Raw genomic sequence first — 60,948 nt, 5'->3', positions numbered from 1 at the left:
GGCTCAGTTAAAGGTTTCAGTTCAAAAGGCAACAAATGGTACAGTAGCTCTCTGGATTAGTCTGTTTTAGATATTTTTGGCTTGGCCTGTTTGTTTTAGATATTAAAGCATTAACGTTCCCTTTGATTTAAAGCCTGTTTTGTTAGGGTGATCATTAACAGCCATGCATCTGGACCATCACCTGCTTGGCACACATTTAACATTAGGTCCACGCTGGGAAAAGTTTGAGCTGCTAAATCTTCAGAACTTGTGCCAGATCTCAGCAGTAATGCCTGTTTTCAGTGCCAGGGGCTGAACAATGGAACAGATATGGAGTAGGGAATCTGTGGTTCTCCAGCGGCTGTTCTATAACCACTCCCACCATATCTGGCCACTGGACATGCTGGCGTTGGCTTGTGGCAGTTTGAGAGTCCAACTACATCAGAAGTGCTTGCCCACTCCTGGAATATATAGATTAAAGTGCACCTGAGTGTGTGCAAAAAGCATGTTCTATACCAATAACTATGGAGAATCCCTATCCTCATCAAGGACTGAGGAAAGAACTTCCTAGTCAAAGAGGATGTGTCCATAAATGCTCAAATCCAAAGTCTTTGATGTATTACTTTGTTGGGGGGGGGGGCAAGAGTTAAGGCTGCAATTGATCCTGTTCATCTGGGAGTAAGCAACATTGACATCAATGGGGCTTCTAAGTAGACAATTGTACAGTGGTACCTCGGGTTCGGGTTACATACGCTTCAGGTTACATACGCTTCAAGTTACAGACTCTGCTAACCCAGAAATAGTACCTTGGGTTAAGAACTTTGCTTCAGGATGAGAACAGAAAACATGCTCCAGCAGTGCGGCAGCAGGAGGAGGCCCCATTAGCTAAAGTGGTGCTTCGGGTTAAGAACAGTTTCAGGTTAAGTACGGACCTCTGGAAGGAATTAAGTACTTAACCCGAAACCCGAGGTACCACTGTACTGTAACACATTTATTATTGTATAAACTCGTAAGTCCACAAAAGGTTATGCCATAATAAACCTGAGAAACAGTATCCATTGGGGGGGGGGGGAGTTAGCATTGCAGTGCGCCTGTGCATGCTATTAAAGAAACAGGTTTGTTTGTTTTTCTGAGTTCAATCGCAAACCCCATTAAAGCACATTGGAAGCACCAAAGAATTCTGGGCCCTGTAGTTCATCCCTCGCAGAGTTACTACTTCCAGCAACCCTTAAGAAACTACAGCGCCCAGAATTCTTTGAGGCAGGGCGGGAAATGCGTGAAAAAGGCATAGTTGCGCAGCTAGCCTTGGCGCTCCAGGATAAGCGCAAACACCACGCGATTACCCCCTTGGAGTTGCATCGCAGCGCGACCCTAACTCAGCCAGGATTCCGGCCAGCCTCTTTCCTCCTTGTGGGGCTCTAACTTGTGGGGCCTCCCCTTCCTCTCTAGCTCTTCCCTGTTCTTCGAGCCTCCTCGGCCTTTGCTTCCCCCTCCAACCTCCTCCCCTCGGATGCGGCCGCCCACAAGCGCCGCGCGGGCCAATCGGCGTCCCGGAGGGATCCCCAGGGGTCGGCGGAAAGCGGATTCCCGCAGAACTCCCGCCGGAGGCTCCCTGTCGCGATGGGCCGAGGGAGGGTGTTGGGTCTGGCCGCGAGCGACGTCCGCTTCCCCACGTCCCTGGCCCGCCATGGCTCAGACGCGATGGTAAGCGCTGCGCCCGAGCGCGCCCTCTGCCAAGGCACCGCGCCGCAGCCGGATCTCCGACGGCTCCAGCAGGGCAGATCTCCTCGGGCTCCTAGATCTCGCCGATTGGGCTCGCCTGCCTCTCTTGCTTTCCTCCCTCGGGCGTTTTCCCAAGCTCAACGGAGCTGCGGAAGTTGCATCTCCTAGTTTTAAGTGGGTTAGGATGCTAGTCGGTCACTTTAGACGTGTTCCTGCTTTCTCTCCTCTTGGATCTGTCGTGATTTAGACACCACGCTGCTTGTCCCTTTACGCAGCTAGGTTTGGCTGGGCAAATAGCTTCATGGCAGGTATTATCAGCCCCGTGCAGAGCTTGTGTGAGGCCCGGGTGGGAGTCTTGCTGGAATAAAGTTACAAACTCAAACCAAAAAGCATCCAGTGCCATGGGCGTAGCCAGGATTTTTGTTGGGGGGGAGGACTTTGTTAGGGGCGGGCAAGACTTTTGTTGCGTGGGCAGATCCGAAGTGATTGGTCAGTTAAGTATTTCTATTGCCAGCTTATCCCTCTGAGGTTGGGGCAAGTGTACCTGACTGCCCCCACCTCTTCACCTCTTAACTAAAATTCTGTAACAGCCTTCATCTGAGGATCACATGATGGATTACGATATAAAAACCCAAAAATACATAACATAGTAACAAACACAAACAATAACCGCCATACCCACAGGGGAGAAACTACATCATATTCTATATGGAACTACACTTTTATTCCCTTTTATTGTTAGTAAATTCATGGGGTAATTTCTTAATGAAGAAAAAGTTGCTGCTTCCTGTTTGACGGCTTTCACTGCCCTTTCCTACAATGCTGGTGGTAAAGAGATACACTACACCTCTTGATTTAAAACCAAAAAAACCCAACCCTTATTCAGAAAAACTGTACTTGGTGAAGATGTCTATGTAAGAAGCCAGATGTAGATGCAAGTGTGTGTGTGTGTGTTGCTGGCATCAATATTGGTTGTTTTTGCTCTTCCATTCAGCACCCCGACCCAGATTATTCTGCAGTTTATGTTGTAATAGAAACAGATGCTCCTGATGGGCTCAAAGGTTATGGCTTAACATTTACGCTGGGCAAAGGGACAGAAGTAGGTAAGTTATCATGTTGCCTCTGATTTAAATTAATCATCTGTTGTGAGAATGACAATTCCTCATTGGAAAGGGCCTCCAAGGGGAAATCTAAGTTCAGGAGCTTCTTGATCTTTGTACTAATAAGTTATGTATTGCAACTGCTCCTCTGCAAAGCCATAGAGCACTGAAGCCTTTTGGCCAAGGGTTAGAGAATTTTCATTAATTCTGTTAGTGTTAATACTACTTCAATATTGAGGGTACCTACAAAACTCTTGACATTTCCTGCTGCCTTAGGCATGGCATTTAATGGCAAGCTATCCTTGCAGCTCTCAACTGCAGGTTATCAGAGTGTTGCTTTAAGCAGCCTCCATTTTTTCAGCAATCATGATGATATTTTAAAAGCTTCTTTCCCTGAACATCAGCTCAAACATGCTAATGCCAGCACTCAGCAGGGTTGGTAGCACTGATGTGAAGTTGTTGCATTCCTTTGGACTAAATCATAGAGTTAAGAAGCTTTTAAACATAAATCCCATATTATGAAGGGCTGCCATTAGTGGACTCTATCACCACCTGCTGGCTACTTCCAGAGGGGCAGCCATATTTGTTTATTGATGCAGAAAACAAAGCTTGTGGTATCTTAAAAACCAACCAGATGTCAGGGCTGGGGAACCTGTAGGCCTTTTTTGAAGAATTTCAGTCACCAGGTGAAAATAACAGCCTTTATGGGTGTAAGAGCCTTCTGGCTCTGCAGATAAAATTTATCTGATAAATAAACATTTTCAGATTATGTTTTCGTCTGGTCTTGACTTTAAATCAGTAAATATAGACCTTGATGCCTTTCTGCTGCATCTGGAACCTAATATTTATTGTAAAACAGGGATAGGAAACTGTGGCGCCTCATAGGTTATTTGACTCCAGTTCCCATCAGCTCTAGCCAGCAAGTTACCTCACCTCACACGTGTCTGTTTCAGAATAACTGGATGCAAACTGCCCCATCTCTTCCCACATTTGATGTTCTCTCACGTTTCAATCTTGCCACATGCACTTTACAGACCTGTAGCACATTCCTGGAAAAACTCCACTTACCGTATTTTTCGCTCCATAGGGCGCACCGGCCCATAGGACGCACCAAGTTTTTTGGGGGGGAAATAAAGAAAAACAATTTTATTTTCCCCCCAGGCGCTTGTGGAGCCAGCAGCGGGGAGAAGCGCTCTTCTCCCCACCGCCTGCCTTCATACCAGGTCTGGGGACAGCGGGAAGACGCGCTGCGCCTCCCAGCTGTCCCCGGAGCTTGCTCTTCTCCCCACCGCCTGCCTTCAGACCAGGTCCGGGGACAGCGGGAAGACGCGCTGCGCCTCCCCGCTGTCCCTGGAGCTTGCGGGGCTGGCGACAGGGAGAAGCACGCGTCTCCCCGCCGTCAGCCTCCAAACCACATCGGGAGACAGCGGGATGGCGGCGTTCCGCCTCCCCGCTGTCCCCCGACCTTGTGGGGCTGGCACTGGGGTTCTCCTGAAGTCTGGAGAGCAAGAGGGGTCGGTGCGCACCAACCCCTCTCACTCTCCAGGCTTCAGCGAAAGCCTGCATTCGCCCCATAGGACGCACACACATTTCCCCTTCATTTTTGGAGGGGAAAAAGTGCGTCCTATGGAGCAAAAAATACGGTAAATTTCATGCCATTTTCTAATCATACACACACAATGGGCACTTCTGTGGATAACGTGTACTCCCCTGCTCCCCAAAATTTATTCTGATCTAGTTATCTGTGTAGATTTGCATGACATTTAGCAATAGAGTTCAACCTAGATAAATTTTGCTTCTTTTAAAACACATGAAAAGTTTCCTATGCTCATCATCAATGGTGTGCTTTACATTTAAGGAATAACTGAAAAGCACTCTCAAGCAGCAGGTGAAATTCTATCATTTACCAGGGTGAGTGTGTATAATTGGTGATGTAAAATGTTGCAAACATGATCAGATTTAAAGCAAAGGTTTTAACACACAACAGCTGCTATTTTCTTCTAGAAACATTTTAGCTACTTCCTCCCCCCGCCCCCTGCATATCTTCTGCCAATGCAAACTGCTGAGCAATTTTCCCATCGGTTTGGGTTTCTGTTTAGTATAGTAACGTTTTAGCCACCTGCGGTTCCTTCCAATCCCAGTGCAACAACAACAACAGAATCATAATCCTTTAAAGCCTTTCCACTCCGCTGCAGTATCTTGCTGCAGCTATTAACACTAGTAAATGAGTTGCAAGGCATGATGTTGATCAAACAGCTGTGATAACCCTAATCGGATTATATGACTTACAGTTCTCTTTTGATATCCTTTACTGCTTCTGTTCACCTCAGCTGAAGTAAGAGGAGTTTGGCTTATGCATTATGCAGATGCTTTCTGTACACACACCGAAACCCTACCTTATCCCACTACAGCTAGGAAGGAATTGATGGCATGCAATCCCTTTGGAGTTCCGTTATTTTCTTGCCAAAATTAGGAACTGCTTTACAAAAACTTATTAGTTCAATCTACCTTCATCTGCCACTCCTCTTTCATCAGTGGTTCTTTCTGCCTCCATTTCTGTGCCAATAATACTCTGGTTGCAGTTGTCGCATATAAAAACAGTTTTTTATCTTGTCTTTTAATGTCAGTGCCTATAATACCAAGTAAAAACGTTTCCGGTTTTTTTTTTTAATAAATGTGTATTTCAGCATCTTTTTCATCTCCTTATAAATCATTTCTCAGAAGCCTTTCACTTTCTTACAGTCCCACCACAGATGATAAAAAGTGCCTTCCTTTTCCTTACATTTCCAACATTTATTACTTATTTTATACATTTTAGCTAATTTCACTGGTGTAATATACCATCTATACATCATTTTGGTTACATTTTTCAAAGCATTGCATGCAGTAATTTTTCTTCCTTCTTTCCATAATTTCTCCCAGTCTTTTAGCTGTATAATATAACCAAAATCTTTGGCCCAATGTATCATAACCGACTTAACCTCTTCATCTTTCAAATGCCATTCCAACAGCAATTTATACATTTTTTACAATGTTTTAAATGTGTTATTAAATTTGTTATTTGTTCTTTTGAAACACTAGCAGTCCTTTCATAATGACCAGGTTGCCTGCCTTCCTATGAAGCCAATTGTGTATAAGAATTTTCAGGAAAGCCCTGTCAATATATGGGTAGTGTTTTCAAGGGACATGGAAGAAGGCACTGTCTGTGACTGTACCCAGACTGGAATTCCCTTCCTTGTGAGAGCTGATGACACTTTCTACCTGTTTAGACAAGCCTTTGGCCTCATTATTTGCCACTCCCATTTACTTGATTTATAACCTGCCTTCCAAGAAGTTCCTAGCTGAGCTTAAGTGGCTTTAGGATTAATCCTCCTCCTTTATTTGTCATAGTGTAATTTTACATAGTTTTGTTGTCCACCTCATGCTAAGTGCAGAAAGGTAGAAGTAAAGTGCCAAGGACAATTCTGTGAATTAACCAGTCATCCCTGGCCAAACTGGTATTTCATCGCTCTAGGATTTCATTCAAGAGTTGTTTTTGGTTTGAAGGACTGAACACACAATATTTTCACAGCTCACTAAAATCCTGGATTCATTTGCAATTTAAAACCCTTCAAGATTTTGGTGTATTTTACAGTTGTCTGCGCAGTCAATGCACTCTCTGCTCATGTGGTCAATAAAGACTTGGATGAAATAATTGGTGATTTTCGAGGTTTCTACCGGCAGCTCACCAGTGATGGGCAACTCCGATGGGTAAGGTACTTTTCAGCATTTTGGAATAAGGCTAACGCATGAATGCAAAAGTGTCCGTGTAAGAAAAAATAACTGGAAATCTATTTACCATATTGGCCCGAATATAAACTGCACCCGCAAATAAGCCGCACCTTTAAAATACAAAGGGGGGAAAGGAAAAAAATATAATACCCGAATATAAGCCGCTCCCTTAAAATTGGGTTACAGGCTGAAAATCGCTGCGGTTGATAGAATTGTAACTCCAAGCCAATTTAAGCCTTTGATCTTGCAAGCCCACAAAAGTTACCGTACAATTGCTAAAATCGCAATTCGCTATTCAGTTGCTACAGTTCCGCAGGCACTCACACCTGTAAATGGTAAATGAACAGTCTCAAGCTCGCAAATCGGTAATAAAAATTTTTTTATTCCTTTTTACCTTATGTCTGTTTCAGCAGCGATACTGTAAAAGCCAATTTTTGTAATCCGGACTTTTAACTTTTCATGTTCGGAATTTTGAAAAAAAAGTGCTGCTTATATTTGGGCCAATGCAGTAGGTATTGATCCTGCCACCAGACATGTATTACCAAATAAAGCAGAGCTGACTTGGTGCAACCTCAGACTTAGGTTCAACATTGCTCGTATTCTTCTGTTCATGGCAAAGTCAAATGCTCTCACTCATCCCCGTTTATTGACTTACACATTTTCAACAAATATTCACAAAATGCCACTATTGTACAAACCCCAAACAATGCAGGGACATGGCTAAGTGAGTTGCGCCCATCATGTTATGGTTTTGTACAAGCCAATGTATATGTTTGTGGTGGGTGTGCTGGAAAATACTAGCTGTACTTTAATACGCCTTGGAATATAATTGACCTCAATTTATCTAAATCTTAAAGGGCTGATTTGCATGACATAGAAAGCCAAACTCTGACTTAGCAAGAATGTTTGGGATCCTGGAGAGGAGTGCTCAACCACTTCATTCCTCCCTAGTCCTTTTTGCTTCTGTGATGAGCAGAGCTAAGCTCAGTGCAAGTGGGTAAGTTTTATGCTCGCTTGGTGAAGCAAGGTTTGTTCTTGGTTACAGCTTACAGTTAGTGAGGAGAGAACTTAACCGGGAGTCCCTGTTCAGAGGGCGTGCTAAACCATATATTTGCATGGTGGTAAAATGGACCAGGGAGGAACAAAGTGGTTGTGAAACATCTATTTGGGAGCCTGCAGGGTTTGCAGTCTCTCTCCAAGGTAGTTTGGCTTAACGTATCATGCAACTCCCCTTCACTGTTTGCTTCCATACAAATATGTATTCACAGCAAATCTGGGAACCAAGAATTATAGGCTTACAGAACTGCAAGGAGACATGTAGCTGCTTGTTCCATAAAAGGATATCCTTGCTCAACCTTTTCTTGATATCGTTCAACGAAGGAGGCTGCCTTAGCTAGATTATTCTAAATGCTTTAGATACCTTGTAGGCCTTTGGGGAGAGTCTTGTCATACTTATCTCTTCATGGCTACCATAATATATTGACGACATCCTTTTGTCAACAGATTGGTCCTGAGAAAGGAGCTGTGCATTTAGCCACGGCTGCTATTCTGAATGCGGTCTGGGACTTGTGGGCCAAACAGGAAGGGAAGGTAATAGATTGGAAACAAGTGGACAAGACTATCACAGTTTAGTCCACCTCCCAACCATTCTGTTTTTCCATGAATGGAAGGGTAGGAATCTTCCTAATTTCAGGTGGCTGATCTATTTATATCACTGATATTGCATGATGCAGATTTGCCCTCAAGACACACATGTGGTGGGTGGGTGTTGCCCAACAGTGGTCATGACTGGAGCCAGTAGTAGGAATAGCCAGAACTGGTGCAAACCATACCTTCAAATGGACATAGCAGAGCTCATAGCAAGCTGTTTGAAGGTGTGCTCTTAGCACCAATCAGTTGACTGGGGTAAAAACGCACCTTCAAAGGGGCTCACTGACAGCAGTGATCAGTTCCAAGGCATGGTTGCATCTCTACCTTCTTCAAGGTAGCTGAGACGCTCAGTCGTCTTTCTCCTAGACTCATAGAATTGTAAAGCTGAAAGGGACCCTGAGAATCATCTAGTTCAGGGGTCAGCAACCTTTTTCAGCCATTGGCTGGTCCACCGTCCCTCAGACCATGTGGGGGGCCGGACTATATTTTTTTTGGGGGGGGGGGGGATGAACAAATTCCTGTGCCCCACAAATAACCCAGAGATGCATTTGAAATAAAAGCACACCAGCATAAAAGAGCCAGCGTGGTGTAGTGGTTAAGAGTGGTGGACTTGTAATCTGGTGAACCAGGTTTGATTCCCCGCTCCTCCACATGCAGCTGCTGGGTGACGTTGGGCCAGTCACACTTCCCTGAAGTCTCTCAGCCCCACTCACCTCACAGAGTGTTTGTTGTGGGGGAGGAAGGGAAAGGAGAATGTTAGCAGCTTTGAGACTCCTTCGGGTAGTGATAAAGCGGGATATCAAATCCAAACTCTTCTTCTACTCATGTAAAAACACCAGGCAGGCCCCACAAGTAACCCAGAGATGCATTTTAAATAAAAGGACACATTCTACTCATGTAAAAACATGCTGATTCCCGGACCATCCGTGGGCCAGATTGAAAAGGCGATTGGGCCGCATCTGGCCCACGGGCCTTAGGATGCCTACCCCTGATCTAGTTCAACTCCCTGCAATGCAGGAATATGCAGCTGTCCCATACAGGGATTGAACCTGCAACCTTGGCATTATCAGCACCATGCTGTAACCAACTGAGCTGCCCAGGCCTGCCAGTTCTCAGTAGCCATGAGAGGCAAAGGTTGAGCAAACAGGTAGCACTCCATACCTTGCCAGCATTCTTAGGCTGCATCAGCTCAAAGTATCCAAATGGAAATGCCTAGTCAGTTCCCATAATGTGTCCTGTTATTGACTGCTATCACAGTGACATCTGAGCTCAAGTGTATCCTGTCCTCTAAGTACTATACAAATAATTCACAGGGTGTTCAGTTTTAGTTAAGTCATCTGCATTTACTAAAGCTGAGGGATAAGGAGTGATGCAAGATCTCCTGCTTTGGCTGAGTGAAGATTTCAGTCCAGGTTTCTCTAAGTTCAGTGCTCTAGTCATATAAATCAAGTGCAAATATTGGTGGGGCAAATCTACCTACCATATGCATTCCACAGAATGAGATTTTTCAGTAGCTGGAAATCTGACAATATGCCCATCTTTTCTTAAATATTACCTATCTATAGCCTTTTGGGATATATGGAGGGATGTGTTATTTCTTTAAGTAAAGCATTTCAGACGCTTCCAAAATCGATTTTGTAGAAACGGAATGATTTCCAAGTGATAGAAATGATCCTGCCATGGCCAAATACATGCAGAGTGTAAGAAAAATCCAGAGGTGCTCCTTAAAATACTGGGGAACTAGCTTCACAGTAACAGAGTCAGGGCAAAGCCCCTCATCACCTTGGCTAGCCTATCGGAGGAAAGCAAGCAGCCTCTAACCTGTGCATTCAGCATCCTGGGCCCCTGCAGAGAGCGTGTTAACAGAAATGACAACATCCAGTTGCAAAATGCAGGTGTTGTACTTAATGGAACCTGAGCACCAGTTCATAACAATTCCTGGCTCGCATGTCAGAGAATATAAGCAGTTGTCTTTCTGTAACCTGTTAATTTACCCTAACAACTGCTATAAGTGTTCAAACACAGGGATGAGGAAAATCTGTCCCCCTTCAGATTTTGTTGGAATACATCTCCTATCATCTCAGGCTGTCAGTCACGGCTGCAGCTGATGGGACTTGGAGTCCAACAACAGGCCTCCCCCCCCCCCCCCAGACCTGACATACCAACTTTAAATATTTCAATCTCTCTCTCATTTTTTTAAAGCCACTCTGGAAACTGCTTGTTGACATGGTAAGAAAAAAACTGTATTATTTATTATTTATTCATGTCCTCGCTGTGCTAAAGTAATGTTTTAAAGCTATGGTTACAAATTACAACCTATCACTAGTTAAATAGTTTGTGGCAAAAATCCACAAAGTCTTCTGAGTCCTGTGGACTACACAGTTTACTTGCCATCTCTGTGCTTCCTGCATTGCTGTGCAAACAATTGTCCTTGAACAAATGCTATACCAGATGTTAGTTGGCATTTATAGTGCTCGTTTAAAAAAAAAGGGGCAGTAAGAAAGAAATGCCATGATTGTCCATATTACAATAGAAATCCATATTTATGTTGTTTTTAAGTTGGTTGGTGTGTAGTTTGATATCACTAAACATTTGAGGCTTAAGTAATCAAAGAAAAGTAAGCAAATAGCTATTTAAATTTGTGTACTATTTTGGTCCTCAAAAAGTAATCTAGTGTATTTTCATTATTTGTTTTCCTGTAGCACCATCTATATACAGAGCACTTTATAAAGAACAAGTTTGGCAGGTCCCTATTCCAAGAGGCTAATATATATACATGATCCACATCTAAAATTGTACAGCCTGCATGTTTTGGTATTTGTTGCATCAGGTTACTCGTTTGAATGTCAGTTTTGCAGCTTGTTATGCTTCTTGTTTGCATTTGCCTCTATTATGCACAGGGCTTTCTCAATGAATGTTTGCTGTGTTGAGGTCCTGTGTCTATACAAACCAGATTCTAAAGATCAGTGGTTTTCAATTCATGTGCCACATCAGATTACACCCCTGGCTGAGCAAAGTTCCACTTTACCAATGCTGCCCTTGCATTGTTTTGTTGGTTTAAGCAGAGGATTTGTTCTATATTTTTATCGTTTGTGTTTATATGGTTTTTGTCCCGGCCTGCAGCTAGCACAATAAACTTACTGAACTTAAACCAATGCCACCCAGTGGGAGAGTACAGAAGAGCATCGGTGTGCTTTGTCTGTGTGCAACAATATCGGCATTGAAACGCACAGTTGGTTTCAAACTTGGTCCTTTTGTTATTTTGCTTCCACCATTGTAAGGTGCCAAGATATTTCCAGAGTAGGACGTTGTGGCTCAGATCTTGCTCTGGTCACAGCCAGCAAAGGTGGCACATGTGATTAGTGACTTCAGGTGGGCTTGCATCAATAATAATAATAATAATAATAATAATAATAATAATAATAATTTATTATTTATACCCCACCCATCTGGCTGGACTTCCCCAGCCACTGGGCGGCTTCCAAAAAAATATTAAAATACTGTAATACATCAAACATTAAAAGCTTCCCTAAACAGGGCTGCCTTCAGATGTCTTCTAAAAGTCTGGTGGTGGTTGTTCTCTTTGACATCTGGGAGGGCGTTCCACAGGGAGGGTGCCACTACCGAGAAGGCCCTCTGCCTGGTTCCCTGTAACTTGGCTTCTCGCAGTGAGGGAACCGCCAGAAGGCCCTCGGTGCTGGACCTCAGTGTCCAGGGAGAACGATGGGGGTGGAGACGCTCCTTCAGGTATACTGGACCGAGGCCGTTTAGGGCTTTAAAGGTCAGCACCAACACTTTGAATTGTGCTCAGAAACGTACCTCTGAACACACAAACCTGTTTCTGTGCATGGAAAATGTCTCTTGGACTGAGTTAATCCTACATGGTATTTCACTTCTCAAATAATACAACAATTTGATTCCTTTTTCCTTACCAGGATCCCAAACAGTTGTTATCTTGCATAGATTTCAGATATATTACGGATGCCCTGACAGAAGAAGAAGCTCTCAGTAAGTTATTTTTATAGGCCGCAAAACCTACATTCACTTACTTTAGGTTAGCCCTACTGATTTCTTTCTATTAACCAAGTCTGGAAATTTAATATTCAGTAATTGGTAAGTAGAGTGCTTTTTCTCAGTACAGTGGTACCTTGGTTCTCAAACTTACCGTAATCCGTTCTGGAAGTCCGTTCCAAAGCCAAGGTGGGCTTTCCCATAGAAAGTAATGCAAAATGGATTAATCTGTTCCAGACTTTTAAACAGCAATTTAACATGAATTTTACTATCTCATTGATCCATAAAATGAAAGCAATAAACAATGTACTGCAGTCACACAATCAATCAGTAGCTGAACTGGGTTCCACACAGTCACAAAAGCAAAACAAAAAAGGTGCAAAAACAAAAACGCAAAATAAATAGCAAAAACAGACAGACCTCAGCGTGGCACTCAAAACGGAGCACGTTCGGCTTCCGAAAAATGTTTGCAAACTGTAACACTTACTTCCGGGTTTGCAGTGTTTGGATTCCAAGTTGTTTGAGTACCGAGGCGTTTGAGAAACAAGGTACCACTGTACTTAATGTGCTTTAGCTCAGTAAACTTTTAAACTGTTCTTAGAGCAGCCTACCACAACCATCTCTTCCCTGTTTAGGGAAGTTTTAAATGTTTGAAATTTTATTCTGTTTTTAGTCCTCTGTTGGGAGCGGCCCAGAGTGGCTGTGGAAACCCAGACAGATGGGAGGGGTATAAATATTATTATTATTATTATTATTATTATATTTATTTTTCTTCCAAATGGGGAGGCAGGGTGCTGAGGTTGAAAATGAATGGCTTACCTATGCCACCCTGCCACCAGTGAATCTGTGACTAAGCAGAGGTTTAAACTGTGAACTGTACTTCATGGCTCATGCTTTAGGCTTCAGTGTAACAACAGCTCAGAGTATAGACCCTGTAATTATTTGTACAGCAAGTGCAGTTCCATGTAATTTTGCTATATAAAAATAGCGCTCTTTATAAATAAAGATAGGAATGACATTGCATTTTGGTTTTAACATTGTGCTTTCTCTTTCCATTTCACTAGCAATCCTTCAAAGTGGCCTAGTGGGGAAAAAACAAAGAGGTAAGCAGAACAACTCTTCCTTCTGCTGTTAGTTGATTATTAGTTTGACTCCCGAAAGGTTATTCTGAAACTTGATATGGGAAAATGCCACTGATGTCTCACATGCATAGCGACACTGAATGCACTAAGGAATAGCCTTCTTTTTCTTTCTTCTTAAAATAGGGAGTCTGTGGCCCTCCAAATGTTGTTGGACTTCCACCTTCCCTGACTATTGGGCATGCTAGTTGGCGATGAGGAGCGTTGCGAATTCAACAACAAATGGTGGCTCCTCAACCCTTCTTTAAAGGCAGCGTTTGGAAACTCTAGCTACTTTCAGGCAAAGCAGTGGGAAATGCCCCTGTGGGAACCCAGGCTTTTCAATCATCCTAGAGGTCTTTTAAAACATTTTTACTTTAGTGTCCAGTTGTTGTAGGGAATCCAGATGTGTTTTCCCAGGGTAGTGATTCTGTTGCAAGGAAATTTCATTTGAATTGCTGGTGGTGACGTTCTGCCTCTTTGTAGAAGAACAAATGTTGGAATGCGGCTACCCAGCTTATACCACATCGTGTGCTTGGCTAGGCTATCCAGACCAACAACTGAAACAGGTTTGGTTCTTCCGCACTCTTTCCATTTAGACTTCTGCTTTGAGTTCAGATGCACAAAAGATAATTGGTTTAGGCAGTACAGAGGAAGAGTCAAAAGCAAATTCCATTTTCAAATGCAGCTGTCAGATATTGTCACTTTTTTGGCATGCACGTGGGTCACTGTTGCTCTTAGACTGGTTCCCACCAGGCATGAAGGAGAAATTTGATCCAGTTTGCATTAAAATACGAACTCTCTTAATGCAGAGTTTCCAAAATAATATGCTAACAGAAACACAGCCACCGTTCAAACCTTTTAAAACCAAGTAATGTGTGCAAAAATGCATATACTCGGATACTGTGTCCACTAATGTGCATTAATGAAAATAACATTCAAAAATGCATTATTTTAGGGGAAAGTGCTTTACAAAAATATGTCCCTAGGCATGATTGCACTCAAAAAGGTGCAAATTAGGAGACGTGCAATAAATGCTGTTGGATTTTCACAAGGATTTTTTATTATTATTGCAAAGTGTTGAAATGTGGAGAACTGAATTGAGGACTAAAAATGAGAAACTGAGAGGGAACGAAACTGCAGAGATGGGCAAATCTGTCCAATTTTCCCTGGCTGTTGTATGTGGGTGGGATATGAAATCAAGTCTTAAAGGGTTTGTTCTTTCTCCAGCTGTGCATAGAACAATTTATATGAATCATGGTCCATGTGTGGTAACGCCGGTTTAAGTAGATATTGCTCCCATGATCCATTTGCCCCTCTTTTGTGACAGATAGATCTCCCAGGATAGACTCTCCCTTCAATTCTGCATGCCGTGTGGGTAGACACACTTGTATTGTACACATACAGGGATTGTGTGAAATGACAATTTCTTCTCACTCCCTGTTTTTTCAGTCTTTGCAAACCTGGTGCCCTCCAGATGTTTTTGAACTACACAACTCCCATCAGCCCCAGCCAGCATATCTGTGTTGACTGAGGCTGATGGGAGTTGCATTCCAAAATATTTGGAGGGTACTAGTTTTGCAGAGGCTGCTCTAGACCGGTGAACCTAAAAAGCAATATATCTTAAATCACGCTAAGCGAGTGAACTCACTATTAACCTGTGAAATACACTGCTATGAAAGACGAGACAATAAAACCAACAGATTCTGACGGTTCGGCTAAGAGTCCTTTTGTACAAATGGTTGCTCATGTGTACTGTATGTGTGTGACAGATGTAACTTTCTTGGCAGCTTTGTACTGAAGCGCTGAAGGATGGTTGGACCAGGTATAGTCAATTTATATTGAATACTTCACTTCTAGTTTTATAAGATATACATAACAGGCAAGTTCTGGTTTGTCAGGAAAATGACAAAAGAAAATGAATTTTCTTACCTTGGTTGTCGGAAGTTATTGATTTGCTTCCAAAGTGGGCTACACAATTGCTGCTTTATGTACATACAGGCACTGTCAGGAGCTCGTCCTACACTCGAGTAGGACCCTGGCAGAGGCACGTGCCCGACTGGCATGTTCTCTCCCTCCTGGTCGTTCGTTCGGGAGCTTCAAAAGCTTTTTTTCAGCCCAAACATCACAGCAACCAATGCCAACAGACACCAACACACTTAGGGATCTGCAGAGTGTTCGCAGTTGGCATAACAGACCTCAGCAACTCAGCATTTTGGCTAATCTACTTTATTTAAATATACACGCACGGAGCACTGCAACATGGCTCCCTCTCTCTCTAGCATCAGACAGCAAGGAGAGATAACGAAGGACAATAGTCCCACTTCACAGAACACAGTAACACAAACATCCTGTCTCCGCCACTTCCCACTTTGTGGAGTCAAAACATACACGTCATGTGATAGACAACAATCCTATGACTGCAATGACGGAGGAGGAATTCTAACAGGCACTACATCCAAAAGTTGCAGTCATGGTTGGTAGTTCACCTGACCTCCTGCTGCCTTCATTTTTTTCCACTTCCTGGGAGGTAGGGGGTAGGGGCAAGGCAAGGGCAAGGCCTGCATGGTACCAGCAGTGTGTGCATTTGCACTGGACAGACCTTAACTGCCATATCCCGCATACCCACCCTCCTGGTGAGAAGCAGCAACACAGGTGATGGGCGATCAGGTGAGGACCACCAACCACTACAGCAAAGTTGTTGCCGTCAGCTTTGACAGCTTAGCTCAATTGCTGGGCTGAAGTAAAGAAGAAATGACTGTCCTTCTGCACCTCAAACAGGTGAACAGCACAGCTGGTCCCTTTGTTCTGCATTGCAGGGGTATCTGAGCATGTGCATACATGTGTAGTGGAGGCAAGTTGTATCTCCTGTGTACACACAAACTTAGGGTGTGAAGAAACCAACCTAGAACGTCAATCTAGGATTTACATTTCACCCTGACTGAATCAGGGCATTGGACTCAGTCCTACATCAAGTTACTCATGCTCACATATCACCAAGTCCACCGATTGGCATGGATTTACATGAGATGTTTTTACACACATTTGAAGCGTTCATATTGCTTCTGAAGTTCAGAGTTGGAGAGTAGAGTATAAACTTTTCCAGTTTGGAATTCCTGGGCTAATTCTGAGCCCAAACCAAGTCTTTCACAAGTTTAGTCTCAGTTCACAATTAGTTCATCTCTTAACAACAGCGTTCCTCAGTGCCACAGACACCCATTTCCCATTCTTTCAAAATATAAACACACACACACACCTGGAAGAGGTGCCTGTAAGAAAGGCTGTTCCTTCAGAAGTCTTAAGTGGCAGCAACATTGTGGGCACCAAGACTCCTGGGAAATATAGTTTCTCACACTTTGCAGATCATTTCCAAGAACTCGGGGTCCTTGCATTCAGAACATTGTTACTACAGCAGTTAAGTAATCAAGGCTTCTGAAGCAGGCCTTAAAAAGTAACATTTCATGATAAATTGTGGGAGAAAGTAGAAAAGGGAATCAGGAGTGCTTTTAGAGAGTCTAGGAGTAGGAGGCCTTAATCCCTTGAGTTCCTGTGGGCGTGTTTTACAAGGATATTGTGGGAGAGAAGTCTTCTAGGCCTGCAACAAGTTACAGAGCACATGATGGGCCAGGTTTAAAACAAATTAATTCTGCCCCAATCTAAACTGAGTCTATATTATCTCCTTTTAGGCGAGCAAAGACTCAGTTTAGCCTTGAAGAGCTTGCCCTTCTCCAGGTCTCATTTTTATGCTGTTACATAAAAGATAAAAGAAATGAGTGATCATAGAAGAAGAAAAAAGCTGTTACAAACTTTTAGCCATCTTAATTTTATTACAAATGTGTCCCTAGGTTCAAAGTAAAAGTTGGAGCGGATCTCCAGGATGACATTCGGAGATGCAGACTTGTTAGAGAAATGATTGGTCCTGAAAATATACTGGTATATATCACATATCTAGGGCTATGTTTTGTTGTAATATCATGCTGCCTGTCACTGTCAATCATGGGGATGGTTGGAATCCATCCCTATGTTGGGGTGGAAAGTAACCAGCCATTGATTTTGGCCAGGCTTCCTCTACCTCGGTCCTCCAGATGTTTTTAGACTACAATTCCCATCATCCCTGACCACTGGTCCTCCTAGCTAGGGATCATGGGAGTTGTAGGCCAAAAACATCTGGAGGGCCGAGGTTGAGGAAGCCTGCTTTGGGCATACTGACAAATCTGAGTCTCTTTATTTTTTGGAATCAGCTTTGATGAACTTAATGTTTAAAAATATACATTTTAATTATGTGGCCCTCCAAAACTTTCTTCAGGCACTATCTTTAGTACAGTGGTACCTCGGGTTAGACGCTTCAGGTTGCGCGTTTTCAGGTTGCGCACCGCACCAAACCCGGAAGTACTGGAACGGGTTACTTCCAGGTTTCTGCGCTCGCACATGCACAGAAACACTAAATTGCGCTTTGCGCATGCAGAATTGCGACCCATGCATACGCAGACATGGCGCTGCAGGTTGCGAACATGCCTCCCCCCACACAAATCACGTTCGCAACCCGAGGTTCCACCTTATTGTATTTTGTTTTCTTATTCATTGTAATAAGGTTAACACATTGTGTGCATTTACTTGCAAGCAAGTCGGACTGAAGCATGCACAGGACTGCAGTCTTAGCCAAAGCATAACTGCTAGGATTTTTCACTACATTTGAGTCCTATGTTGGTCATAGTTAATTAGGACTTTGCTTCTTTAGAATAAATGTGTAGTTTGGAGAATTGGGTACATTATTTCTTCCTACTTCAATAGAAAATGCTAGCCAGCAGATACTAGATGATTCAAATTGTTTAACACCTCAGCAGTATGAACCTAGTGTGTGTCATAAGAAAAGCTTGACTCAAATTCTCCTTACTTTCCATCTGTCTAAAATCAACATCACCATTGTTACAACACTGAGTTCAATGACATAGTTGAGTGAATGCAGTCTGTAACTATTCTCAGATGCTGGACGCTAACCAAAGATGGGAAGTGAAAGAAGCCATAGAATGGGTCACAAAACTAGCTGAATTCAAACCACTGTGGATTGAGGAACCAACTTCCCCTGATGATATTCTTGGGCACGCAACCATTGCCAAGGTCAGAGGAGTTGTTTTCCATTTTGGTGAGATGACAACCTAATGCAGATCTAGGATTTATGTTTTGTCCCAACTGAATCAGGGCACTGGACTCTCTACATAACAGAGAACTTTGATGATTTATTGACTTGTGGTTTTCTTTAGAACACTCAGAGTTCAGGCTCAAACAGTTGTCAAAAGTCATTAATATCTACTTGCTACAATATCCTGTCACACATGCAGCATATATTCCATTAAACTTTAAATGAGTAACATATTTGTGAAGGCTAATAAAAGACTGAAAAATATATACATCCGTGTGCAAGCCAACCAGCAGTGCTCCTAAAATGCATGTGATTCAAGCGCTCTTTAATATGTTTGGCCTGAAGTTCAAATTATATGAGAAATACAATACTAGCCAAGGATGTGTGATCAAAACTTATTAGAGCACCAGTGGTCTCGCATGTACACCATAGCCAAAATCCAACACCAAGTTAGTAATGCTTAAGCACCATTGATTTCAGTGGGATTTGTGTGCATAACTGTGCTGTTACAGTCCCAGGATATTCCATATGGTCGCACACACCCGCTTATGTAATTCTTCACACCTAATTGATTAAGCAGAGAAAGTATCAACTATGCTAATAATTCTATAATTTCCTTTCGCTTTCTTCTAATTGTATGAAATGATTGCTGAACCATTACATTTTGTTTCCCCCCTGTGAATATCTGGATTTGGAAAAACTCAGAAACCTATGGCATGTCACAAGCTGTTCTTGTTTTTAGGCTTTAGCGCCATTAGGGATTGGTGTTGCAACAGGAGAACAAGTAAGTTTCCTTATAAATGTCTTGTTTTATATTAGTTGTCTTGGAAGCCATTCCATCGAACTATGCTGAAATGAGTGATTGGGTAAAATCTTCCCATCACATTTCCTGGAACTGAAATATTTGTTTATGAGAAAGCGCCAAATAAAGTGTGCCTATCAGCTAGGGATCCTAAGTTAATTTACAGAGCAATCCAATAGATGTCTAATCGGAAATAAGCCCCTGGAATTCAATGGGACTTTCTCCCAGGGAAGAACATACTGCAACCTTAAGGAAATTCATGGAAGGAAAGTTTCCCACCCCCTTCATTCTCCTACGGAAAGTATTTCTGGAGGGCTAGGATGGTGGTGGTGCCAGAACTATGTGGAATGGATCTGTGGGGAGGAAGCTCTCTTTATTAAAAAAAAATATGCTAACTTATCTTAGGAGCCATGACAATTGTGATAAAATGTTACATTCAAAGCTTTGCTTGGAAATTATTTTCTTGTTCTACTTAAAATTTAAACAACTTATGGAAGTATATTTACTGAATTGTCATTTAAGAAAAAAATGGAACAAATCAAAATTGTCAAGAAACCAGTTTTAGCACACCCCAAGTGCTAGGTATTTTATATTTAAATATGTATGCATGCTTCTTTGGGGCAGTCACCTGAGATATGTTCATTACAACTGTATTCGTTTGTTTTATGAGTGTGCATTGCTAAAAATACACCCTGTTCAAACAATTTAAAGCCTTCATATGGAACAGGGCAGGCAGAATCTTTTCAGTTTTGTCTCTTAGGCTGTTTTTTTAGGATGCAGAAGTTCAATATGCATTGCTTTGAAAGGCAACAGTATAGGGTCTATAATAAAATGCTGTAGTTTCTATGGATTTTAAGCTAACGTTCAAATATTTTGATCTTATTTGGGCTAAGCAATTTTTTCCCCATCATTTGCAGTGCCATAACAGAGTGATATTTAAGCAGCTCCTGCAGGCTCAGGCCTTGAGTTACGTCCAGGTGGATAGTTGCAGGTTGGGCAGTGTCAATGAAAACTTGTCTGTGCTGCTGATGGCCAAGAAATTTCAAGGTAAGGCTCTTGAAATTCTGCTGTAAAAGTACTAGGTGTGTTTTCTGGTCATTTCTGCTGCTGGCATAGCATTTGGTTTTGTGTATGTAAACATGATTTTTATGTGATTTTTTTATAGCAGAAGTAGTATTAGGGGAGTTAGGCTTTTTCCAGGAATCATCTATGGTAAATATATTTTTAAAAAGCTAAAGGAATGAATTAAGCACCACAAAGCATATTTTAGGCTAGAGGGGATAACAAGTGGTGTTGTCTTGTCAGCCGTGCTAATGCAGCTTGTATCCTTTGTTTTCAGTCCCTGTGTGTCCTCATGCTGGAGGGGTTGGGCTCTGTGAGCTGGTACAGCACTTGATAATATTTGACTACATTTCAATATCTGGTAGCCTTGAGAACAGGTTAGTAGTAGTATTTATCTGATTCTTCCCAATTGGAACAGTCTCCACGAGTCTTGGCTTTTGACTCTTGGACCCGATGCCTAGGTTCTGGTCTTTGATCAATCATACATATGATCTTCTTTTTGACAGACAAATTCAGGACAAAGCTTTACCCTTCTTTGCCACAACCGTAGCCCTGGTTTTCATTTTTATCCCTCCCTTTAACCCTTGTTGTTAATCCCAGCCATAGTCTGAAGTCTTTGTAAAGCTTTGTTTACTTAGCAAACCTGAGCAACCATCATACTCCCATGTATTTCTCAACACTTCAGTTACCCGTGGGATCAATTACCTGTAGTGTTTCATTTCCCCACCCCAATGTTCTTTTTTTTAAATATTACAATATTACAATTAACTTACTATGTTGTCAGGGCTGTCAATATACTATTACTGGAATGAACAGTGAAATCACCACTCAGCTAATTGGTGGAGTGTCCATTCCATCTTCAGCAACTTCTCAAAGTAACAGCCTTTTACCAATATCATTCTCTTTGTGTGTGGATATAATACTTGAAGTGTTTTGTAATACTTGTTTTGTATTTTCCCCTATATATTTCTGTATGTAACTAAAATGTACAGCACTGCAATGATTGTGCTCAGAATTGGCCTCCCTCCATGCGATTCATTTCTGCTAGCTGGCTTTATTTTGATGCAGCAGTTAACGTTCTCACATTGAAAAGCTACAACACTCAATTTCTTATTTATAATATTTTTGAGGGGGGGAAACTTACTGGGTTACAATGGTCTCCTTCCATTATTAGGAGCTCAGTATTTCACTTTACATATTTCCTGGTAGTTAATATTATACTCAAATAGCTTTTGTGTCAGAATGTATTATTTTTTGTTAAACTTGAGTCATTTTGAAATAACTTTATTTTTTTGGTAGGACTTTAAAGGGGTCTAGTTAACCAATGTTTTCCTTTCAGGATGTGTGAATATGTTGACCATCTACATGAACACTTCAAGTACCCTGTAGTAATCAAGAATGCATCCTATATGCCGCCACAGGTATTTGTACCCCCAGAATATTTTCAGTGCTCCCAGAATGCAAGTCTTTCCTCAAACCTTTAATGGAGACAAGAGGGAAATCCACATATATCCTATCCACAGCATGTGCAAGTTGTCATTGTTTTAAAACAGCCCACAGGCTAGATTTGGTCGCCGTGTCATGGTAATATCAGGTGATTGACAGGTAATGGCCCCATACACCTGCAGGGAGTGGGCAAGTTTAGGTTCTGCTAACAGGATCCTGTTCCCCACCCATAAAGGATACCCAGGACAGCTTCTGAAGTTTGGATTAGGGCTCTTGCTGAAGATTTTGCAAATCCACAAAATATATGGTTGCTTTGTATTTACAATTTTAGTATTGAAATTAAGGGTCCTTGAGTAAGCTTCCAAATGATAGCATTAATTTTTGTTCACTATAACCTAGTGAACACTATGACCAATTAATGCAAAATTTTGTAACACAAACCAAAATGCATTATTGAATGTAATACGTAAGCTGCTGCTAAATATATTCGCAACCTATACAGAAGTTAACAGGTTCTGTATCATACTAGCTTGTTTCTAGGCAGACCTGCCAAAATAGTGACAAAGTAGAGGTGGGGATATACAACCTTAAGATGTTTCAGGCTAATTCTATGCACTAGTTTTCATGAAAATGGTAGCTAGAACATATTATGAGGTGGCTAACCTTTTTCACCCAAGAGTCACACTGAATGTTGGTCATGCCTCTGAGGTTTGTTTTATCACCCCACAGCAGGGCTGAAGTAGAAGATCAGACAGTAAGAAAAATGGGGATTTTTTTCTAATCAGCCTAAAACCTGGTGAAGAGGAATGTTTTAAATAGAAAAAACCAATCTATGACCTTTTAAATTTGTCTGTTCTTGTACTACGTTATTTGTGTTTTTATTCTATAAACTGCCCTGTGATCTTTATATGAAAGGGGAATAATAATAATAATAATAATAATAATAATAATTTGTTCTTTCAGGCAGCTGGATATTCCACTGAAATGAAAGAAGATTCTGCAAGGAAATACCAGTTTCCACAAGGAGAAGTCTGGCAGAAGCTCCTCCGTGAACATAAAATACAGCTAAAATAAGCTTAAACACTGAAAGTTTTCAGGGTGAGGTTTAAACTCCTCAGAGCTATATTTACCACAACAAATGGTTGGTTTGGCTGAAGCTAGAAGATGATTTCGGATTCAAATGAATGCTTTTAGAAAACTTTCCTCCACTTACATAACAAGAATAGATTGCAACCCCAACTATAGAACTCCCGATCACTTTAAGAAAAAATAAGAGCCTTTTTAATAGTTAAGCTGAAAGGGTACATGATTCATTTTTCCTGACACTGTTCCAGGAACTACTGGATTATATAATGCAAGATTGCACTTTGAATGTGCATCTGCTGAGTTTAGAAGTTTCAAATAAAGAAACGATGACTAGATGCTGTGTTTTGTTCTGTCATATATACTAAGGAGGTTTCCAGGAATGTTGGAGGTGGGGGAAGTGGTGTATAGGGTATATCATACATACTAAATTACTCATAAAGGAGGAAGAGGCTGCTGCTTTCACCTTCTGCCATAACTACAGTGGAAGGAGACACTGGAAGTTATCACTACAATTTACTAGGAGCTACAGAAGTCTTCCCAACGAAATATCATTTCTATTCGATAGCCTATAATGCGGGGGAAGGGCTTGGCATATTATTATTATTTTTCAATTGCCAACTACTTATCTAGTTGTTCCATATTTTACACAGCATCCCCTTCCCTTTTACTACCTTGTCAGGTAAACTTGAAACCTATGTAAATTATAGTAATAGAATACAGGTGATGTACATAACACATATGTACTAAAGAAATATATGTGTATTTTATTGCATAGTTCAGAAATTGTAGAAAGTGCTTTTCTATTATACAACCTAGAAAGTTAACCTCTCACAGCAAGTGAAGCTGAAAAAAGTATCCTCCGGGGGGCGGGGGCGGGGAGTATTTCATTGGATACAGTGCATACTTCAAACTCCATAAGAAAACCATGTTAAAATATCATGAAATAGCTTTAGTATTTTCTAATATTTAGAAAGTCAAAATATGGTTCTTCTAAGGGCACTACTGCAAATTGTACCTTAAGGCAAGTAAACACTGTTGCAAGTCACCTAGACAGCCATTTCCATTTTAATAGCTGGATGAGGATCATAACCTTCTAGTTCAAAGTCTTCCACGCTGAAGTCATTGATGTTTTCAACATTGCGAAGAATTTTGAGTTTTGGAAAAGGTCTTGGTTGCCTCTGAAGCTGAAATTTTAAAGTAGAGTCGGTTATTTCAGAGGGATGGCATTCATATAAAGTAGACTAATTATGCAAGGGGTATTCACTTTAGCAACAAATTTCACAATGACATTTGTTTTAAATCATTTCATGTTAATACTTGTATAATTAAACATTATACTTGTTTAGGAATATTAACTGCACACATAGGTAAAGGTAAAGGTACCCCTGCCCGTACGGGCCAGTCTTGACAGACTCTAGGGTTGTGTGCCCATCTCACTTAAGAGGCCGGGGGCCAGCGCTGTCCAGAGACACTTCCGGGTCACGTGGCCAGCATGACATCGCTGCTCTGGCGAGCCGGCACCAGCGCAGCACACGGAACGCCGTTTACCTTCCCGCTATAAAACGGTCCCTATTTATCTACTTGCACTTAAAGGTGCTTTCGAACTGCCACGGGGATTCGAACCACCGACCTTTCGATCGGCAAGCCCTAGGCGCTGAGGCTTTTACCCACAGCGCCACCCGCGTCCAACTGCACACATAATGACCAGTAGTTGCTCTGCTGCTGCTATATCTACCCACAAATGCTCCAATATAAGCTCAATTAGTCAGTGCTGGGAAACATTTTGGTCAGATTGTGCCTGTTTTGTCTCCAACACTTGCAGAAATGTGAACAGTCCAGTAAACTGCACAGCCTTTCACCTTTTAGTAAGCTGTGTTCAACCGACTCAAAGCCCATGGAGATCACATCCATAACGTATTGGTCATGTTCAGCAGCTCTTATATTATTAAGCAAATGACAAGCACTATGAGTAATACATTCCATCATTCCTTTAACTCCAAGACTGAACTAATTCAATATATATAGCAATGGAAGGAAATACACAGTGTGAGTAGTAAGGCTGGCTATTTGCCAAACTATTTACCTGGATTTTCAAAGGTTCGATATGATTCAGGTAAATATGAGCGTCTCCTAGTGTATGTATAAACTCGCCAGGCTATATAAAAAAGAAACACAGCCTTAATATTAGAAATAGAATGAACAAGAATATACAGGGTGGCCCAGAAGCAGGTATACTGCTTTAAAATCCACATTCTTTGTTCTTGACTCAAGTTCTCATCATTCACAATATCAGTAAAGGAAAAAATTAATTAATTAATAGTATACCTACTTTTGGGCCACCCTGTACATGCTGATATATTTCTTAAGCAAGATTGCTCTAACCAGATTCCTCAGCAAGTCATTTAATACACACAAAATTAGATGTTATATTCCTTATTCTGAACTGGTTTGAAGGCAAGTTAATACATTACAATAAATGTGTACAATAACCTTGGTCTGCTATCACAAGCACATGAAGGAGAAATGTGTGCATACTCTCGATAAAATCTGTGGTTCATCATTTTCTAGTGGATATCTGCCTCGTTAGAGTAGCAGCTATAAATCGTTAACATTAATGTCTTTCTGTGGGATAAATTGTTCTACTGGCTCAAGAAGCAGCCACCCACATATGGTGCAATCCTGTATGCTGTGTTTACAGATACTAAGGTGCTTAATGGTTCCTACAAGTCCATATGACAACATCCCTTCTCTGCATAACTCTTCTGCTTAATCCACTGGGACCAACTAACAGAAATCCTACATCTGAGCAGCACTCTCCCAGCAAGATGGAGCAGAACCCCACAAGTTTTTCCCACTTGAAGCAAGAACAGGTTGCACTCGAGGACCTGAACAAAAGCCAGCACAGCATGCCAAGAAGATACAGGCAGGCTAGTCTGGCACTGCTCTGCCCCGCTGTACACAGTAGTTGTTTTTGGAGAATTATCAGAACCTGGGAGTTGCTCTGCACCCTGTGCTGTATAATCACAAAGAGCAAAATCACAGCCATGGAAAATTCAAGTGCTTCTCACAAGGGGCACAGGAAATGGAGTTTGAACATCTGTACCTTGATCCATTATAGTGAAGAGATGTTTAGCTTTGCTACAAACATTTCCCGAGTTCCTCATAACTAGCTTTTATAAACAGAAATATTAGAACAGCAGCTGTATTAACTTTCAGGACGTTTTGGCAACATCACAACAGTCTTCCGATTCTCAAATTATGGCAGCCAGTGGAAGATACAAACAAGCACATTGGACTATAAAATGCTTGACCAGATAGAACCACTGACAGAATTCTTTTTCTACAAATTACGCCAACACGCTACTTTTGACTCTTCAATAGTTATAGTAAGAGGCCATCCAAATAATGAAGGCTGAGATCCTACACACACTTAACAGGGAGTCAAGTGACACTGAACTTAAGAGGGCATACTTCTGAGAAGTGTATACAATTGCACTGTTGAAGAAATATGAAACTTCTTCTGAAGTTCAACACCATGTACAAATTTTCAAGTTTTTCATTTATATACCATCCATTTTAGAAAGTCTTCATATACTACTACATTCTTTCTAGTTTATTTATTTTCTATTTTGAAAGTGAAAATAGATAAAAGCATTAAAAATACCTTCAAGCCTGTAACATGGGCAACCATTGCAGTGAGCAATGAGTAACTGGCAATGTTGAAAGGTACTCCTAATCCCATATCTCCAGAACGCTGATACAGCTGACAAGAGAGTTCACCGTTTAAAACATAGAACTGGCATAGAGCATGACATGGAGGCAAGGCCATTGAGGATATATCTGAGAAGCAAACAACACGGCAAAAATTACAATATATCCAAAGGCAAAATTCCACCCACAGTATGATCTTATTGGCTTTGTTTTGTAAACTAGCAATTACCATTTCCCAACATAGCAACAGTGTGTCATTGTTAGAAAATAACAAAAACGGAAAAAGAATGTTAAAACTAAATTCCAGTTCTTAATGCATTTTGTGTAGAGTATTGTAGTGGCAGCTTGAGAACAATCCCTTTTCCCAAGTGAACATAGTAGTTTGGTGATTATTTTTTAAAGAAAAGCTGAGTGTATTTTTTAAATTTAAAAATACATTTCATTTGAAATATATTTTACTTTGATCATAACCAAAAGGCATACAAAAGCCAACAAGAACTCAGTTTACAAACAACATATGCAAGCTATTCCACTGTTTTTGAGAACAGGATTATCATGCACAACTACAAGGTACAATGACATTACATAATTCCATAACCATACCTTTAGGATTCCATGCACACATGATTATTCTTCTGTTATCTGGATTGTTTCTGATTGTATCAATTACTTGCTGCAGCTGATCTACTCCTTGCCCTGTGTAATCTGAAAATACGGAAGGAAAAGTGACAATGTGACAACTGATAAATTTGTAATTATCTGTGAAACCGTCAATTGTCAGGCTCATTATTAGGAGGCAATTAATATTTTTTTCATACTACCCCACTAAAATTTACAAAACTACTTAATAGTGAGATAATTTTCCTCCACTAAGAAACACAAAGGTTCTGAATGCACAGCAAGGTTGAATCTATCAGTGCTTTTTCTGGTACTACTGCTTCTTCCTTGCTCGTGAAACACAAGAGTCTGCAGAAATACTGCCCCTTCAGTCTATGATTTCACACTACTTTTATGATAACTTTTTGCTTATTGTGTTCCCTCAGTGCAGATTCCCATATGAACTTATGTGTGTCATTTACTATTATGGATGGGAGTGGCTTGAATGATGAAGAACTATTTTTGACACCCTTTTAACCCCAACACATCTTTAACATAAGATAGGTGGGAGTCTGTGAGAAGGAAGTGACTGTGATAGTAGATATGCATGCCCTCTGCAGCCATATCTAGTACCTTTCTGCTAAGGTACTAAATACTTTTGTGTACTCTTTATTTACCCAAGAACCCCCACAATATGTGAAATGGGCAAATGAACAGAAAGGCATCTTTTAGGAACATTAATTCTTTCCCAGAGGGGGTGTACCCCCAGAGGGGGTGTACCGTAGAGGGGGAAATGTGTTCTATTTAAGGCATGAATGAACTATTTTACCATAATCTCTTCAGTACCTAGAATACTAGATTTTCAATTAAGCAGTTAATCCTGTCCTAAGTACAGAGGATACCTAAATATAGGAAACCAATGGAATGTGTCATTACCTGTATGCATATCTTTGTATTCAGCTCCAAAATGTCTCCACTGGAAGCCATAAACTGGGCCCAAGTCTCCTTCCTCCCTAGAAAAGAATCCCTGTTTGTCTAAGAATTCACGAGAACCATTGGCATCCCATATCTTAACACCTTTAGCAGAAAGTTCTTTTGCATTTGTAGAACCCTGTGTGGGGTAAAAAAAGAAATATTTATTAATGTTAATTAAGAACATAATTTTAAGATACTTACTGAATTCCTTGGAATTATTAGCTGAGCTTCCTGCATTGCAGAAGGTTGGATTAGATGACCCTCGGGATCTGTTCCAATTCTGCAGTTCTGTGAGCATTTATGTTAAAAAGGCAGTACTGTACAGAAATGTGTGTGGGATAGTACTTTCTGCAGTTTTTTAACACTACAGGAAGATAGCAAGGGTGATATAGAAGACTTGAACACACACAAAAAGGACCACCATACCTTGTCAAACCTAGCACACAGTAAAAATTTAAATCAACTAGTTCTGAGCTAAAAGTAATACATAGAATATTGCTGCATACTAGTACATACCAATTATATACCATACCTTGATAAACCAAAGTAGTTCTTCAAGTACACCCTTCCAGAAAACCCTTTTAGTTGTTAGCAATGGAAAATTATCTGAAAATAAATTTTAAGAAAGTTAGAGCAGATAAGAGAACATCTGTAATTCATCAGTACAGTGGTACCTGGGGTTAAGTACTTAATTCGTTCCGGAGGTCCGTTCTTAACCTGAAACTGTTCTTAGCCCGAAGCACCACTTTAGCTAAAGGGACCTTCCACTGCTGCCGTGCCGCCGCCGCACAATTTCTATTCTCGTCCTGAAGCAAAGTTCTTAACCCGAGGTACTATTTCTGGGTTAGCGGAGTCTGCAACCTGAAGCGTCTGTAACCCGAGGTACCACTGTATATATTAAATATGATCAGAGCAATTCTATTTGTAGGGAGGGGCAGAGAAAAGAAGAATCTATGGTAATCCAACTGTTACATCTAAATCCCAATTGTTTTGCTGCAGCAAGGGAAGGTGGATTATGGTTTTATTTGTTCCCCATTAACCTTTATCTTCTGGCCAATGGACTCCAGTGGGAGAATTTACTATGTCATGTCCAGATCTATTACGGTGGTAACATCAGAGCAGCAAAATCCGGTGGATTCACAGCCTATCCTGTTTCTGGCTTCACTGCCAGCAGACAGGGAGGTCTACCAAATCATATGCACCTGTTAAAACACCCTTTCAGGAAGCATCAGATTGCCAAAGTGACTTCCCAGGGGTGCAAGTGTTGTATAGAGATCCAGGGCTGTCCAGAAAAGAGCCCCCTCTCGACCTCACTGATGTGATCCAAAGGAAAGCAGAGCAATACATTTGGCACCAGCTTGGCTGCAGGAACTGCCAGAAAGAGGCATACAAGGTGCCATCCAGCCACCTTAGGGACTCCACTCCAGATTTGTGTAGGGTTTTCTCCTTAGCCCTTTCTTCTCCCTAAGATATCCCGCAAGGCAGCAGAGGTTTAGGACCAGAGTTTTCCTTCTCCTAGATGGGCCAACTTCCCAGCTTGATCCCCCCTTTCCTCTACAGCACCCTGGATCAAAAGAAGCAGTACTGGGTTTGGATTGCTCCAGACTGTCGATGACAGGGGTGCCAACTTAAATAAAAAAACAGGCGGTGGAGGGTTGCAGGTCAGCAATGCCCATCAACTTTGGGAGCTCAAATATTTTAGGGGGGGGAGCCGAAGACCCCTCGGCCCCAAGATGAGAGAACTGGTACGATTCTCACCATAGCTGTCAACTTTTCCCTTTTCTTGCGAGGAATCCTATTCGGAATAAGGGAATTCACCTTAAAAAAGGGAAAACGTTGACAGCTATGATTCTGACATTTAACTTTTGGCTTGTGCCAAATCCAAATTCCAATCCTGGAAGCAGGGGATCGGGAGCTGGGAGGGAAATAATCGCGCGCACATAAACAAACACACTCAAAATGCGCTCCGCCGTTAATAATCCGGTTTTTGGCGGGGAAACGCTGCGTCCTTCCTCTGCTGCTGTTGCTGCTGCTGCTGGGAGGAACTGAAAACAGGGCGGCGTCCATTCCTTCCTTCCTCAAGCAGGGAAAGAAACCCCACGAACGAACATTTTTTTTAAATCTTAGGGCTTTATTTTCATGGTGTCGTCAGTCCCACTACGCTTGCCGATTGCTAGGTATCGAAGAGCGTCTCCACAGGACCGAGAGGCGCCATTATCCCCTCGCAGGAAGGAGCAGCGTCTCCTCGTTTCCTTCTGCTGAGAGGGAAAGAAAAGAGCCGGCGCTGAGGGAGGAGAGGCTCACCTCGGAGGCTGTAGCGCGCCTGCAGCCCGAAGACGGAGAGGGTGCCGGTGCCCGTGCGGTCCTCCTTCCTGTGCCCGAAGCGCAGGATCTGCTCCACTTGCCTCAGGTACTGGAGCTCCCCGTGAGGCGGCGCCGCCGCCGCGCCGGAGAACTCCTCGCGAGGGCCTTCGGTCTCGGTCACCACAGCCGGCATAGCGAGGAGGCGACGAGGAAGCGGGCGAGAAAATCCAGCGCGACAAGGGCCTCCCGCTTCTGAAGAGGCGCAACTTCGGAATTGGCGCGCTCACCCACCCATTTCCCCTCCGAGCCAATAAGAGAGGTGTGGAGGCGGGCACCGCTGCAGATCCCGCTCTGCTATTGGCTGTCACGTTTCCTATATCCTCCGCGGCTCTCGTTGAAGGGAGATGTTTTGCGCCGCCCGCGCGGTCGGTCGGTGTTTTGGAATACGCGGCCGCCGTCCTGCAATTAGGCGGGACAAATGGGAGCTGCAACAAGATTTTGCAGCATTCTGGGTATTCCAGTTCCATTTCCCCACGCCAACAGTCAACCAGCTTGCCGTACAAGATGTGGCGGCGGAAATCCCGTCTACACAACTATTAAAGTTGCAGTACCCTTTTGCGGGGGCGGGGGTTACCCTACAACGAGCATGCTCAGTCCTTATTAGGCTGGATTTTGGGGTCCTCTCCTTTGGAGTGAGGGGTCCATAGCTGTCAACGCTTTCCATTTTTTAAGGGAAATTCCCTTATTCCGAATAGGATTCCTCGCAATAAAAGGGAAAAGTTGACAGCTATGTGAGGGGGTCTCTTAATAACACCTTTAGTAAACTACAATTTTAGGGATTATTTGGTGGAAGTCATGACTGTTAAAGTGGTATAACTACGGTTTAAATGTGTAGTGTGGATATAACTGTTTTTTCTCTTCCACACTTTATAAATCCAAGCTTATATGAACGATGGTGATTCTTAATCGGTTTTTGAAATTGGAAATATTCTGATACCAGGGAATATACCTTTATATTACATTGGATAACAGTATGGAGTACAGCTGGTTTCCCATGTTACATTCTTAAAACGCAAGTGCAAAATTGACTGCACCTGCATTCTTATAATGTATGAGCGGTCAGATAAGATGCACTGCTGAGTAAAACTCAAAATCTTGTTCTAGCCATGTCCAACTAGTTGAATATCACAAATAATACAATATTAATTTTGCATTCAAGTCACTTGCTCTTCATTTAATAGGAAATTGCCTGGATTTGGCCATAAAAACAAAATATAGAAGAAGGATCTTTGCTGGTCTATAAGAAAATTTTCAAAATCCCTCTTAGAACAATACGTTTATTAGACCAGCCTAATAAAGAGTTCTGGAGAAGTCAAAAGCTGCACAGTTAATTTGTGGCGTTTTGATTGTCATAAAAAAGACTTGGTCCCACAATGAGTGAATTGATTCTAGTTATAAAATTATTCAAACTACAAATAAGAGGTTGATGCATTTTTTGTTTATTTGGGAAGTAAAAATATAAAGAGTAAGTATGAAAAAAATGAATATTCATACACTATTGAAGATGGCTTTGTATGTGCACTTCAGGTTTGCTCTCTGTGATTTCACCCTCTACACAGTGAACCCTGTCAAGTAGAAAAGGACACAGCCTATTCTTTCATTGCCATTACAATGTAAAGACTTGATATCATGCTTTGGATACATGCCATTATCGTATAGTGTGGGGAGCAAATAGAGCAGGTTCCTTAACTAGAGCACACATGCAAAACTGATCTAAATCATTAATAAGTGGAACTACATACTCAGGACTTTAGTATACTTTGAAAATACCTCTGCCAACATCTACATTACTGGAAAGAATACAACTGAAATCTATGCATGTATTTCTTACTCCCTCTCTTTGGACACATAATCCAAATGCTAAGGAGAAACATTTTCAGTATTCACCAGCTATATCTCTTTAGATTTGCTCTCAATAACTGAATGCAGAGAGAAATCATAAGAGTTACATTCATACTGATATTCAACACATTTATTAAACATTTTATCATCTGCAGGTTTTTCTGTATGATGACTTTTGGTGTACTTTGCTAAAGGAGAATATGCTGGATTCAAAGTGGGAATCACTGTTCACTTCCTCTCTAGGGAGATAAAAAACAAACAAAAAATAGTATTATTTAACAATGAATAAAGTTTCATAACAAACAAACCTAAAAAAAACATTAAATGTTTTTAATAATAATAATAATAATAATAATAATAATAATAATAATAATAATTTATTTATACCCTGCCTATCTGGCTGGGTTTCCCCAGCCACTCCAGGCGGCTCCCAATAGAATATTAAAAACACAATAAAACATCAAACATTGAAAACTTCCCAAAGTTGTAAGGATATAATGTATGCCACTGCACCAATGCATCTCTTCACTCCTCAGCAGCAGTGCAGGACTTTTACATTGGTTAGGAAAACATCAGGCCTTTGGACTTAGAAAATCTAACAACCTTTGGTTTTGTCACCATCTTCCTGAGGTTCAGGCTTGAGAACAGTGGCGTAGCGTGGGTTGTCAGCACCCGGGGCAAGGCAAGTAATTTGCGCCCCCCCCCCGCTGCACTGTCCCTCCCCCAGATAGTCCCTCGCTCTCTCTCTCCGCACTGCACCGTACCGCACGCCTGGCACCCCCCCCCCCACAGTGGGCGATGACCCGGCGGCTCGGATCGGATTCGCACAGCCAGCACTGCAGTGAGAGTGAGTGAGTGAGCCAGATAGGGGCAGAGAGCTGCGAGTGCGAGCGCCCCCCCAGATGTTGCGCCCGGTGCGGCCGGCCCCCCCTGCACCCCCCACGCTACGCCACTGCTTGAGAATGAGCTATTTATTTTTATTTATTATGCCATACCATCCTGTAATGGAGTCTACTCACACAGGCATAATTCACTAGTCCCATGCTGCTAAACTCATTTTGTCTGCCTTCTCCCTCTCCCTATCTCTCTCTCTCTCTCTCTCTCTCACACACACACACACACACAACCACACAAATAGAGAATCCATTCTGTGAGTGTATATCCACTGGTAACTAAAAAAGCAGTGGGTGGAGCATAAAGAGGGGCTGTATTTCAATAAACTCTGGCGTAGAAGCCATTCAGATGAGCAAACCACCAGTGTGTTCCCTAATGCTGGACTTGCTTAGTCATCTCATCCTGTCAAGTGTTAAGGAAACTTTTGCCACAAGTGCACCTGATTGCTTTCAACCACCCATTCTCAGTAACGAAAGCCTGTCTGTAAAACAAAATTTACAAATTACAATTTAACCGTTGTTGGTTTTTTAAATGTAAAGACAATCAACTTGCCTTGCCTAGAAATTCTTTTTGTAAAGCTGTAAAGCCTTCCCTGCTACATATTCAATGAATTCTGAACTCTCAGTGTCCATATCTTGGGGAACCTTGACAGTAAAAGTAGGTGAAGTCAAAATATTCACATCCACGACAGTTTCATTTGGACTGGCAGCTTCACCTCCTTTGACACTTGATGACACCTGAAGGAGAACCAAGTGACATATATGAGAATATGGCACCTCAAGGCACACCATTATTTTTTAAACTTCTCAGTTTTAAGGGGAGGAATAATAAAGTGCCGCTCTTAAATTAGTTTATTAATCAACTACAATCTGAAATTGTATTGTTTGATTTGGTTTTGTTTATTATCACCATCATCATTATTTTGATGATGGGAAATACAGTTCTAACAGTTTGATGGTAGCTATTAGGGATGCAGAGGCCCAGAAGATAGCAATTTGGGGCATAGTTTCAGTGATATTTGATAATATATTGTCCACATTTCAGTTATTTCTTTTCTCTATTTCATTTGCCATATTCATGGAGGCACCCAGTAACATATGTTCTCGGGGGGAGGGGCTTGCAAAAATAAAAGAGTAAAATAAAGTATACTATACAATGCATTATATGTTATTATTAAGCAGTATATAAATACCCTTATTACCATAATTAAAATGCATCAATATAAACAGTAGAACGCAGTGTTAAACAATTTTTAGCAGCTGAAATTTGTCTGTTCCAAGAGCCCAATTAAGGTACAGTTTCTCCAAATTGGTACTGAAGCAGCCAGGAGTCCTGGAGAGAGAAATATGAATTTCCAGAGACTACAGAGTTGAGTCTCCTTCTTTGGAGGTCTTTAAGCAGAGGCTTGACAACCATATGACAGGAGGTGCTCTGATGGTGTTCCTGCTTGGCAGGGGGTTGGACTCGATGGCCCTTGTGGTCTCTTCCAACTCTATGATTCTATGATTCTATGATACAGCAGTTGCACCTCCTGAACCCTCCAGCATATGTTGGTTCTGCACTGAGCTCCCAGATGGGCACAACCAGAAGCAATACCTCCTAAACCCCTGGTCTTGGTGATGCCAATTCCTCATCCATGGATTACAAAACAAACTTCTCAACAACTGTTTGTTTTGTTTTTCCTTCTTAAGTCACGCTGGGGTACTATGAAAATTGTATGCAATATAGCATAATTTATCTTTCCATTATAATTTTCAGTGCAAGCGAGAGCTTGGATTATTTTTTTTTAGAAACACCTTTTGGAAAATTACTGGAGGCACTGTATGACTTGTACCCTATGTGCCTGAAGGATTATAACATTCCCTTTGCCCTGAGCTATGTTTTTGTTATATTGATCTAAAGAAGATGCCTGTCAGACGCTAGCAAAACTCTCTTCTTGAAAAGTAATTTACAGAAATTCAAACCGGTTTGTGCCATTTCATTGCTGTCAGATGGTGATACAGGTCAGTTAACCATCATCACACTAAAAGGATTTAGAGTAGGCTAGTGTCTAAGCTCTGGAGTTTCAGATCATCAAGGGATTATCAAGTATACTTAAAATCTACCTCCGCAAGAGCTTAGTATTTTAAAGAACAAAAATAACACACACACATTTTCCCTAGGCAGTACTGAAGCAGTAAATATCAGTGAAACAGAACAGAGAGATCATTGTGCAGTGGCATTTTAATGGGTGGCATTTACCTTTACTATATTGAAAATGTTTTCTGGTCCAATAGTCATGTTGGAAAGTTCGGACACCCAGCCAAATCTTTCTTTCATTTTATTCAACAGGTAGGCTGTGTCTTCTGTGTGACGTTTGACCATCTGGAGAATCTGTTGGTATTGCTCACCAGAGATGTTCACCAGCTTAGAGGCATCATCATACTTTGTATGTAGTTCAGGAACATCGGGACAAACTATAGGAATCAAACAAAATGTAGAAAACTTCCTTAAGGAATTTAAGAAACATTCTTAAAAATTCATATATTTTTAAAAAGTGTAATTGCTTATCAATCTATAGAAGTACCTATTCTCAAAATTGTTATAAAAAGTCTTAAGTGGCACAACAGTGTCTATGCAGCTGGATTCTGTTGTGGGCTTATCAGTATGTAGTTTTGGACATGTATGTAGTTGATATTAACCCTGGTTTTACTATAGCAAGTAAAAACACCTACTACAATATATTTTGTCCTTAGGAAAGTTTTACTGAATCATTTGACTCATTTTTTGTGGCTTTTCAAAACCATTTCATCAGCAATTAAATCTAAATAGTTATGACTATTTTGCAAAAGAGAAATTGACAGTAGTATTGTTGGTGATGAACAGGGCCGTTATTTACCTCGCATAAAATGATCCTGACATTTTTGGCATCTCTCATGAAATTGAGGGCATCCCGATGAATTCTGACGCAGCTTATTGCACGGAGTTCTCTCATGGTCGGCCATGTTCTTAGAGAACATTCCACTTCCATCAGAATCTAGAGTGAACATGCATACAATGTTAACAATACACATGGTACACTACATTAACAATAACATAGATCTAATTAAGTAAAATATGATCTTGAGTGGTTTAAACATCAAAGTAGACATGAAACAACCAACTTAAAAGCAGCAGACATATTTATGAGGCTGAGAGTGGCAGTCTGATGATGTTTGCATAGGGAACTGTCAGTAACCTAAAATGAGGTGGATGGGAAATCAAGTTTGTTCATCCCCTGACGGGAATAGAAATCAATCCAGTGAATACAATTCCTGCTTTTTGGATAGCCAGTGTGGTGTAGTGGTTAGAGCAGGGGTCAGCAACCTTTTTCAGCTGTGGGCCGGTCCACTGTCCCTCAGACCTTGTGGGGGGCTGGACTATATTTTGAAAAAAAAAGTATGAACGAATACCTATGCCCCACAAATAACCCAGAGAAATACATTTAAATAAAAGCACATATTCTACTCATGTAAAAACACACTGATTCCCGGACCGTCTGTGGGCCGGATTAAGATGGCAATTGGGCCAGATCCAGCCCCCAGGCCTTAGTATGCCCACCTATGGGTTAGAGTGTTGGACTAAGACCTGGGAGACCAGGATCCAAACCCCACTTGGCCATAAATATCACTGTATGATCTTGGGCCTGTCACTAACTTGAAGCCTAATCTACCTCATACAGCAGCTGTTGGGATTAAATAATGAGGGAGAGAATGATGTACACCACCTTGAGACCCGTGGCGAAAAAGGTGAGATGTAAATGCAATAAACAACAACAACAACAACAACAACAACAACAACATAAAATATATTACAATAGCATTGCAGTGATTTACACCAGCCTGAATCGACATGCTCCTAAAAATGCAAAAAACTACAGTAAAGGTTCAATGCTACTGATATTAAAATGCGAGTTTTACAACTTGCCTTTAAGTTGTTCTGCCATGTCTCTTGCAGTCTCTCGGTATTCTTCAAATACCTCAGTAATCACTTCACCAACACCTTCCAGGACAGTTTTGCTGAAGTCAAAAACTAGTTGGAGGAAGCCTGGTGCCTCCCAGTCTTTAGGGGGAATGGGGTTTCTTACAGTTACCTCAGAAAAAGCTGGCAAAAAGTAGGGCTCCGTCAAGTCTGGATCAGACATGAAATACATTTGGAAAGACTGATCAAATTCTTTTTGCATCCGTTTGAAAAAAACAAAGCTTTTTTCAAAGATTGTGCCCATGTCAGATAACAGCTGGTTGAACAAGTGTTCCATTTGTGCCAGCTGGGCATCCTCTTCTTCAGGTTTTTTCTTAAACTGGAGATCTCGCTCTTGAAGCTCATAAACAGGAAGTGATAATGGAGTCAATTTCTTGAAAAAATCTTCAACCTGCGTGTGGAGAGAAAATAGTTCCTGTCAGCAAATTGTCCAATTCTCATCCTTTGGTAATTGGTGCAAAGGAATGTTTAGAAAGCACATGCATGGACACACCCCAAACTTTTTGAAATGCAAATTTTCCATATTAACTGAATTATGCGGAGACGCCATACTCTAATATGTCATGGCAGCTGTATTCATTTAACCTTAAAATGAAATGCACAAAAGCTAGTATTATCTTTCAAATTAACCAAGGACCATAAAATCAAGCGTCTTACTTCGACAATGAGTATCATTATTGAAAATTCTGATCCAACTTAGGGTAGGTGGCAGTCTGTGGGATATACAGTGCTATCCTATGTTTATTTGGAAGCAAGTCCCACTGTGCCCAACCAATTTTAATCTCCTTTTGTTTAGGTTTACGGGATGAAGGAGCTGTTTTGGCACTGTCAAACCCTCCGGTCAATACTTTGCAACAAGGTAACTCAGATTCTACACCAAGAAAATCTGTGTGGCTCCTATAATTTATGAACCCAGGCAAAATTTGCGTGCATCTTGATTATATTTTAATCTGCTTTTGCTGATCAAAACAAAGAGCAAAGGGTTATGTGATGCACTAAAGCTCCACCTCTGACTTTTGAAGATGCTGAATAAAATAAAAATAAAGCTGGAGAAAGCTGCGATTTCAACTCTACTCCTTTTTTCTCTGTGGGTTCTCAAGATGATGGCATGCACACAGCCCTAGCTTTTAGCAGAATACATACTATATACAGTTATGCTGCTTCCCCTCACATGCCTCTTACCTTACTTGTAAATGTGGAGAAGCCATGGCGGCAGGTGGTATAAAATCTCATGCAGTTACTTTCTAGACAAGATTGGCACTCGTCCCATAAATTCTTCAGAGACCCCTGGCATATTTGCTCTTCGTCTTCCAGTCTTTCTTTGACCTCATTCATAAGTCTTAGAGCTTCCTAATTAAGGAATTGGTTATAACTTATGGATCACAAAGTTACTTAATTCAGAATACACATCAGCGTTTTGAAAACTGGCCTTAGTTATACATTATTTCTACAGAATTGCTGTGTCCCCTGCTGAAACAGAAATCCACTTTCGGGCACATTCAATGTTTGTGCTTAATAATCCTCAAGTTAAGATTTCTGCATTTCTGTGTTCAAGGATAGTGCCAGTCATATTTCCCCCCTGCTTCAGTCAACAACTAGATCATGGGGAAGGGCCATAGCTTAGTGGTAGAACATCTGCCTTGCATGCAGAAGGTCTCAGGTTCAATGCCTGGCAGGGTGGGAGAGCCTCCTTCCTGAAACCCTGGAGAGCCTTTGCCAGTCAGTGTCCACAATACTGAGAAAGATGAACCATTGGTTTGACTGTGGATAAGGCAGCTTCCTTTGTGCCTTCCTAACAAGCATATACCGTATTTTTCCGTCTATAAGACACCCCCCATGTATAAGAAGCCCCCTGTTTTGGGGGACTCAGATTTAAGAAAATGGGGGAAGACACTATCCGTGTATAAGCAAGGCTATTTCCCCTCCTTTTATCCTTCCTGCATTAACCCCACTACCACCACCACCACCATGCCATATGAGCACGTGAAACTGCCATATGAGTCAGCTCACTGGTTCATTTAACTCAGAGTTATCTGCAACCCTGATTGGCAACAGGTCTTCCGGCAGGAATCTTTCCCAGCTCTACTTGCAGATCCTGGGGAATGGACATGGAACATGAAAAGCATGTGTTCTACCACTGGTTGACAGCTCTTCTCGATAGAGCTGGCACCAGGGGCAAATCACAACCTCAGCTGCTCCTTTGAGCAGTGATACTATAGGAACAGCTGTCCAGTCCCTCCTGGATTTGATAGCAGAAGGGTATAGCTGACAGTAGAGACTTCTTTGTGTCTCAGAAGATGAACATGGTAAGGCACATTAACTCCCTGAGTCCAAGGCATTTGTTGTTCTTGTTGTTAGACTCCCTGATGACTCTGAAATCTCCTTCCCTCCATTTCCATGGTCCTGCTAGGGGAGCACCTTTGCATGGATGTGTTCCAATTCTAGAGAGTGATTACTTCTTAACCACAGCTGTACGAACAGTTTCAGGTAATCAAACCTCAGCTTCATACCATATGGCACTCATTTGTTGTTTTTATTCCATAATAGATACTAGGGACTCCTGGCAATTTATTACCGTTTGGAGAGGATTTCCTAGAAAACATGCATGCTTCCTTTTAAAGGGATTAATGCACAAGGAATTTTGAACAATATTGTTTTTAATAACAAAGTGCTACATTTATTCAACATTCCTAACCACCCTAATAAACAAGCACTGACTTACAATGGTTTGGGCACATGAAAAACATTTCTCTCTCACACGTGCAGCAAAATATGTAGTTATCATATAGCTCAAATGTTTATTTCTTTGAGCAACTTATTCTATGTGGAGGTTGTCCAAGGTAACGTTCTGAAAACTAGAGTGCTGCATTCCTTTAAAGGCCCATGTTTTGTGACTCGGAGTGCTTATTCTCCAAGCTTCAATTATCTGATTTAGAAAGATTGCCATTTTATCACATCTCCATTTAAGTAACAAAACAGCATTCAAAAAAGAGTCATACCCTTTGTCCCAGCATTGAAAACAGTTATGTCATACATTTGAGTCACTCCAGGTCTAAAACTGTGATGACTAAATTCACCTCTTTTTCTTCACTGCTCTTCTTTAAAGTTTTCATCAGATCAGTGTGCTTGACTTCGTTTCTTTCCATCATAATTTTCATCTGTTTAATGCCAATCAGTGCATTCTTTACCTCTTCATCTACATATTTCTCTCCAACTTCAGATAAAACTGAGGGGGAAAGCCATATTATTATTAGTAATAATTTTAATGAACAATCCCTTAAATTGTGGCCTAGGTGCTGAATTACAATTAACACATGCTACTTAGAAAAATAATAATAATACTGGGTCTTCCTGCTTCTGTCCTCAATGTATATACAAACAGATAATCTGGACTAGAATCTCCTGTTAATCATATGCAGTTTATGCTTTTCAGCAATCATATGTTTCAACTTACTGAACCTTAATTTTCAAATAAAGTTACAGAATGCTCATCATATAAACTATATTTCATACAAGTGTCAACACATTTTGTCAAAACAATGTAGGCATCTTGGCATTATTCCCAATGGCAAAAAGCCAACGGATTTCATGAGCAATTCAGCCAGGCCATCTTGTTACTGTATAGAATTACTGTACTGTTAGTTACTGAACAGACTATGTTAATATCACTGCAGATTCTCTTGTTGATTTTTTAAAATGACTTGGTCCTTTTCAAATCAGGCTTTGCAATAAAAATAGCCCCAGAAACCATCAGATTGATAACTGAGGTAACTCATTCCATACAGAGGGCTTACAACCAACCAATAGTTTTGCTGATTTCCCATTAATTTAGGCTCTAGGCAATTCACACTGACAGGAAAGCCAAGTCCTATTGAACTCAGTGGAGTTTACCTCTGAGTCGATATGCACAGAATAGTATTATTGCCCTATTTATTTGATCTAGAAGTGATACTAATCATCTTATAATCCATATACAGAAGACTATATCTTGGTGGTCCATGTCAATTAGTGTAGAATGGTTAACATGTTGTGGTGTTATATTTGCAATTACCAACATGGACTAGAATGCTCACATTTATTACAGCAGGACAGTAAAATGGGGTTAAGCGATAGCTAATCTGTTTACAGTGATCTTGAGAATGATTCCCTAGCAAAGAGGTAGGAATTTCCCAGGTTCAAATGAGGCTTCTTTATTCACTTGTCTATTCAGAAATATAGTGGCCAGCACAGAGGTTTAACATGTACATACCTTTCAGGTTTTCCACAAAATTTATGTCTCCCTCCACAGTAGGTGCACACTGATGTCCCCTCAGACATAATAAGTACGTTATTAAGAACAGTGCAGGCTTCATGTTTTCTGCATTAGGAATGAGTACAATACAATAGGTTAATGAGTTGGTTTTCAGATACATCTCAGACAGCTAGGAAGATTACCGGGTTTTTTGCTCTATAAGACTCACTTTTTCCCTCCTAAAAAGTAAGGGGAAATGTGTGTGCATCTTAGGGAGCGAATGCAGGCTGCGCAGCTATCCCAGAAGCCAGAACAGCAAGAGGGATTGCTGCTTTCACTGCGCAGCGATCCCTCTTGCTGTTCTGGCCTCTGGGATTCAGAATATTTTTTTTCTTGTTTTCCTCCTCCAAAAACTAGGTGCGTCTTGTAGTCTGGTGCGTCTTGTAGAGCGAAAAATACGGTAATTTAGAAATATTGTGCATTTAGTATTTTCTTACTGTGATGATAATATATATTTCCCCCCAGCATTTTGTAAAAAAAAAAAAAAATTCTTCAAAGAATGGCCCAGTTTTAAGACTGCTTCTGCCAGTAGTAAAATGCTTTAGTATGTAACAATATCTTATAACAGTGGAAACACACAGTGCAACAACGTTGTGGCAATGTTTCAAATGATGCTAAACCTGACATTTTGTATCAAAGTGTCTCCTCTTCTCCCCCCTCCCAATAATATATATTAACTTTTAATGAAAACCTTTTCCATTCTTTCGCTGCTTCAGGAAGTGTAAAAATTAAAACCAAAAGGGTTCCCATTTTGCTAAGCAGAGATGATTTTGCAAATAATATACATGTTAAAATGGGATTCATTAACTCTCCTGAAAATAACTAGCTTTTCCGCGGTCTAAAGCTGTTTTCGGTGTTATTTAAAATAATGCAGAACATGTAATATGTGTGGGCTATCAGTATCAATGAAAATGTATCAAGTGTAATCAACTTCCTATTGAAGTTAATGACTAAAACACATATAGTTTTTCTCCCACCTTCTCCACTATATGCTCTGGAGTCTAATAAAACACCTTTCAGTCCCATTCATTCCAGGTCAGGAAATTTATGCACATGCTTAATTTTCCCACTGATATCAAGGGTGAATTTAAACTGCTTGACTTTGGCTGGATCATGCCTGCCCAAGTCATAATGTTCCCTTTTACATTTTGTAAAATATTTCACTTTTTGCAATATATTATTAATATATACCACACAATTCTTGTTTTACTAAGGGAAAAAAAATAAAGTTTTGTATTAGTTTCTTCTCCTTTTCTTTTCAAGTAATTGTACCTAGGTTTTTATTTATTTATTTTTTAGAAGGTGTAGTGATATCAAACGAATAGTAATAAAATCAGTTACAATTCAGACCTAGAAATGTAGGTCATGGATTTAATATTTGTAGGCCCAGCAATAGCAGGTGGCCAGCACATTTTATGGGGGAAAAAGATGCTGTTTAGTAATAGAACCAACAAGATGTGATATTTACCACAAATTCTGATGCGTCTTCTTGCAAACCTCTTTCAAGCTTCAGGGAAGACCAAGGCAGGATGCTGTTCTAATTTCCATGAGTGTCACAGATTTTGCCATGTACTACTTATCTAATGACAAGGTACTTAATCCTATTAATGGGACATGTTGTGATTAGACTCCAGGATTTTCCTCTCCAGCCTGCCTGTGCTTACATCCAAAAATAAACACTAGAGGGAGCATAAGACACAACTGTGGGAAAGTGGATTTACTGTTTTCTTGAGTAGAGCAAGCTAGATGTAATTGTCAATGGCTTCCTGCCTCTTAAAGCCAGAGATAAAAGCCAAAATATTGCAACAGCCCTTCTTTTTAGGCCTTTTGAAATGTATAATTCATCTATTTTTAACCTGGCCTGTTTCTTATGACTCTGGAACAATTTAATGGTGTGCTTTATATGTTGTTCTGTTTTTGGACAGCCCGACAGTACAAGATTTTTGCCAGGGGTCTAACAATTTACTTTAGATAAACTCAAGGCCTTGGGGGCATACCCAGGGGATGTCTGTCTTTTCCCCTTTGACCAAGTCTTTGAATTTAGACCTTTATTACAAAATTATCCCAAATATGTTTTATCAGCCTGTTCATTTCCATGAGAGCTTACTTGCTTGTTTATTTTATCTTTATTAAAAATATTTATTTTTAATTTAAAATAAATCAAAAACACACTTGCTTAGGCTACATTCACCTCATACATTTTAAGCACATAACTTCCCCCAAACAGTACCCCTCACAGAGCTACAATCCCCAGCATCCTTAACAAACTACAGTTCCCAGGATTCTTTGGAGGAAGCCATGTTCTTTAAATGTACGGGGTGCATGCAACTTATGAGTGATTATAAGGGCCAGCTTCAAGCAACACCAAAATGAGGCAAGACAGCAATTCAGGTGGGTGGGCATCAATAACAGTCTCAAGGACCTGTCTACCCACTGAGCAAGCCAGATTAATGACTCAAACCAGGTCTTGATTGGAGTACAATATAGAAAACATGGGGATGCAGCAGTTTGTCAGTGACGACATCTGAATTCCCCATAATAACTGAGTGAAAGAGAGCCAAACTACATGTGATGTTGATCAAGTGTTTTGCCCTTAACTTGGTCCCCCCCCACCCAAGAAATGGGGGAGGGGAGATTCTGGCCAGTGTTTAGGAGTGGGGTATCGGGGAGCTATAAATCTTTAAAAGGTAAAGGACCCCTAACAGTTAAGTCCAGTCACAAATGACTGGGGTTGTGGTGCTCATCTCGCTTTACAGGCCAAGGGAGCCAGCGTTTGTCAGCAGACATCTTCCGGGTCATGTGGCTAGCATGACTAAGCCGCTTCTGGTGAACCAGAGCAGCGCACGGAAACACCGTTTATCTTCCCGCCGGAGTGGTACCTATTTATCTACTTGCACTTTGATGTGCTTTTGAACTGCTAGGTTGGCAGGAGCTGGGACCGAGCAACGGGAGCTCACCCTAACGCAGGGATTCGAACCGCCAACCTTCTGACCGGCAAGTCTGAGAGGCTCAGTGGTTTAGACCACAGCGCCACCTGCATCTTTAAATCTTAGACCTATGCAATTTGCATTGCAAAAAAAGAGCTCCCACAGAAGCAAATGGGAACTTTTCCTCATGCAAATTGCAGAAAAGTGAGGGCCTCATACAAATCAGCAGCAGTAGGGGGCAAAGGCTATAGCCCTCCTGCACATCTATTTTAGAGTCCCAATCCAGATCCTACTCACACACTATTTCTGAAAGAGATATTGTGCCCTTAGCATTACATGAAGTTTGGCTGCCATTCCAGGGGAAATGAGTAGTGTGGAAGCAACCCAGCTACATCCAGGAAGCAGGAATAATCTTGCTTCATAAACTAGCAGTGTTATGACAGTGAGCAAGCACAGAATAAGGAAAGCATCTGTTATAAAATATTTGCTATGATAAAATGTGAATTACTGAGAATAAATGATCTGTTAGAAAATGTGTGGATTCCAAATATTAAGGGGGAAAGAAATGCATTATTTTACTCTAAGCCACCCAGGTTGTGACACAGCATTCCAGCCCCAAGTAATATGACATGGAATGCACAAAGGTCTGCAAATTCCTTTGGCTTTCGTTGTGGATGTTAACATAGTAAAAAGTGGGGGGGGGGGGGGGGCGAGGGGCGAGCCACTTACTCATGAAGTGTGTGAAAATGCCTTGTGGGAATTAACAAATAGTAAATACCCTTTTAGGAGACAAAGATGTTTGAAAGCTTTTAAAAGGGTATTGGAAACATTCAAGAACCTTAAGTCCCTAAAGTGAGAATATGTGTTGCACTTTTTTAAAAAAAAAATCTCATTCAATATTCTTAAAACTTACAAATCTGTCTCAAGAAATTTGGTTTGGCATGCACCCTATAATAATAAAATTCCTACCAATGTCTTATACCATTTCTATTGTTATTGTTTGTTTTGCCCAGAGTTGCCCAAAAGTAATTTAAATTAACATGAAGAAAATTCTTTTGTGTGTGTGTCATCCTCTGATCCAGTGATAATGTTCTACATGCAGAAGTAGATTCCCAAAAACAGATGTGCTCTATGGACCATACAAAAGGCTACTGCAGGAAGCAAACAAACAAAGAACTACCTCCAATACCCTACCTCCGCACACATGCGGCCAAACAAATTCTGGGCAGTATTATTACTGCAAGGATTCCTGCTTGTGCAACTGGATTTTCCCTCCATCTCCTGCCCCTGTGTGTGCCTTGCACGCTCTCCAAATCTCCTTAAGAGATTGGGGGTACAGAGGAGAAGAAAGGGAGAATATTAATTGTACAAGCAGAAATCTTTACACTGAGAGAACATTCATTGAGTGCTACATTGGCTTTCACCCTGTGAGTGCTATAAATTCCAAGAACTTTATCTATTTCAAATAGTATCTGTTGCCACATAGCATTTCTCAGGTGGCTGCGACAGAAGGTGCCCCACCTCACTGCAGCAATAATGCTGCGTCTGCTCAGTCAGATACCACCCCAGATCCCTTGTCTTGGGCTAAGTCTGTAATATTGTCATGTTTCCAACAGTCTAAAGGGTGGGAAATCCCCCTATGACTGATGCTTAAAAGTAACACTTCTTCAAAATATTTTGTATGACCACACTCTACTCATAGCTGCAGCTGAACAGAAGTGGCTTCAGGAAGCAGTTACAGTTCTGCCTGATACTGATGGTTTTTTATTTATTCTTAACGCCCTCCCCCAATCTACATTTTACTGATTTCTGCCTGGAACAGAATTCCACTAAATGGGGAGGGAAGATATGATTTTTGCTGGTTCCCTCTGCCCCCGCTCCTAAATCTGTTCCATAAAGTTGGGGATCCTCTAGAGCAGCAATAGAGTTGGCCTGCAGGAGAAGGAGAAATCAGCAAAAATTGCCTCCTCCTGTTCAGAGGAGCCTCACCTGGATCTGAGGTACTTTGGTTAATGGAAGGAGCCCTTCTCAGCAAAGAACAGCAAATCTGGATCCAACCCTTTGTAAGTTATAATAATTATAAGCAGGATAAAGTTAATTCCAGTTTTAACTGTACGAAGTAAAAGTTGCTGAAATTTAGAATGATGACTTGCAGAGTGTCTTTTCTTTAAAATTATCTTATTAACGTGTGTTTTTACAGCTAGGGATTTGACTGCTTTGCTGCCCGTTTATTGCTGGCATGTAATTTCATAATGTTTCGAAGTTCTTACATATAAACACTGGTTGTGGTGGGAAAAGATGGAACTCATCATTGAAGCATACATAGATGGAAGGAGAATTGATGGGAGGATAGGTAAGAACTATTGTGGAGAATCAACAGAGAGAAAGTTAGAAAGATGGACTCACATATGTTCTGGGAAAGAAATATTCAGTGGAAGGCTAATGCATGCCACTGCTGTAAGTAGTAGCACCCATAGTGAGTGGAGTCACATACCTGAAAGAGCAGAGGAGGAATCTGTGGCTTTCCACATGGTGCAGGACTCCCAACGCCCCTAAACTATCCCTTAACTGAAGTGTACCGGTGCTACTGATAACCTTTTTTAAAAAATATATATGCTGAGTTGGCATTGTACTGCAACCTTCCCACCTCTGATGCTACCAGCAGCCACCATTTTTTGCTTACCAGTCATGCCTTGATTCTGCATTATCAATAATCTTCTGCCTTCAGCGTTTAGAAAATGGCTGCTGTATAAAGACAAGCATGGTGGTGCCAACCTCCAAGCTTAAAGCTTTTGAATTCTGAGGTTGCTGGCAATGACGCATAGCTCGGGGCAATGTTTAGAGGGAGCTAACCAACTATTAATCCTGTCATAATATCCCCATTACTAGGCTTGCCCAATGTCATGTTAAGATTCAAAACAGATTGTGTTTGAGGGATGTCTTGCCTGCCCCCATATGTTTCTTATAAAGGACAATTAGAAGGATATTAGGGGGAAGGGGGATGGCATGACTCTAAATCTCACTTTCACTGGCTAGGATTCATTTTCCCATTGTAATTTGCCACTTTGCTTTGAGTCACGCTGCCCTCAAAAGCAACGAAGCATGATCCAATATATATCGTTTTACATATCAACTTAAAGAGGAGTTATTATATCATTTCCATAGACCCTTTTAACGTATGAACTGATTTATAAGATGCCTCTCATATATCTGCACAAAGTTCCCATGAAGTAAGTCACTGTTGTCGCCATTGTTCAGGGACAGAGTTGTGCTCTTGTACTCTTATGAGCTGGTTTCCTAGAAATGTTTTGGGTGTGGTGGATCATGCCTTCTCCAGCTCTTATTAAGGCCATGGCATTCAACTCTGGGAAGTGTTGGTCCAAGCTGGAAACTCATTTGGACAGAGCTGGATACAAGAAGTTTGGTGCTCTAGCTCAGGAGTGGTGACCACCCAGCCTGAGGGTCTGATTCATCCCCTGTCCCTGGCAAGTGATTTTCTGTAGATCCAAAAACCTCCCAAACATTTTTCTAAAGTTTGCAAACTGCATTGGGGCTCTGCAATGGAATGGAGATCTTAAGTGCTGTGGTGTAAGAATCAGCATCGTTTGTCTTTCTTGGATTTACAGTGCAGAATGGGGTCTTTGCTGTCGTGACCATGGCAGCATGATTGTATCAGTTCTACAACTGCTTCCACATTGCTGAGTGCCATCTGAGCACTAAATAGTCTTTGTATGAACACATCTGCAGAGCTCATAATTTTTCAAGAGAGACCTCCAGGGTGCCCTTCCTGGTCAAGGCAGAAGCCTTTAGTACTTCTCAGAGCACTGAGCACTTTCCAACAGAGCTCATTTCAGATCAGGGCCCCAATCAGTGGAGAATTGGGCAAATTGTCTCCTGTGATCACTGTGAATCGCAGATCTGCAGAGGAGCAGAGAGGGATGTGTTTCAGTGGCTCCTGAAAACCTTTCCTCACAGTACATGCAGAGTGTTTTGATGCACACCAGAACAGCTGGATCGCAGCCCATATCTGTGTAGGTTGCATTAACATTATTGCGTAACTTTTAACACAGTTTCACTGATGTATTCCGTGTTGTGGACTTGGTGAGATACTTGAGAATGGACAAACAGCGCCTGTCTGTTGGTATGCGTTTTAAGCCTGTGTGTGTGGCCCCATGTATTTCAGCACACAACCCCCAGGGGCTTTGCCACAAGGTGTTAGGCTACCTAAAAAGCTTAGCCACCCTTAGGGGGCAAGATCTTCCTATTGATCCTGGAGCTCTTCTCCATCTGTTGTTTCTCCTTCACAGACACCTGCTTCTCACACATTCCTGCAACAACTCTTTGCTTCCTGAGACTGCTGATCCTTAGGGACTGGCAGTCTACTCTTCACCTACCATCCTTCCCAGCTTGCCTTGCATGCCACTGACCCTCAGCTATCTATTCTGCCACCACATTTGCTACCATATGCATTGAGCTTTCCTTTTTATGGTGGAGCTTAACAGAAACATGTATAACCTAGAGTTGAGAGATGATTGAAAAGCTACCGGTATTATGTGTAAGTCCATGCATTTCATTGCCAGAATGTGGACCCTGCACAAAGTTGCCCTAGACAGCAGGCAAGCCTAGTAGATAGATCTGCTTTGCTGGGATCTAAAACCAGGAGCTGACTCTTGTGACTGGACAACAAATTCAATTAGTTCACAGACTTGAGATAGCTGTTTGCAATTAAAATTGGTTTAGAATTTTAAAAACTGTTAAACCACAAGATGACAGTGGGGGGAAGCTACAAATACAGGCAAATGAGGAAATGTTTCTGAACAAAGTAGGGAATGGTTCTTTGTTGTCTTTTCAGTGCCTATTGGAAAGGGTTTTTAAGTAGAGATATTTCTCAGTCTGCATCTGTATTGGAATTGCGTTTGGATGGTTTTGGATGTATTGTTATTAATTTCTTTGCTGATCTGGGTTCCTTTCAGAGGAAGGATGGCATATCAATGTCAAAAATAATAGGGAAACCTCAAAGTTGTCTCTGTTTCGGGTTCCAAAACTGCATATCTGTTCTTTTCACACAGAGATTCCTTGCTCCTTCCCCTGGCTAAATGGAAGAAAGAATATAGATCTTCTCTACCCTTTATCACCTCTGCGTTCTTGTGCCATGTTAGTTCTCATGGCAACATATCACCTTGAATTTACCTAACAACAGGAGATACTTAACCAAGTCAGGGTCTGGAGTTGTTGTTTAGTCGTTTAGTCGTGTCCGACTCTTCGTGACCCCATGGACCAGAGCACGCCAGGCGCTCCTGTCTTCCACTGCCTCCCGCAGTTTGGTCAGACTCATGTTTGTAGCTTCAAGAGCACTGTCCAACCATCTCGTCCTCTGTCGTCCCCTTCTCCTTGTGCCCTCAAACTTTCCCAACATCAGGGTCTTTTCCAGGGAGTCTTCTCTTCTCATGAGGTGGCCAAAGTACTGGAGCCTCAGCTTCACGATCTGTCCTTCCAGTGAGCACTCAGGGCTAATTTCCTTAAGAATGGATGCGTCTGAAGTTATCACTTCTTCAAATAAAATAAACATTTGAGGCACAAGGATAATTTTGCGTTGAAGAAGATTCCTGTGGCTTGTTCTACATAATCCCATGATGGATTTCTCATGATAGGTGACTTAAATCCTGTGCCAGTAAAGGTGGTAGAGGAGTAGGAGGAGGAGAGTAATAGTTATAATTTGACATCATTATAAGAAAATGGAACTCCTAGAAAACCCACTGAATCAAACTGGAACCCATCAACTACATTCATCAGCAGGCAAATCTGACCATCTAAAGGAAAACTAGCCTGGAGACCAAGAAGTTGTACATCTCAACCCTTGCACACTTTCTCTTTCTTTCTTTCTTTCTTTCTTTCTTTCTTTCTTTCTTTCTTTCTCTCCTCATTCTCTTTTTATGTTTTCATAACCTACCAATTGCCTTTTTTGGCCATTTCTCTGCCCTCCCCATCTACTCAGTAGGTTATCTTATTAAAAAGCTCAAGAAGATTCCCAATTATCAACAGACTACCCTCTAAACAACAACATTTATATGTAACATTAGCTGCCATGTATTAACTTGGATAATAAACAAGCAGCCCAATAACAAAACAACAGATGAGCGACAGCTATTACATCCAGATCAAATCCATGAGCGACAGAGTTGCCAAGCTCATATGTCACACATAAAACTATTTTTTTAACGCAAACAAGCAAAGTTAATGGGCAATCTCCTCAAAGCTCCCACAGCACTCAGTGTCATTGTGTGAACCTGGGCTTATGATTTGTTTTCCCCAAGCAAACCACAAATGGTAAGCCCAGAACAAATTTTGATTACTACTATACTGATTTGTTTGGAAGGAAAGAAACCATGCACCCAGGTTCATTCAGATGACGCCAACAAGCTAGACTGGCTTGTTTCATCCAGAACATTGTGGCGGCAGCAAGAGGAACTTTTCAGGAGTGTGTTGTCCTCTAGCATGCTGCTTGCTCACATTAAACCATTGTATGACTGAAACGAAGGTTTAATGTGATATGTGCTGGGTCAGTGAAAAGTTAAAAAAAGAGGAGAATCCCACAGTGCAAATTTCAAAAATTACTAGGTGACTGCAGAACTCTGAGGGCTCAACCCCAGAACCATTTTTAAAATACCTGGGTTCATTTCTGGAATATCTTAAGTTATAAGATAGAGACATGCCTCCACATGTTTGCTGTTAGAAACTGACCACTGCATATCTGATATTTCAATTACTGTGCCCAAGAGCATGCAAACCCCATTGATTTCAGTGTGGTTTATGAGATTTTGATGCAATATAAAGGATGTGTTTCATATCCTTTAGATAATCCACCACTGCTCTCTTTGCCTGTTAACATTTCACACATTTAAGGATACAGCCGTAATCTGAAGCAACTTGTGCTGTGGCATATCCACACTGATGAACTGCATATGATCTAGATTTTAAATGTTGACAATTTAGATTCCTTCTCTTCAACTGTTTAATGTATATGATTCCAACTGATGCATTTGCCTCCACAAAGAAACAAAATGATGAAACATTATACCCTTTCAGTTACAAACCTTAAGATGTCCATGAGTGTGCATACTATAGTTTATTCTTAAACTGATATTCTGTAACTAAAAAGAGAGCCAATGAAAGATGTCAAATGTTGTTATTATAGATATACAGTGGTACCTCGGGTTACATACGCTTCAGGTTACATGCGCTTCAGGTTACAGACTCCGCTAACCCAGAAATAGTACCTCAGGTTAAGAACTTTGCTTCAGGAGGAGAACAGAAATCGTGTGGCGGCAGCGCAGCGGCAGCAGGAGGCCCCATTAGCTAAAGTGGTGCTTCAGGTTAAGAACAGTTTCAGGTTAAGAACGGACCTCCAGAACGAATTAAGTTCGTAACCCGAGGTACCACTGTAAACTGTTTCATGAAGCTTTCACCTTATTAAACCCGATTGTGGATGCTGTTCTGCATTATAAAATCCCGTCTTGAATAAGAAAATGACAACGTGGTTTTAATTGTCTCATAAATTGCTACTGCCTTATTTATTTGTCCAAAAGCTAAGAAAGATGAGGTAGTGGAAAATGCAGAATTAATAATATCAGTCTAAAGCATCTATGAAGAAGGAGGCAATGGCAAACAAAACACCAAAACATAGTAAACAGATATATTTACTTGTACAATGGTTCAAATATCTTATAAACACCAACATTTCCATCTCTGTTTAATGCCTAAAATGACATTCAGAACTTAGAATTCCATGCAGATTTCTCAAGGTCAAAGACTATTGAAAGATATTTGCTTCATAGCATTCCAGCTGGTCATTTCGTATATGCTCACTTCCTGTGCCTCTTTTATCTGCCTCTATTTATTTATGTCATTATCTGTCAACAAACAAATGTACAAATCAGTTCTATTTTGCTTCTAGTTCTACAGTATGACCATTGAGACTTTAATCAATTTCTCGGAAATTACGTATGATTTTTTAAGGAAGGCATACCAGATGTTATCAACTCCATGCATTGAAACCTTCAGGGTTTTGGTGTAACTAGACGTTTTCTTCCCCGTGCCTGTCAAAAAGAGTTTTAAACAACATTTTTCAATACTGAGCTTTATGCCTGTTCTTAGAAGGCAGCAGAGTTGAAAGATGGTATCACAGCAAGTAGGTTAAGCTTGACTAATCAGTCTTACCTAGTTCTATTAATAGTGATGGCAGAAACATTATTCCATTATTCTGTAGACTCTAGAGGAAAACTTTTAAGGCAAAGTATAAGCTCTTCCAATATTGAAAAAGTGTAACATGCTAATCCTGAACATTCATACTGTGGCTTCGTGTATACAGATTCAATAAAATGCAAATGCACATAAGTGTGCTTAAAATAGGGCTTCCATCAGGCAAGCATTCCTCAAGTGCTACTAAAAGTAAATTGATTTACTTGAATATGTTCCTTTTTCTTTTGTTATTTTAACCATTAACAGCAGTGAAGTCACCCATTGGAAAGCATATCTTTAAAATGCTAGCATTGTCTATTAGAGTAAATGATGCCATCTCCTTGAATATACATGAAATCAAGCTTGTAAATAGCCAGTGGCTTGGTCATCTGTGACAAATAAGAATTGCTTCTAACTAGACATATCGTGGGACGTGGGTGGCGCTGTGGGTTAAACCACAGAGCCTAGGACTTGCCGATCAGAAGGTCGGCGGTTCAAATCCCCGTGACGGGGTGATCTTCCATTGCTTGGTCCCTGCTCCTGCCAACCTAGCAGTTCGAAAGCAAGTCAAAGTGCAAGTAGATAAATAGGTACTGCTCCGGCGGGAAGGTAAACGGCGTTTCCATGCACTGGTCTGGTTCGCCAGAAGCGGCTTAGTCGTGCTGGCCACATGACCCGGAAGCTGTATGCTGGCTCCCTCGGCCAGTAAAGGGAGATGAGCGCCGCAACCCCAGAGTCGGTCACGACTGGACCTAATGGTCAGGGGTCCTTTTACCTTTAGACATATCTGGAGATGAGTTGGTTCATTATTTGCTTTAAAGCTTTCAGTCCTAAATGACTAACGGCACAATTCTATGTCTGTCTACTTAGAAGTAAGCCCCATTGGCTTCAATGAGACTTATTCCCTGCTGCTTGTATAGAGGACTGCAACCTAATATAGCATTAGGTGTGTAGGCAAGCAGTCTAGTAACTTTTGTGTGCTGTTTACAAGGCAGTTCTGTTTCCCAGACTTTAACTGATGAAACTATGGAGGAAAATTTGGTTCAAGTACAGATTTGTATTCAGTGACATCAGAACTGCGTTAAAACAGAAGGTACCTTGGAACATTCACATTTTATGAAATCTTGTTCATTCATACAAGGTATCTTCACAAATTATATGATGTATTCATATCATATATTCTAAACATTGCAAGAAGAAACAAAACACAAGGGTGTGTGTCCACACATCCCAGTGGTGTCTCTTTGTGCATATCTCACTTTAGTGAGTACCTGCCATTTACCTGCTTGTCGCTGCAGTCTCACCTGTCACTGATCTGGGCAATCATTTTGGGGAGAGCAGGATTGTTCAGCTTCAGAGACTTCACCCCCGAGGCTCAGCCCTAACTACAGCACTGCCCTCATTCCACTGACAATGATTGCCACTGCTCTAGTCGTGTATTAAAAACAGCTGCTTCTAGATGGAATTACTTGGGGAAATTAGATGCCAGGCTTTAGTTTCGATATTCAATATATTGTTTTCTGGAAACCAATTATTTTCTCTGGTTATTTTTTTAAAGTTAGTGAGATGTGCTGATGAATTTTATGGAAAAATAAGTGATCTTCATCTAGGGAACCAATGGTATTTTTATTTTTCTAAGCCTGAATATGGGGACCATCAAGACAATGACGCTGACATTTAAAACATAGACAAATGTAAAACAAACCTCTAGATACATTAGCTGGTTCTGTAATGTTTCACAGTCCTGAGGATTTTGAGGAAACCACATTCCACGGAGCTGATCTGCTTCTCAGCTATGCCAGTTTTGCTGACTAGTCTTTTTAAGAGCCAGCATTGTTGTCTAATTGCAAATAAATAATCACAAAACCAATCCAAGCTTGCTGTGCTGTAACAGCGTTATTATTTGTTACTTTGGGGAAAGAGATTTCCCTAAAAAGTTATTGAAAAATTCCATTGTGTTTGTGAACCATAGCAACTGTGATGAGTTAAAAACAAAACAAGCCCCCACCCTGTTTGGTAGATGTTACAAAAGTACAACCAAACACTTTCTGTGCATTCTTATTTCGAGGGGAAACGCAGGAGTCGTATGTGATCTGTAGAATACAGATGACTGAAAGCACTCACATTTCCCATCTGTGAGTCTGTCTGCTGTTTCCTTCTGAGCCACTTTACTGGCACAGCCAAGAAAGTTGATGTCAGAAAGCATGTTGGGAAACTGTCACGTTTCTCCTGGGGCAGCAGCAGTGGCTGGAAGAGTGGCAGAGGCAGAATGATGTTCCTCACCTGGCTTCCCAATTCCCAGTACAGTCGTACCTTGGTTCTCAAACAGAATGCGTTCCGGGAGTCCGTTCGACTCCTGAAACTGTTTGAAAACCAAGGCACGGCTTCCATGGGAACCATGGAAGCTGGGCCGGATGTTCGGCTTCCGAAAATCGTTCCAAAAGCAGAACACTCACTTCTGGGTTTCAATCATTTGGGAGTTGATTTGTTTGGGAGCCAAGGCGTTTGAGATCCAAGGTATGACTGTATTGCTGCAGTTAACCAACAGGTAGGGGCGAAGCATGGGGAACTCAGGGTGCAAGACAAAATTGCAAAAAACAAAAACAAAACCCCAAAGTATATACATTAGGAGGCAAGGGTACTGAGATGCTGAGGATTTTTGTGAGGATCTTTCCACAAAACAAATTACAAACTGATGGGGGAAAGTAGTGGACAGAACATGAAATTGAAAAACTGAGGGAAACAAAAGTCAATATATTTGTCCATCCCAAAACCATATGTAATCTATTTTTTTAAAAGAGAGAGAGAGAAGGGGGATAATATAGGAACTCTTTTAATTACTTAATTAAAGAACTTCAATATATTCTTGGGCTATCTTCCTAGCATTTTCAGAGTGTTTCCATACTCTTAGTATACTCAGACTGTTAATAAAAGCCACTAACAAATTTACCATACCCCACCACATACAGTGAAGTTATTTAAGTAATTAAAAGAGTTCCTATATCAAGTAACAAAGGAACCCTATGACAGAGGAATGTGTCTTGTTTGTAGATTTTTCTCTTCCAGTAAACCATCCACATTTTGAAAGGGAAAGAAGAAGGTTGTCTGCTGGGATGAGGAGTCAGGAAGTCTAATAACTGTCCTTGGCACAGCCACTCTCCTGCTATGTGTCTATTGACCCTAATAATTTTTATTTTAGTGTTTTACTCTTTAAATCAGTTCAGCAATCACCTATACAAAAAGCAGCAGAGGCAAATTTTAACTGATTCCACATGGAAGTCCCTTTGTTTGTAAATGCAGTTGCCATTCACGGGGCACATTGTCTGGAATGCAATGTTGTGTGGCAACTTTAAGGCACTATATATATATATGCAGAAACTCATTTTGCAGTTTTAGTTAGTCAAATGTTTCTGTGTCTAATGTCTCCTATAAGGGTCTCTCCATAGCAGTTCCCGAAGTTACTTCTAGCCCACGCATAGACCCAGTAGCAACTTTTAATAGTTCAATGTATAGTTTTGATATTTGATTCTTGTGTGTTACTGAAAAAGAAAATGTAATGGAACACATGCCTGTAAACACAACTTCAACGTTACTTATAGACAAAAAATGGATTTGAATTTTCCAGTGTAATTCTCAGCTATGAGTCTCATCAGAAATGCAGTGTGTTCATTCATTCATTCATTCATTCAGTCTGTATCCCACACTTAGTACACAAAGCTCCAGCGCAGCTAACAACAGACTTTTGTTTACCTGTATCTTTACTTTGGGATTGTAAGCCCCTTGGCCAAGTTGCCTATCACACCTGTAATCTGTAAACATGGTAGGCTGGCACTAGACAATGAAAATAGTAAAACAGTACAATTGATATATTTTAAAGTGACACATTTTGTCACTTAAGTCTGTTCCTCAAACCACATGATGAATGGCTGAGACAGGGGTGACCACCTGCCAGGACAGCACCCAACAGTACCTCCTCTGGCACCCATGAAACGTCTCAGTAAATATCCCCTCAATCCACAATGAGTGAGAGACTGCTCCTGCTCAGTTACTATTTGGACTGGATTGACCTCTTTTACACCCATTACAATTGCCATTTTGTGTTATGCCACATCCCCATGACCAGCCATTTTGTGACTAGTCCCCTCAGCAATTTTTTTTCTTCAAAATTCCAGATGTCCCCAATATCCCCCAAAGGTGACCCCTGGATAAAGAGGGAAACCACTGATGAGAATGGGATTTCCCCGCCCCCACTGAACTATTATGGAAAGGAATATGAAATGCAAGGTTGAACTGTGCAGCTATGTAGACTCTGCTGGATGGCACTGACACATGGATGATAAATTGCTATCACCAGCTCTGTTTCTCTCTGAATAAAGTCTTGAAAGGGATAAGCAGGAAACATGTTTGCCGGGGCCATCCCAGCATCCGACACACAATGGACATCAAATGTTTGCATCATGAAAACTGTACCCAGGGAGGTTCCCCATGCAATTTAGAACCCTAACTTTGCAGGGGAGAGGTCAACATAGGAGAGTTCAGTGACATGGATTTCCTGTCTATGAAATATCCAGTAACGCTCTCAAAAACAAAGTTTATAAATCTACTTAGTTGCTGTTATTCAGAACTACTGTGGGGGCCCTTAAATAGCCATGCAATCACATGGAAATCGGTGATATTCTTCCTGTTGAAATAACGGATGCAGAATTAATCACACATTCCTAACACACCACTGAGGTACCATTACAGTAGCTCTCAATCCAGTGTTTGTTTTAAGCAATATATTTTCGTCCTCTTGCCAATAATAGATTCATGGAATTACTAACAGATACTTTTCAAATGCAGATCTAGGAACTATATAATATTACTTTATTGTTATTTTATGTAATACATGAGCTTTTATTCACCATGGGAACACTAAGCTTTCTTTTAATTGCAAATTATTAAGTAAAACTTCTGGCTTATTTGCCATGATTGCAATCCACCATATAATTTGAAAAAGGCATCAGATTGTATCCAAAGATAGATGAATACTGTATTTTTTGCTCTATAAGACTCACTTTTTCCCTCCTAAAAAGTAAGGGGAAATGTGTGTGTGTCTTATGGAGCGAATGCAGGCTGCGCAGCTATCCCAGAAGCCAGAACAGCAAGAGGGATAGCTGCAGTGATCCCTCTTGCTGTTCTGGCTTCTGAGATTCAGAATATTTTTTCTCTTGTTTTCTTCCTCCCAAAACTAGGTGCGTCTTGTGGTCTGGTGCATCTTATAGAGTGAAAAATACGTGACTTTCTCCTTCATCTCAGGAGCGATCCAGGTGAGGCTCCTTTGAACAGGAGGAGGCAATTTTTGCGATCCAAATGCTGATCTCTCTCTCTCTCTCTCTCTCTCTCTCTCTCTCTTTCTCTCTCTCTCTCTCTCTCTCTCTCTCACACACACACACACACACACACAGAGTCTTGGATGGGAGCGAGAGGAAAGTGGAACTTTCTAGGAAAACTATAGTACACGTTTGTTGACCTTGTTTCATACTCTTTCCTTTCCCCCCAAATGTCTTGCATCGTGCATTTTAAGGATTATGGCATGTCTGATATATGATGAACCCTCAATTAGAGGAGAATGATCAAAAGAAATTATTGCGTACCTGTTCATTACTAGTTATATTTTTTGCCTTTGAAGATGACTCTAGAAGGCTATTCACTGTCTTGCATTTACCATATCTTTCATTATGCTGAAAATGGAAATGTGCACTCACAGCACAAACACAGGCTATCTGCAGCAGCTTTCATTGGTCCAAAGGTGACTTAAAAATCATGATATGTAATCCAAGCTATTCAGCTGAATGCAAAAACATTCTGCATGCCAAGCAAACAGCGCTCTGGTTTCTCCTCTCCCAAAAATTGGGAGTGGGGAAGAGAGAAAGAAACTCAACTTAAATAATTTAAAAGTTTGAGCCAAACACTGTGGTGATCAATGGAATGATACATATGGCAGTCATATGTTTTTACTGGGTTCCAGTTTCTCGTTCACATTCATGAGTTACTCAGTACTACTGACGAAAGCATGTGCCCACTATCTGTATATAACCAGAACCAGCTCCTTGAAAATTAGGCGGTTGTTCGGGCTTGTTCATAGCTGAAGGGTATTTGACACAGCTGTTCCTCACGCCCTGCAACCTTTTTCACCATTCTCTTCCTACTGCTCACTGACACTCCAAAGGGGGCGAAATGGAAGTACTGTAGAGCAATCATTATGGGATGTATGTGCATAAGTCTGGATCTTGGAAACAACACTCCTCCTTAGAACCAAGGCTGAAGAACAGTTGGATGAAGATGATACTTCAAAAACTCTAGTGGCGAACCTGTAGCTGTTGAGATGATGTTGAACTCTAGCTCCCATGAACCCCAGGCATCATGGTCAATGGTCAGGGATAATGGAGTTACAGCCCAACAACCTCAGGAGACTGATGTTTCCCCAACCCCCTTCTTTGAAAATAAGTCTGATTTCATTATTAACAGTTTTAATCTGAAAGCACCGAAACATTTATTTGCCAAGCAGATAAATTAGCCATGTCTACATATCTCAAGGGGACGCGGATGGTGCTGTGGGTTAAACCACAGAGCCTAGGACTTGCTGATCAGAAGGTCGGCGGTTCGAATCCCCGTGACGGGGTGAGCTCCCATTGCTCGGTCCCTGCGCCTGCCAACCTAGCAGTTCAAAAGCACGTCAAAGTGCAAGTAGATAAATAGGTACCGCTCCAGTGGGAAGATAAACGGCATTTCCGTGTGCTGCTGTGGTTCGCCAGAAGCGGCTTAGTCATGCTGGCCACATGACCCGGAAGCTGTATGCCGGCTCCCTCGGCCAATAAAGCGAGATGAGCGCTGCAACCCCAAAGTCGGTCACGACTGGACCTAATGGTCAGGGGTCCCTTTACCTTTACCTTACATATCTCAAAGTTAACCCTTTTACAAAAACTGCATTTTGTTTTATTTTTGCCACTTTTTCGGTTTCCTGTTTAAAAGCTGTTCTAAATATGTTGCCTAGAATATGAGGAGCTCTAGCTAAGTTGATTTTTTAGATTCTGGATATTGCTGCACTGCAGTCTTTCTGTGTTTTCATTGTAGTGGCAAAAGTGTTTTTAGCTAACATGCTCGCCATGTGGAAATCAGTGACTTAATATGAATAACATTACAGCAAAACTTCAGAGTATGCTGGAAAGCTTGCAAACATTAATAACAAAAATATGTTTGTAAATCAAATACACCAAGGTCTTATTTTTGGACTGCTGCTTGGGATTTAGCTTTAAAGCAGACATTTGTTCCTGAAAGAGAGAGCTTTGCAATTTATGTTTCTAATTTGAAGAAGTTCCATAGTTCACCACATACATTATTTTTGAAAGGGCAGTGAGGGAAAGCAAATGCTGTGGTAAATCAAACACAGATGAAGTATGTATTACCTTCAGCACTCTACCTTACTCTACGTGTGCTTGCCCATACTTTGAAATCCTCACCAGAGGCCATCATCTGCATCTTTGCCAACATCTGAGGTTCGGCGTGTAGCTATTGCAGAGAGAATATTTTCAGTGGTGGCACCTGAGCTTTGAATGCTCTCATTGGCATCCACCCTAATGTCTTCCTGGTGTCAGACAAATATATTTTTATTCTCACAGGCATTTAAACACAGTTGGATCTGTATTACTTGCATGATTTTTATGCTACTTTAAAATATTTTTATTTTATTGGACTACTTTTAATGATAAGTTCAGCATTTCAGTAAGCTGTTCTGATAATGTATCTGAAGGATGAGATAAAAATCTAAATAAATACTGTGAAATATATTGCAAGCATATAGGGTAACTTCTCAATGTTTCCTGGAAATTGTGATGATTTAATATTTGTCCTCTTGATGCATTGAGTCCTGAATCACTTAGGACAGCCCTACTAAAACAATAAGGTTGCATTGAAAAATCACACACTTGTTATATTCAATAGAATCATCAAGGGTGCTCTGCTGTCTGTGCCAGCACAGCAGCCCCCACTTATTGGAGTGCTCACTTGCAAGCAGAGACTTCTCACTTTGGTTGAGAACTTTGTGGCTGACTGGTCCCACTCCACTATTTAAAAGCAACGCAGGAGCAAATATCCTTCTTAAAGTGTGATGCCCAGAAATGGGCACAGTATTCCAGGTGTGGTGAATCTGGCTAAGGCAGAATAAGCGATGCGGGTGGCGCT

General features: G+C 41.1%; 3 protein-coding genes across 5 annotated transcripts; 1 reads left to right on the top strand and 2 right to left on the bottom strand.

Annotated features, from left to right (window-relative positions):
- The first annotated feature begins 1,452 nt into the window (after nt 1-1,452).
- ENOSF1 (enolase superfamily member 1) lies at nt 1,453-23,222 on the top strand. 2 transcript variants are annotated; one of them, XR_014513689.1, is made up of 16 exons: nt 1,453-1,683; nt 2,696-2,804; nt 6,436-6,551; nt 8,076-8,162; nt 10,425-10,451; nt 12,158-12,230; nt 13,298-13,336; nt 13,838-13,920; nt 15,142-15,176; nt 17,197-17,284; nt 18,335-18,469; nt 19,234-19,275; nt 20,211-20,340; nt 20,633-20,732; nt 21,655-21,776; nt 22,765-22,855. XR_014513689.1 is itself a non-coding variant. In XM_083450184.1 (16 exons), exons 1-16 carry the CDS (start codon nt 1,600-1,602, stop codon nt 22,873-22,875), a joined length of 1,341 nt encoding a protein of 446 aa, XP_083306310.1. In that variant the 5' UTR covers nt 1,453-1,599; the 3' UTR covers nt 22,876-23,222. The 2 variants fall into 2 exon arrangements, 1 of the variants encoding a protein (XP_083306310.1); XM_083450184.1 differs by having other exon boundaries at nt 21,695-21,776; nt 22,765-23,222.
- A 402-nt stretch (nt 23,223-23,624) lies between these two features.
- On the bottom strand, nt 23,625-30,783 carry TYMS (thymidylate synthetase). Its single transcript, XM_083450232.1, has 7 exons — nt 30,475-30,783; nt 28,703-28,776; nt 28,132-28,306; nt 27,202-27,303; nt 26,552-26,727; nt 24,971-25,042; nt 23,625-24,071 (listed from the first exon to the last, which is right to left on the bottom strand). Exons 1-7 carry the CDS (start codon nt 30,665-30,667, stop codon nt 23,934-23,936), a joined length of 930 nt encoding a protein of 309 aa, XP_083306358.1. The 5' UTR covers nt 30,668-30,783; the 3' UTR covers nt 23,625-23,933.
- A 1,228-nt stretch (nt 30,784-32,011) lies between these two features.
- Nucleotides 32,012-54,083, bottom strand: CLUL1 (clusterin like 1). 2 transcript variants are annotated; one of them, XM_083450178.1, is made up of 10 exons: nt 54,030-54,083; nt 52,514-52,583; nt 41,519-41,626; nt 40,347-40,495; nt 38,452-38,619; nt 37,216-37,660; nt 36,149-36,286; nt 35,512-35,726; nt 33,812-34,007; nt 32,012-32,607 (listed from the first exon to the last, which is right to left on the bottom strand). In XM_083450178.1, exons 2-9 carry the CDS (start codon nt 52,530-52,532, stop codon nt 33,828-33,830), a joined length of 1,422 nt encoding a protein of 473 aa, XP_083306304.1. In that variant the 5' UTR covers nt 52,533-52,583; nt 54,030-54,083; the 3' UTR covers nt 32,012-32,607; nt 33,812-33,827. The 2 variants fall into 2 exon arrangements, with proteins under 2 accessions (XP_083306304.1, XP_083306305.1); XM_083450179.1 differs by lacking the exons at nt 52,514-52,583; nt 54,030-54,083 and adding an exon at nt 43,029-43,156.
- Nucleotides 54,084-60,948: the final 6,865 nt, after the last annotated feature.

The sequence above is a fragment of the Podarcis tiliguerta genome, assembly GCF_965153285.1.
Source record: "Podarcis tiliguerta genome assembly, chromosome: 7".
NCBI lineage: Eukaryota > Metazoa > Chordata > Lepidosauria > Squamata > Lacertidae > Podarcis > Podarcis tiliguerta.
The sequence above is the reverse complement of the archived record's forward strand: the minus strand, read 5'-3'. Positions and strand labels throughout refer to the sequence as shown.

Coding starts and splice junctions, on each gene's coding strand:
- ENOSF1 (XM_083450184.1), top strand. CDS start 1,600: ATGGGCCGAGGGAGGGTGTTGGGTCTGGCCGCGAGCGACGTCCGCTTC. Junction 15,177..17,196: donor CTGAAGGATGGTTGGACCAG/GTATAGTCAATT, acceptor ATGTGTCCCTAG/GTTCAAAGTAAAAGTTGGAG. Junction 20,733..21,694: donor TCTGGTAGCCTTGAGAACAG/GTTAGTAGTAGT, acceptor TTTTCCTTTCAG/GATGTGTGAATATGTTGACC.
- TYMS (XM_083450232.1), bottom strand. CDS start 30,667: ATGCCGGCTGTGGTGACCGAGACCGAAGGCCCTCGCGAGGAGTTCTCC. Junction 28,307..28,702: donor AACTACTTTGGTTTATCAAG/GTATGGTATATA, acceptor TACCCCACACAG/GGTTCTACAAATGCAAAAGA. Junction 26,728..27,201: donor GTGTGCATGGAATCCTAAAG/GTATGGTTATGG, acceptor TTTGCTTCTCAG/ATATATCCTCAATGGCCTTG.
- CLUL1 (XM_083450178.1), bottom strand. Junction 36,287..37,215: donor CATGGCAGAACAACTTAAAG/GCAAGTTGTAAA, acceptor TGTTCACTCTAG/ATTCTGATGGAAGTGGAATG. Junction 35,727..36,148: donor TCAGGATCATTTTATGCGAG/GTAAATAACGGC, acceptor TGATTCCTATAG/TTTGTCCCGATGTTCCTGAA.